The 72,089-nt window shown below is 41.4% G+C and overlaps 1 protein-coding gene across 1 annotated transcript; it reads left to right on the top strand.

Moving 5' to 3' along the window:
• The first annotated feature begins 14,748 nt into the window (after positions 1 to 14,748).
• Positions 14,749 to 47,738, top strand: LOC108667572. The gene is made up of 8 exons (XM_018154615.2): positions 14,749 to 15,073; positions 21,071 to 21,321; positions 22,035 to 22,131; positions 27,128 to 27,231; positions 30,073 to 30,169; positions 35,782 to 36,040; positions 36,841 to 36,921; positions 41,208 to 47,738. The coding sequence occupies exons 2-8, from the start codon at positions 21,084 to 21,086 to the stop codon at positions 44,205 to 44,207; spliced, it is 3,876 nt and encodes a 1,291-aa protein (XP_018010104.1). The 5' UTR covers positions 14,749 to 15,073; positions 21,071 to 21,083; the 3' UTR covers positions 44,208 to 47,738.
• The last annotated feature ends 24,351 nt before the right edge of the window (positions 47,739 to 72,089 follow it).

Raw genomic sequence — 72,089 nt, 5'->3', positions numbered from 1 at the left:
TGTGCGATCGGAAATTCTAAGCGCAGATGCATGTTTTCGTGCGGATCGCTTAGGTGATTGCAAAACCGCCTGCCTTACTCTCTCGACATTTTCTGGCGTCCTAGTGGTTTTGGAAGGACCTGGTTTTTGTTTCCACACACTGCCTGTATTCATAAAAGTATTCACCCACTGAACGATTGATGTACGACCAGGAACACGACCAGTGGGCGCGACATTAAACTGCCTCCTAAACGCACGCTGGGTTGCAACGATAGACCGGCCACTAGAAAAGTACACAGAGACTGCGAACGCGCGCTCCTCTCTCGACCACTGCATGGTCGCAACTGAACTGAGTGGACGAAAAACTTCATAGCCCGCGCACCATATTGCGCATGGCGCCACCTTCCTAGGACTAATGGCCGCCACGTGGCGCGCAATTCAAATAAGTAAGTTCCCGCGCCGCACCCTGTATTTAAGTAGCGATATGAGGTTTTGCCGCTACAGCGCTACCGCTACTTTTATAGATAAAGCCGTTAGATTTTACTTGATAGTATTAAATATTATTTAAACACCAGCATGATACATACGTAATATAAATTACGGAATAAAACTATACGAAAGATTTCGGTGTAATGTTGTCAACCTCAGCCTGTTACTAGTGTCAACATGTTAGTTGTTACCACGCAGAGGTGGGCAGTAGCGCGCTACATGTAGCGGCCGCTACATTTTCAGTAGCGGTAGCGATAGCGGCGCTACATTTAAGCAATTGTAGCGGTAGCGCCAGCTACATTTAGAGCATGTAGCGGTAGCGGTATCGCCCGCTACATTTCAAAGTAGCGCTGCCCAGCTCTGGTGGTCGGGTTGTTTAGAATCGTAAGAAATTCAATATGGTCTAATAGAAGCTGACAACGCAGAATTGAATTATGTTTACTTAATCCTGCAAAATAAATTCGAGGCATAAAGATATACTCATGGCGCGGTCTACGAACGTCGAGATTACGTACCCGCCTTCGTCTTCTAAATTCATTGAACGATACACTCAAAGAAATTGAGAAAAAGTATTCCGGCGTTTCCATCAGGTCTATGCATCCTGAGGTTGCTACGCCGGAAATAGGCAACGCTGTTCTCGAATTGTAGTCTTGGCTCCATATGCGCAAACGACTACGAAATTACGTAATTGCAAGACGATTCAACAATCTAGAGCAAATATTTCTATTTTTCATAAGTACTGAAGGCTCCGTTCACCTACTGAGCATCGTGAAAAACTGTATCTCAAACAAAAATATTCTTACAATTCGCAGTCACGAAATTACAACACAGTTGAATATCGTGAGAAATAAGCTCAGTAATTACTTGACGAATAATATTTGAAAAAACGTTGTTGCACGAACATGAGAAGGTTATTAAATTCACAGATATTTCCAATACATTTTATTTACAAAATGCCATACCAGGAAAATGTATTGCATATAGATGGCCATGAGCGCAGTACGGAATAAAATAATTTATAGGTAAATGAATTATGATAAGTAAAATTAACGACTCGCGCAATTTGCAGTAATCAGAGATAGATTACTGGAGTGTATGCCATGTAATTAGTTTTCGTTTGTTTTTAGTGCCTTGTTGGCATGTAAAAATAGTTTAGTGAATGCTGAAATAACGATTCGAAAAACAGATCCTGACTAAATTACTCAGTAGCAATGTATATATAATTTCAGCCTCTCACTAGGATAAGATATGAAAAAAAGGCGCTATAATACCTTCGTCGGTGCTGCGCCGTATCATAAGCATGTATATCAAAAAAATACTGAATAGCTTTGAAACTGGAGCTATTGGGCGTCGTATTTTTGATAGCTTTACTATATGAAGTATTGGGTGTGTCGTAGGCTTAAGTAATGTGGATAAAACTTATGCGATATGGAGGTTCGTGGGCTTGCGGAGCGAACCCGTGAACTACCAATTTTGTGAACCAATCAGCTTCAACTAAAGTTGATGGATTTTCATTCATTTGAGTTTAATTCAGTCACCCACCAACTTCATTATCTTATTTATGACCATGCCAATGAAAATAATGTCATTATCGATAACATAATGCAATGTGAATATCGCTGAAAATTATTTTTCAAGTCAGTTTTATTATTCAAACAGACCTAGTTACGTGTAAAATCGAGTAAATTCAAGTTTAAAACTTTTATTCATTTAATTATTATTCTTCATGCAGTGTGGTTTTCAAACCTCACCGTATACAGAGGTGGGCTAGCTAATTGTAGTTGAAAAAATTGATAATAGATAGTACATTGTTGACGCATTCTTGTGTTCGAATCAAACGCTGTTGTTGTGGTAGTGGAAAGCGTCCAGCAGGTGGAGGATAGCGCGAACTTGGCACCGTCAAATCTTGAGGGCCTCGCACAGCGATACCTTCCATCGTCAGGATTTAGACTTGCTATTACTTTCTTTGGTCCTTTCTCTCATCTGATCTGAAGGGACAAAAAAATTACAAACTTTTTATTTAATATTTTCTTTTTCATAACTTTAAGCATGTCATTGAGTTTCATATAAAAAATTACTGAAAACTACAAGAGAATCGTGCATTACGAATGCAAATTTCATCTATAACTTAAGTATTCTTTCATCTCGAGGATGGTGTTGCGGGTGAGTTGCCACATACGAGCTATCCCTGCTTATTACTAACTAAATCATAGAAAATGAAAATAAATATCCAAACAACTGGCCCGACAAAGGATTTGCATTGTATTTAATTTTAAAATTTTTGCATTATTAATTTGTATTTGCTGCAGCAGTGGCTGCAGGCTGACAGCGCCTTTGGCTTCAAGCCGTCGCGGAACTAAAGCCAACGGATTCAAGGGAATCTATGCACTTCGCGGATGCACCTCGGGGACAAAATATTACCTTCTGAAAAGGACCTTAGTATGGTTGAAAGCGAAAAAAATCGACCTTTTTTTGTAAAAAAAAAAATTTCCTAGCACATACGGAGACTCAGGAAATTGAATGCAAAGTTCAAAGCCCTCGAATTTCATGGCCTGAAGGTAAAAAAATGACCCTTTCGTGCGAACTAGAGCCATTTATATCGCAATTGAGTTGCAAAAATAATGGTAGACGCAGCTTTGCGAGGCCTTTATTTTGGCTTATAAAAAAAGCGGGAAAAATTTTCTCCCTATGATTTTCAAAATGGCCCTGGCTGTCTGCATTTCATACAAGCAATGCACAATGCTAAATAATGTTGATTGATGGTGTGACTTAAGCCAATAAGCTTTAATCAATTGGATTTTTCTTGAATGGAAAGGTGTCAAAAAATTCCCTTCTGGGCACAATTACCAGAAAGGTTTCAAAACCTACCGGGATTAATTCCCTTCACGAATGGACATAAAAAGCGTTCAAATGGAACCTTTCGGGGAAAGGTTCCTTCTGGGACATGGAATGCAGCGCAAAATCAAATTCCGCAAAATCAACAGCAAAGTTGCTGTTGAGCATGGAATACCCCTCCAAAGACCGATTGCACAGCTTCTAAGCAGCTGGAGGGTGACTAATCCTAAGGAAGTACTAATGAAATTGAAGGACTCAGGGTCCCTCCGGGTCACACGCTAATGTTGTACTTTTAAGAAAGGAAATGTTCTATTCGATTTGCCTGTGATTGTTACCGTAATCTACTTTTATTAAAGGAATATTATTTACTAATTACTCTTGCCTTTTATGCCATGAATTGCCCAATTTGATGAATTTGGAATTTGCTTGTTCATTTCAATTGCTGTGTTGATAATGTAGGTTAAATGTTTGTAAGAGAATTTTCAATAAAGTTTTTGAACACTCATTTCTATCTTGTCATTAATTCCCTACCAACAGGTTGGTGATGGGATGATCTCCTGCGAGTGTCGTGTTATCTCGCAGGAGTTGACTCCCTGGCAGAGAGACTCTGTGTTAGAATTTCTCCGCACCCCTTGTCTGGCTGCAGCCTCAGAGCCTGGCTGGCTCTGGGTAATTGCATCCTGACATATGCAGTGGTCGGAACTTTCATAAGAACATGACATAGTCTCTCTGCTTGGCATGATGACATATGCCTATTTTGTGTGTGGACTACACTTAACACCACCTCAACACGTTTGACTGGCACACACATACGACTTGCCAAGGCTGGACTAGTTCCGCCCGTCAAAAAACCCGTTTAATGGCTCTGCCAGTGTTTGGTTATTTCGCTAAGAGTCTTGTTCCCTTCTCGTTACCACACGAGGGGCAAAAGCTGTCAAGACAGGTCAGGTGCGGTGATTCCCTTATGAGTTACCTTCTCAAATGAACCTCGTGGTATTCCTTCCCTTCTCGGACCCCACGAGGTGCAAAACCTGGCAAGAAAGGTGCAAAACCTTTCAAGAAAGGTGCAATTTTTAATGAATCTTGATGAATAACTGAGTGAGTTATGGACGCAGAAGCATGAGTTTGGTCTCGTTAGATGCGCCTCAAGCTCCCATTTCGTTAATTGGAAACGGAATTTGGCTAAATCCACAAGCGAAAAAGTTATTCAAATAAATGTGATTTTTATCAATAACTTTGCAACTATCGGAGATTTATGCAACAAAATTCTACCAACATGGTTTTAAATCCTAATAAACAGAATTACGTGCTGGAATGCTTCATTCGAGGTATAATTATGAAAAACTTGAGTTTAAATCATAACTATTTGTTCAAATGCAACCCCGTTCCCAGATTCTCAAATAACAACCTTAGACGCATCTTACTTATAGAAAGTGACATTCTACCTTTAAACATTACTTAGCCATAAGTCCAAGTGCAAAACCTGACCAAGACAGCTTTTGAACCTGTCTTGACAGGTTTTGCACCTCGTAGGGTACCGAGAAGGTAACTAAGATCACGAAGTGCATTCCAAGGGAAGACATGCACCTTGGTTAATAACTCCTGTGCTTTCAATGCAATTGATTTCACACGTTAATATGTTATTGCCCCCGTTATTCCGGTCATTTTGATACCTATCCCGTTAGAGTGCAACAATAATTACATTTCGAGCAAACTTTTCTACCAAAGCTAAGGGTCTAGTAAACTCATATATGAGTTTACTTCATTTTTTGGACCAATACGAAAGTAAAATGGTCACAACTCTGTGAATACACTTAAGGAAGCTGTGAGCAAGTGTACATATAATACTACAACATTTTTAGACGGTCTGGCAGCGTCAGAATTGAATAATAGTGAAAATGCAAAAAACTAACCTAACTCTAATTCTGTTCTTAAAATGATCGCCATGCCAAGTTTACCAACATACTAAAGTTTGAGCTCGATTAAACTATGCCCACTTGTGTTTTATGATTTCCATATGAGTTACCTTCTCAAACGAATCTCGTGGTATTCCTTCCCTTCTCGGTCCCCACGAAGTGCAAAACCTGGCAAGAAAGGTGCGAAACCTGTCAAGAAAGGTCCGTTTTTCAATAAAACTTTATGAATGAACAAGTCAGTTTTGAAGGCTGAAGCATGATTTTGGTCTCGTTAGATGCGTCTCAAGCTCCCATTTCGTTAATTGGGAACGGGATTTGGCTACATGCAAAAACGAAAAAGTTATTCAAATTAATGTAGTTTTTATGAATATCTTTGCAGCTATCGAAGATTTATGCACCAAAATTTTAACAACACTGTTTTAATTCCTAGTAAATAGAATTACGTGCTGGAATGCTTCATTCGAGGTAAAATTATGAAAAACTTGAGTTTTAATCATAACTATTTGCTCAAGTGCAACTCCGTTCCCAGATTCTCAAATAACAAGCTTAGACGCATATTACTTAAAGAAAGTGATATTCTACCTTTGAATATTACTAGGCAATAAGTCCAAGTGCAAAACCTGACCATGACAGCTTTTGGACCTTTCATGAAAGGTTTTGCACCTCGTAGGGTACCGAGAAGGCAACGAAAACCACGAAGTGCATTTGAAGGGAAGACATGAATCTTGGTTATTAACTCCTGTGCTTTTAAGCCGATTGATTTCAAACGTTAATATGTTATTGCCCCCGTTATTCCGGTCATTTTGATACCTATCCCGTCAAAGTGCAACAATAATTACAGTTTCAGCACACTTTTCTACCAAAGCTGAGGGTCTAGTAAACTCATATATAACTTTACCTCATTTTTGGACCAAGTTTGAAACCCTCAAAATATTTTTGCTGAATATCAACCCAATTTCAGTTTAACATTAAAATACATCAAAATGCTTCAAATTAAACCATTTCAAGGGGGATTCATGCCCAATATCACCCTATATCGGGCTTCACATTGACACGTACAGAATCGAATTTCATTACGAATTTCATGTTCCCCATGATGTGTCCGCGCTATTTTCGGATCTTAAGTGAAAAGTAGATGAACTAGACCTGACCTGGACCTAAACTACGAGGATTACGGGCATTGGTGGTCTCTGACATGCGCTGTAAGAGAACGTAGACTTCCGAGCATGGATGGTCACTGAAATACACTGTGACACGTCCGTAGACTTCCAGACAGGGAGCCTGAGCAAGCTTTGGCGAACCTGAGCGCTTACTTTTACTCAGAATTGAAAAATAGTGAAAATACAATAAACTAACCTAACTCCAATTCTGCTCTTAAAATGATCGCCATGTCAAGTTTACCAACATACTGAAGTTTGAGCGTGATTAAACTATGCCTACTAGTGTTTTACAAAACTTGAATCTAGAATCCAATACTTTACCTTCTCATATGCACCCGGACCGCGAGGTTCGTTCAGAAGGGAACAGAGGTTCATTACCTTTCAAGGACAGGTTCCTTAAAGTTTCAAAAGCTGTCAGGTAAAGGTCCGATGAATTTCCCTTCTGGAGGGAACCCGAGGTTCAAAACCTGCCTTGGGAGGTCCAAAACCCAGAAGGGAATTTCCCTACTCGGTAAAGGGAAAACTATCAGGTAGGCTTAGGTAGGTCCTTTCCCATCAACTTTCGGCAAATGTTTATATACCATTTGAAAGAGCTCTTTAAGACGAATAACTTTGATTTAAAACTTGTCCTCGATAACATCAAACATAAAAAGTTATTAAGCATTGAAGTGTGAGGTGCATCTGAGAAGGTTATTCCTATGTAACCTTCTTCACTAAAAGTCAGGTAGGTTATGAAACTCCGGTACCTACCTGATCGCGACAGTTCGTAGAGTAAATGTTTCGCAATGTAAGGAATCGGCGACATGCCTATAATAACGGCCTAAAAACGCTGACACCGCGACTCCGTTCTGATACTTAATTGCAACGAATTTTGAGGGAGAAAGTAAATCGTAATTTCATCGATTTCGGTATCAATTTTCTTAAACTTGCAGTAAATATTAAGTAATCATTGCTGCAATCCTTAAGAATTCGTTGCTGCAATCCATATAAGTAATCCTTGCTGTAATCATGATTACATTAAAGTATTATAGTAATATAAATAAATAGAATAAATATATAAATTAAACTTTATAAATAATAATAAAATAATAACAATAATAAAATTTTACTATAATCAAAGTAATATAAATATAAATAAATTAAAGCAATCTTAAGTAATTTTTTGTCTTTTCTTGAGAGAAGCAGTAAGGAATTTTCAGTGTCGGAGATTCATGGTTTACTGCTTTCAGTCGGTTTCCCTTCCATGCACGGTGTATTGTAGAGAACCCAATTTAGATAGCCTTAGTGTACAGCGAAAAGTATCCATTAAATATACTGAAAAATGTTAATGCGGTTTCTTTCTGCAAATTGATATTAATCCAATATGCTTTCTATCCGAGATAGTAATAAATACAACAATCATTTCAAATTTTATTTTGAACAATTTGATCGGCGTCGAGCAATGACACTTTATTTGACCGTTATACACACTTAATAATTGCTGTAAACTTTAGGTAAGTAATCATTTTTGCAATCCTTAAGAAATCCTTCCTGCAATCAATTAGTAATCTTTTATGATTACTTAACTAAGGATTGCAGCAAATGATTAATTAAGGAATACAGCAATGATTTATCGAGGATTGCAGCAATGATTACATATAGGGATTGCAGCAGGGATCACATGAGGATTACAGCAAGGATTACTTATGGATTACAGAAAGGATTTCCGTCAGGCAAGGATCCGCCACGTCAGTCACCACGAGTAATTCCACGTCAGACACCACTTCCCAAATAAAAATTAAGAGTGGAGCACCTATGTGCTCCAAAGTGGAGCACCTATGTGAATTAAGGGTGGCGTGCACCACCTTTACCAAGCCTATAACCTGCCTATGGCCCCCCTATACCCGTAAAGCTCTTCTTCCGCAAATAACTACCCATTGGCACCAGTGGCACATTGACGAGCCACCGATGGCCACTTTTTAAAATTAAGTCGTACAATTTTTTTAATTTAGTTTCTAATCCGAAGCTTATGTATTTACTGACAGTTCCACATAATCAGGATTGTAAGGGCTGCGAACATAGATCTACCATGATAGTACAAGTAACAATGTCAGACATGTAGCGGGAATAAATTAACGGAGTACCATACACATACCTCGTGAGAACTCGAGTTGAAGAAACTCCCTGCCTGCAGGATTCGAACTCCGGTCTCCCACACGCGAAGCAAAGCCTTTACCGTTGAGCTATAGGAGAGGACTAGGCTCTTGAGTAATTTTAAAATATTTGACTGAAGTATTGCAAGTATTAATTTCATCGAATGACAGAAGTTAGTGCTACCACCGTGATGATTAGATGGTTCCATCAACAATTTTATTTAAACATGCTGCTACATTCAAATAAACAGCCACTGAAACAAACTCCGTTTATTCGTAACGAACAATGGTTCAGCTCAGAGTAAAGGCTACGGAAAAATGCTTAAGAACCATTGAAGTTTCATAATGTGAACATTACATCAATTTTGGCAGCGGTTTGATTCGAAATATTTTATCAAGAATATTCTTGCGTGAAATAAGGAATTGATATCACTCGATTATTTTGAAATTTCAGACGTGAATTACCTGCTCCACTTCGTGTCACTATTTTTCTCTTGCATAATCTTTAATCTTTTGCGTCCAAAAGATACCTTAACCACTCTAGTATAAATTTAGACTTAAAATCGAAATAATTACGGACTGTATAAGCAAATTTACCTAAATCATTAAATTCCACTATCGAGGTAAGCGATAGAAAGACGAATTTTTATTCGTATCCTTCTGCGTAAAAATGATAGTTTTTTGACGAGCAAATAACCCGGAAAGCGCATATTCCAAGCAAGACATGGTAAAGATTAGTAGGAAGCAGGTCATAGTAAAGATTAGTAAGATTAGTACGATGCTCAACGCCGATCGACTCCTGTAAACCCAACTCGTGTGAACGTGTGCATGCTTACTCGATTGCTCGCTGTGCTATGGAGCCGCCGAGCCGCTGTGCTTTAGAGATGCCTTGCTTGCCTCTACAGACTAAGTCGACGTGGCTTTAGAGTCAGATAAATGAGGCGATTTGAGAATATTGTCAATATTATATAACACACTTAATCGATCCATACAATTTATACTTAATGATACAATATTTAGTCTGAATTGATCGCAATATTTCCAACACACCCAGTTGGTGTATACGCAAAATTCGTATTAAATTTGCTCAATATCTCATGTGAACATAAAAAATTGGATTTGCTGTCATCTTTTGAGAAACTATTTTTTGCGACAAAAATTTTCCATTGTTCTGCGGACAATTTATATCAGAAGCAGTCTGATACATGCCCAGTGGCTTCACTTTGGTTTGGAAAATTTGTGAACACCTTGCTTCTATCTGTCAGTTTTGCTCGTACCTACTGAATTCACGCTAAATTTTCGCTAAATTTTCTTAACAGAATTTAATCTTAAATGCTAAGCACACAGAACGTTTCGTCTCAGAACGCCGAACGAACGTCAGAACGCCAAGCACAAGTCAAGGTTTCGTCTTAATCTCGAATGACCTGCGACCCAAAAACACCTTTCTACGTGATAAATTACAGTGGCAAATACCTTCGTGCACTGTGCAGTTTGGGCAAACGGTTATCGGTGGCTCACAAGAGATTTGTCTGCAATGAGCCATAGATCGATGTTTCAGACCCTATAAATCATAGATGATTCATCTATGACTCCTACCTATACTCGCCACCCTTTCGATTTATTGGTGTTTTATTGTCGATTTTCGGCAGATCTGGCCACCCACCGTTATGCCACCTACAATCTACTATCACCACCTATAATCATCGGTGCTCCACCCCTCATTTTTATTTAGGTTTAGCCGCCACGTCAGTCATCACTTTAGCCGACACGTTAGTCACCACGAGTAATTCCACGTCAGACGCCACTTTAGCCGCCACGTCAGTCACCGCGTCAGTCATCACTTTAGCCGACACGTCAGTCACCACGAGTAATTCCACGTCAGACGCCACTTTAGCCGCCATGTCAGTCACCACGTCAGTCATCACTTTGGCCGACACGTCAGTCACCACGAGTAATTCCACGTCAGTCACCACTTTAGTCGCCACGCCATGCAGTCACTACGAATAATTTTTTTGTGTTTTCTTGAGAGAAGCAGTAAGAAATTTTCAGTGCAATTATCGGGTAAAATAGCTTAATAACCAAGCTATAGATTCAAATTTCAACTATATTCTGGGAGAAAATTTATGAATTTTTAGCTTATAGTGTGTCATTTCAAATATAGTTGTTGGACACTAATGATGCATTTATTGCCAAACATGTTGAGGTTATGTTAAGACGGTCTCAAGTTCATGCTCAGGTTATTTTTCATCAAATGAAAGCTGGGAAATTGCTTAAAAAGTTGCAAAAATTGTAACCAGCAAAATTGAACCTGAAACAGGGGAGCTGGTTAGGTTGAGGCGCGGTATTTTAATTAAAAGATTCAAATGTTTTAAACTTGAGGAGAACTGGAACTACGATTTTCAAATAGCATTTCGTTCACTCGGGAAGAATATAAGTGAAATGAAAAGGATACAAACAACAGAATATGTGTGGCTTCTGTACTTCATTCCACCTGCATTTGATATTCTCATTTAAGTAGTTAATTCTACTACGAAAAGGTATCTAATTGAATTTTGTATTCATGGCTCATTATTTTCACTAATAATTATCCGTGGTTATTTAATTTTGATAGAATATACGTGAAATTTTTTCAATAAAATTACAGAGATCCGAGCGAGCGCAATCGTCTGCTGCGGTGGCCGCGCAGTGGCGCCCTCAGCGGCGCGCGCCGCAACCTCGCCTGTCATGGCGGCCAGGATCGCTTACCGCTGAGGATGCTGTCTCGATCATGTTATGTATATTAAATATGGATTTAAATCTCAACAGGTCTTAAAGACTTGATTGAATTTGAGTATAATTATTCTCATCTTTAATTATTAGGTTAATTAAGAAAACTTAAATGAACTTTAATAAATTTGTTGGCTATAGCGATGCTCTTGTCGACGGTAGTGGTTTATCAATTTGAAGTATACATGCAGCAATGAAACAGGCAAACAGCACGCATGCGTCTGTTACAACACGCCATTTGAAGAGCACATTAAATTTCCCGCTATTATAGTGCAGTCGTTTTCAAGTGCATTGCCCGACGAATAAAATTATTTACTTAGTTTGTCTCCTCCATATCACTGATGAAGGTCGTCCCGCCGTTTGTTTATTTGCCCTCCACTCGTGGTCGCCGCCACGTCAGTTAATTACTTCCTCGGCAGCCACGTCAGCCACATAGTCAGTCCTCACGTCAGCCGCCACGTCAGCCATCTCTATAGTCAGCCGCCTCGCCAGACGCAACTTCAGTCGCCTCGTCAGCCAACTCGCCAGCCGCCACGTCAGACGCCACTTTAGCCGCCACATCAGTCGCCAACTCGCCATGCATGCACTTTTATTCGCAACGCCACCCGTTATATAGTCCAACCTTCCTCGCCTCAAATTCGCGAAAAAACGCATGCTTCCACACAATAAATTCCATACATGAAGATGTTTAGTCTATACGTTGATTTATGAAATCGTGAACACGTATCGTAATATTTTCCGTATATTGGCGGCCTTGCACACGTGACACGTAAACACTCAACCCGATGTTGGTTGTCGGATGTTTCTGCTACTTTTTAAAACAAAACAACAGGATTCTCTAATTAAGGGTCGCACCGCGCAGCGAGACTTAAAATTGAATTGCAGCCTGATCAATTTATTACTAATTGCCTCCAAAATTAATTGGTTAGGACAGGGGACATGGTTATTTTTCAACAATATGTGCGCCATAAACCTTAAAATATGTAAACAGTAGCACAGACATGCGCTAATACCCAGTCGTACTATTTTTATACATGTCTACAAATGTAAAGTTTGAAAAATCCAAAAGTTGGCGCGCTCTGTCCGCAGATTTTAAGCGTGGCGGTCATGAAGTGGCTTGGGACGAGCCTCGCAGGCACCCCGATGTGTGCAGCTTGGGACGAGCCTCGCAGGCACTCCGGTGTTTGTAGCTTGGGACGAGTCTAACCTTGGCTGGCTCAAGATCTCTCTAAATTAACGAGATTTTTTGCAAGAGATTTTTTGCGGCTTTGTGAGTAATGAATTGTGGCCTCGCTGGCCTCAGACGTATAATGAGCGCGCCTCTTTGTCGTACAAGCTGACGAAGATTGTTTCTTGATGCTTAAACACCTTATTTATAATTTTTCATATTTTAATATTTTTCTCTACTTGAGTTTCGGCTATTCGAGTTCGCATGATTACTTACGTGCTGAATTAATATTATGAGTAAATCAGAAACTTCCTATATAACAATAACAGGACATCAGGAATTAATGCATGTCTATGTCGCTATATCCAATCGTTGCGCATAATTAAGACATTTTGAACGCTTCGTGATCGTTCTTCGTTGGCGCACGTTAACGAAGGTACTCAGTTTAGCGCATAGCGTATTTTTGCCATCTTCTGTCCTAATGATTGACTAGGATTACAAAAAGGTTATTTATTAATTGTACGACGCTCAATATTGTACCTCAATTACAGATTCCGAACATCGCACAATATGTGATGTTCTTCATTTATTCAATATATCATGCTATTTGTGATGTTCTTCAATGAACAATATTTCTTACATCGCACTATACGTACACGATCGTTGTTCTTCACTCAATATGATATGTTAATGACATGTTAATTGTTGCACGGAGCAATATAATCGTGAGTTCCATGCATGGATGCCACGTCATTTCAATATGCAAATGCACAGCGGCTGTGTGATCTTATCGCTTTGTCCTCCTTGCTTTTACTATTCATGAGGTTGATGAATCCATTATAGTTATCTAACTGATAGTTGTACATGAATAATTTTGATATCCCATTATTATCGAGAAAATCTGATACTTCGCGTGCGGTTATTTTTTGTGATTTCACCGGTGACGTATGAAATAAAAAATTTAATTGTTGTTGGCTTTGTCAGTCAGATTTTTATCAAATTGAGTAAAATTTTTCAGACCAGAATACAATAAAGACAATCAAAGGTAAAACGTAATTATAATTTTTGTTAGATTATATATCAGCCCATGCATCAGCATGTATAGAATTTCTAACACTCACAGGTCCAAACTACTGCCACATACACCCCGTGTCTGCAGGCCTAACAACACCAGACGCTTTTCCTGTCGCGAGCTCGGCGAACGACTTAGCCCTACAAGAAAAGACCGATCCCTGATTTGTTGAAGAAACTGCCGATCGCGAGTTACAGGTCCGGCAATTCAATGGATTTAGAGAAGCAGCGGGCGGATATTGATGCGCGGCTATTGATCGTGTGTATATATAGCGCCCGAGGCCAGAGCCGAGGCCGTAGCTGAGCGCGCGGCCCCGCCCGGCTCTGGGCTCGGCCCTCCTCTGAGCAGACGAGACTCCGCCTCGCCTGCGCCTTCGCGCACCTCGCCTTGCGCTGGGCCTCCGCTGGCACAGCCACAGCGCGCTGTGCCGGCGCCGAGTGAGGGTGTATGGGTGTGTTGCTCTTGCGAAGTCATATTCTTTTTTGCGTGAAAATCATCCATGGTGCTTGTTGTTTTTCTCGCAACACTAGTAATTATGTTTGGTATAATTTGAAGTGTTTCCGCATAGATGTATCGTGTCAGTGGAGCGAAACAAGTGAGTTTTATTGATGTGTTGTGTAGAGGCGCTTTGTAAGAGCCAAGGCTCTCCCTTAAAGCTGTGCGGAGGTTCGGTGGTGCCAGGCTAGACGAGGCTGGTTGTGCTCTGCGCCGGGCTCGGTTGAGCCTCACAAACAGCCTTTCCTATTCCATCTCGTGCGCGTCTCATTAATTGCGCCGGCTTCGGTCTTTTGCTGGGCCCTTGATATTATTGTGCTGTGTTGCGGCATTACATGGTTATGTCTGTGGCTTCACTAGTTAGGATTTCCTTCATTCGTGGATTGTACAAGATTGGATTACCTACTCGCGGATTGTACAAGATTGGATTACCCCACACTTGGATTGTACAAGATTGGATTACCTTTCCTCGTGGCCTATACAAGACTGGATTACCCCTGCACTTGGATTGTACAAGATTTTATCACTTTTTCGCGTGGAGTGAATAAGATTGGATCATATGTTCTTGTAGATTGTACAATAATAAACTGTAAATTTATTAAGTGTGAAAAGTGTTATTTGTTTTTTAAAAACTGTAACGTGTTTCGAGTGTCTTAACGTGTTACTTTGTTGTTTAATGTTACTTAACTTGTTGACCAACCAAATGTCAGTACTGAAATGATTTAATCAACTAAAATCTTTTTCGCAGCCAGTGTTATTTTCCTAGCAGTGTTTTATATGCCCCTTAATATACGCGAATACTAGCAATCTGAACTAGTGCAAGTTAGCAGAAGGTTACAGTGAATGTTTCGCAATTGTCAAATAAAGTAATTACATTATTTCGTCATACTTGGTTTGTTTCGAGGTGCTTAAATTGTTTCATTAGATGCAATTTTGTGTTTTTATTAACGAATAATCTAGGAAAATCATGTGCTAGACGAAATGTTTTGATATCGTTTGCGCAGCAGCTTCCTCCTGCACTGCTCGACCTCCTGCCGCTGAGCCGCCACTGACATTGACAGGTGAGGCTGAGCAGCGGCTCTATATATACGCTCAGTGTGAGGCTTGCGCCAATGAATGTGTCCTTAATGTTTTGTTGTGGCAACATCCTGACTGTGCACTGTATAGCTGCATGTATATTATAAGATATTAGAGAGCCATTTTAACCTTCCATCGTTTGTGCCTGACTTCATAAATTATACATAGTAGTTTTTAACGTTTATGTAATGAACATGACTTGCGTTTCTAACATTATACAGTTTGTAGATTCGACGAAATCTTCGATTATTTATTTGAATAAAATATAATAAAAATTTAGGTGAAAAGTCGTGAACTTACTAGTAAATCGGAAGAATTTCTCATTTCAAGACTTGCTATCACAATTAAAGACAGCTTGTTATATATTAATGTTTGATGAGTATCTTAATTGTTATATATCATCTTGGATTGGTATTATATATGATATTATATTCATCTTATATTGGGGCGACTGCATATTTGTGTGTGGTTTAAATAAATAATCAATTTGAGATCTTATAGTCTAACAACCATTTTTTCAGTTGAAGCAGTAATTTATAAAATGAAAACATCAAAACTGACCACGTATATACGAAATGTTTTCGTACATTCGCGGATGTGCATGCTCCGCAGAAGTATAATTATATAGACACTCTGAAAATTTGCACTAACTATAATTCAACATTTTTTCGATGCGATACCTGAAGAATTTCTATCAATAAATATAGACGTAACAAAAAATGCATGGCCGCGTAATTTAAAATTCAGCTATTGATTGCCTTGTACATTATAGCTTCTTTTCAATCGTACTTTCCACTCATACATATATTATAATCACTGAAGTTTATTTAATATTTTTTCAGTGCCGGAAAATACAAAACTTAAGCGCAAAATTTCAAGCGCACTCGACTATCAATTCTTAATGACACGCACGAACAGATAACGTGCAGCATCTGGACAACGCCGTGCAGGACTTCTGTTCTGCCGTGCCAGAACTTGACGTGCGCAGAACTTTCCATCACAATCATGCATGACTTGCGCATATAGCACGCTTTGTCAGAACATGTGTGCACCTGTTTTCATGCATGCATATGAGATCGCGCGCAGTGGTAATGCATGCACAGATCAGTTATTTTTGTTGCTATATATAGTTAAGTCTGAATCAATTAATTGCTTTAACTATTGAAAATCGGCTTCTTATTTTTCTTATTCTTATTTCTTATTAATAATCGGGGTTTGATCAAAATACAAACAAAGTTGCCATCGTTAGCACATCACATCTTAGAGCATTGAAGCGTTTTATTAAACAAGCGAATCGTTTTAATAATAAATCAACAAATGAAATATTTGTAATTAAATTATGCTGGAAATAGCATGTGACTGTCAAATAATGCGGCGTATGACCAAATCATGCGCAGCACAAATAGAAATTATTTAAGACAAGATTTTCGTATCTTCCAGTTGTGCGTAATCAACTTAATTACGCCCATCGTATACAACTAGAGATCATTCTTATATACGCCAGTGCTCTGTGCCGTATAATACGCATATAAAGCATGCATCTTGGTACTGGTATGTAACGCATATACGCACGTCCTGAGTGCGTACGTACGCACGTATTGCGTGCGTGTCGTGACGCATTCCTCGGCCGTCGCCCTCGCAGGGTTACGCAAAAGTCGTCTGGTCGCCGCACGCTTCCGCCGTGCGTATCTCAGCAACAAGCGCACGCACCGCTGTGTGCGCACATGTACGCAACAGCGTGCGTGTGTGTGTGTGTTCGTGTGCACACAAGGATTCAAGTTCGCCCCTGCAGCGTACAGCAGCGTTTACGCGTACGTTCATGCACGCATGGAATGCGTGTGACAGTTATACTGTATGACTGAAGTTCCTATATAAGCTGCCCATGGGACGATGCGTGACGTGAGTTTCCATGCACATAGACATTCTTTGTCAACATATTATATTATAACATATTATATTAGTGCTGTGCATATGCATAGGCATAGCAGACTGGCTGCATGTGCAGCGCAGCGGCTCTCAAACTTCAGTGCGACAATAAAATTTCTGGAGTTATATTCGTCCAGAACCGTTTGATATTTGGCACTAATAGGCAGGTAACGTTTCTTCTTATATATGCAGGTATATTATAGCTTATATATGCCTGCGTGGAGGAATACATAGTTAGTCCTATACCTAAACTTCTTAAGCCTTGCACAGAGAAATGAATGAACCTTTGTCCGAATAGCTATCGGTCATTCATAGCCTTTGTCCTTTTCTTTTGTCTGGGTCATCCTGACACAGTTTGGAACATGCGTATAAGGTCGTATCGGGGGCTATTAATATTATTCTGCTAGTTTGTGTGTCGTTTTTCGGACAATAGTACCCGTTAATTTCCAGCGTGTACGATCGAAACGATGGTCGCTTGAGCTCACTGCCGCATGCACAGCATTGCATGTGCTGGTCTGCGTGAGTATACGCAGGATATGTTGCGTGTAATCATGCAGTACGTGTATATCTCGAAACTTTTACGTCGAATGTAATTTTAAATCTAACTGCCACTTTTTTATGAAGGTACGCTTATGAAGTTTCGGTCTCAATACTACAGTTTGTGGACTTTTTTCTATTTTAATCTTTAATAATTGGGTCATGTATAATATTTTTAGTTTAATAGATAATTTTCCTGTTTTAGAAATTCAGTTTTAATTTTGTTCCGCACCAGCGACGCTGCCATCACTTGTCTCGTCCCAAGCCAGTATGGCGGCCGCGACGCGAGCTTCGTCCGCCATACTGGCTTGGGACGAGCCTCCCTCCCCTCACCTCCCACCCACCACTCGAAATTTCAATGAACCCCTCCCCCTCCCCCTCACCTTCAACCTCTTCAATTCTAAGCTTACGCTCATTCATCGCAATTTTTTTCTTTGTTCGGAATATTCTAAGACTATTTTGGCATCATAAACTATATATTTAGCATTATATTTTTTTATTTTATTAATTTTGCGCAATGATTGACTTCGAGGTTTTCGTGTAGGTTCCGATAACATCTTTTTTTATATGCGCTGCGTACTTGCTTCTTTTTCTGAAGGTTTATCTGGATTATTTATGAAAATCATGACAGTTTTCAAAGTTCAGTTTAAGCAACATATGGGCACAGAAGTGTCACCGATGATGATACTATCATTATAATCTTACGGTATGCGATAATATTAAGTGTTACAAGCATTTTAAGTTATTTGAGGAAGGCTTAACCCTTTAAAGATCAATTATCTTGCTATTACGAAACATCGCATTGCATCCATATACCGCCATCACTGAAAAAAATAGCCGGCAATAAATTTAACTCCATATGTGGTCATTCCGGCGATAAATAATTCCATGTGTGTTCCAGCACAGCTTAAACTTGAAGGCGATATACATGTCCAATTGGGCGAGTATGAGCTTCATACATAAAAAAATACGCCATATTTAAAGGCGACACATATGTGCAGCTGAGTATATATGTATGGACATATATAGAGGGTTATTAGCAGCAAATTTGCTCTGCCAATTATACTTATAATTAACCACGTCTGCCAATTAATGTTTTCAGCCGAATTGTAATGGTGGCCCAAATTGGCAAAATTTTATTTAACTGCGTTTTATTTAACCGCGTTCAAAATATGTCGTTTTGTCACAAATCGCAATGAAATATTTCGTATTATATGCCTCATATATATTTGCGACTTGTGTCGTTCGGTATCTTTCTGTCTTTCACGATCGATATTCTGGACATGAACGCTACATATTTATTGTCCTCGTTGCATGACTTCATTTAAACCTTTTTGTTTCATTATTAATATCATTCTTTTGACATTTTCTCGTCACGTCCTGCATGCGTTGTTCCGGTTCATTTAGTGAAATATTCTAAGACGCAACAGTTATATATATTCACTACTTCTCAGCTATTTATGTGATACATTGAAGGGAAACATTCATCCACGATCATACACGGACTCGATCATTCATGAGTCGCGTGTATGCACGCAGGCGCTGCGTGAATTTAAGAATTATATCTCCTCAATAAAATATACCGGCCTTCGCTAACAAGGGATAAAGTCAACATGTTAACTTTTGGATATCATGATAAGCAATCTCCATCTTATATAGTGGCCATCGTGCATGGTGGTCGTGTTGAACTTCGATTAATTTAACAATGAATAATTTTGAATAACTCAACAGGTAATGTCACTTATGTATAAAGAAACGATGAATATTTTACTTTTTGACCGAAAAAATGGAGTGAACAAAATTTTTGGACGAACATGTGAATTAATTACAGCTGTTGAATAATTAAGTCGTAATATAATCAGTCAACACTCAGAAGTTTTTAGTGTATTAGTTAATGTATGAATCCATCGCTGCGCACATATAGCGCCACTCGACAGTTTCAATGCACGACCCTTTTTCTCAAGTTTCGCCTGCTAAACAATAGCCGGCAAGTAAATCAATGTACCATTTTAATACATTGATGAATGTTTTAATGTGTATGACTCGAGTAATATTGCATCAATACTAATTCATTAATTTGAGGGTATGTAGATTTGTCACATTCAACAAGCGCGATATAGTGAGGCTTGGACAGGGGAATAATATTAAAGGAAGAATTATAGTGACGAGCCTTCATTTATTGGCCATGTCCATTGGCATACTCCATTATTAGTGACGAGCCTTCATTAACTGACATGTTAATTATTATTGTCCATATGTGTCCACGCAGCGCGCGTATTGTGAGGCAGCCATTGACTCAACTAATTGTAACTCAACTAAACTCAAGCCCAAGTGTTGAATTATTTATTTCTGAAGCCCTGAAGCTGAAATTAATTTAAAATTAGCCATTTGGTCGAGCAAGTTTTTTCAAGAAGTAAAAAATCTGCCGATCGGGAGCATATCTGGGAGCTGATACCCAGCAAATTGGAATAGACAACTTGACGGACGACTTGAAACAAGAGCTTAATTTCAAATTACAGCGCACATTTTCCTGCACTCATATGCGAACTAAAGTAATATTGATTTTAATCAAGAAGCGCTCGGTGACGAAGCTGGACGAAACTGTCATTGTCCTGCCATCGTCACGCGTTTGTGACTCCTGAACAAAAGACGAGCGACGACCATTAATGTTATTTAAGTCGTAAACAAGCCGCCTTCCTACGTCAGGACGAATAATGAGCGGTTTTCGGGCCTCGCTGGTTGCTGGAGGTTTCGCGGCATTCCGATTGTTTTGTATATACAACATAGCCCATTCCTTCGATACCCCAAGTTAAGAAACAATTCATAGTCGATAACAAAATTTCGGTTTAAGATGGCTTCTAATATCAGTAGGCCCCAATTTTAGCGCCGATTCGATACCCAGCAACAGATAAACCAGAATATCCCAGTGCCCCCTACATTTTAATATCAATATCAATAAACTACCATAAACTACAATAAACTAAACCATCTTACATCCCACTAGGCGTTGCCGAGTTATGACCGAAAAAGTAACATTTTACCCCCCATTCCGCGATTTCCTGGGTTGTGAGTATAAAGTTGTAAGATACAAGTATCAATACGCGAAAGACGCGGGGTAAAACCCGGGGGTGGCCCCCCATTTTTTACTACAACAGCAACCAGTTTCTATATATATAGCCCATCCTCGATCTCTAGCCTCTGCGAATTGTATATCTTTATTATTGAACTTTAGCAAGTAAGCATTTGCAGTTTACGCACAACATTTCTTACAGTTTTTCTTTACATTTCTACATTTTTTCTTGCACCTACAACACCAGCACCCACAAGCCCCCCCCACCCCAGAAGACCCATAATAATTAATTAATTTAATTACTTTAACCTTCCACATGCGTCATCGTGTCCACAATTGGTTGTTTTCATTTTTTTCATATATATTATAAATGAATCTGAATTTATATTTATGAATTTATATATGAATTATATTTAAATAAATATTTTTTAACCCCCTTCCTACTCAGGTCCGTCTTAAACATGACGGGGGCAGACACGGACACGTGGGGGAGGCTTGGGTCCCCCATCTCCCAGGACTGGGGGGAAGGCGTGGGGCTGTTTGCCAACCCCTCATCCCAAGCCCCCCAGCCCCCCAAGCCCAGCAAGGGCTCAGCTGGGGTTAACATCAGCCTGGGGGACCTAAACCCCCATTTCGTGTGCGTGCTTTGCTTCGGGTACTTCGTGGACGCCACAACCATCACGGAGTGCCTCCATACATGTGAGTAGCGCGCATACATTTCATATTCATCTTATTCGACTCATACATGAGTGGATTTCTATCACGATTCTTTTTTTTACAAAAGACTAGGAATAATTTAGTTAATATTCATCTTCTTCCATACATTCATGAGCAAAGTTCGTTAACACCATTGCTGCAAGGACATGCATGTTCAACGTATCACAACATATGCGCTACATATGCAGTATATACTGATGACCACGTTAAAGTCGCCACAAGTCTTAATTTTTAGTTCATCATGGCAACATATCCGGCCATGTGTTAATTGCATCACGTCGTTAATTATGGTCACATTTAATATTGGAAATCTCATGCCTGGATTTAGTTGACAGATTTTACAATTTTAGATCATGATGATTTTTCATATTTAGCCTTTCTTTTGGGTTATTTGAGAGCAAATGGAAATATTTTATCATGGTATGTGATCGATTCAATTAACCAATTTACTGCTACTGATTAATCTGCGAGAAGGCTTTTTTGTATATATACAACACAGTATTTGCAATACGCCAGCACCGCTGTTGAAGGTTGCTGCCATTTTTCATCCATCTTGTCATTATTTAACCCAAGAATTCACGATGTATTTTCTAATGATATCCTGGGGACAATACACTATATAGGAGCTCCATATTGTATTAGTACAATTTATAGCTATTGTATGATGTATTAAGGATGTATTGTGTGGTGATCAGTTTGCCGGTCGTGCATCGTGTCGTTCCTGAAGGAGCATCGCCACTGCCCGCACTGCGACACTCTGCTGCTCAAGACGCGACCCTTCAGCAGCCTCAGGTGGGTGCCAGCATATTTAATTAATATTCCATACTTAATTAAAGGATATTGGATAAAACATTGAAATTATTATTTGATCACTTAAGGATATTGAGAAAAATATTGAATTAATACTAAATCGTTTAATTTTAAGGGACCAAGTACCGTAAACGTTCACAGTATTCATAAGAATTAAAAGTTAAAAAATTGCTTTTTGTGTGAGATTTCGAAGTTAATTGTATAGTAAAGTCAGCTTTTCTGCTGCGTGGCACATCACAAAACATTTTCAAACTTGAGCCTCTCAACTGACGACTGTTTGCAATATTTTCCTCTCGTGGCAATAGTTAGCTATGACTAATTTATTCAACATCGTTCGTAAAGAACACCTTGACAGTTGAACAAATAGTTCGAAAGTATGGAGGCTAAGCGCACCGCGGCGCACGGCTCGTGCCGCGCTGTTTGTTTTGGCGTAACTAATGACCTCCGCTGAGGCGTCCGCGGGTGACGGATTTTCCTTTGGTTACTTTAAGTCAAACCCCGGGGGGAGGGAGGGTTTAGTTCAGGGTTGGGTTCAAGATGGGGGAAGGCGAGGGAGGTTGGAAGGGCAGTGATGGAGTTATAGAAGGCCCCAGGGAGACGGAGTTTTTTTGTATGCGTGTTTTTCCGCTTGCGGTCGACAGGCGCATTTGTCTCGATCGCCGCCATTCATCGGTCGCGCGTTCAGTTTGTCGGAGATGAATTGTTTTTTTTTTTTCGACTGGCTGATTTAACTCGTTGTTTGTTGGCCATTTCGGAGACAGTGTATACAAATGCGGTGCGATATAGCGGCAAATTTAACCATGCTTCTGCACGTGAATCTCGCAACTTCTAAAATCAAGCGAAACTAACTTTTAAATGATTTCTACATTGCGATTTACGCAAATTGATCTTGAGTGAAAGATTTGGTAATAAATCGCTGTATTTTGCGTCACCGTATACATTTTATTTTGTTAATGGATCTGCGAGGAGATTCCATATATATGCAGGGATTCCAACATATATAGTGCTAAAAATTATTACGTGCTAAAAATTATTAACCAAAACATGAACAGGAAATAGGTCCCTATTAAGCTTCGGTTTACAGAGTCTCCTTCGTTCCTGGCTCGAACTAAAAGTTAACCGAAGTGCATAATTTTTAAAATTTATATCCTTGAATGCAAATTTGCGTGGTGACTACTTTTCTTGCATGAGGCCATTAGCAGACATGTCATGCTATTTGTATGGGGGCATCTCACTTCTCATCAAAACGCTCATAAGAAAATTTTATTCGATTCAATAAGTGTATGAACATCAGAGAAGCACAAAATAATGAACATAAATCGAAACATAACAAAATCATAAGATTTTGGACGTAATCGAAAGATCATGGACATAATCGCGTCATGTTAGGTATATAGCGTCTTACGCGGAGACGAAGCTATCACTCGACTGAACCCAAATTAGTCAGCTATGATTGGTGGCAACCGTTGGGCCTCTTGTGGGTAACGACGAGCCCGTGGCCCGCGCCACCCAATGGCGCCCGTGGGCCACGATGCCCGCGTCGCGCTGCTGACGCGTCTGCGGTCCAGGGGCCGGATTATCAAAACTTCGTAACTTTTCGTACTTACAACAAAAAAGTTCTGTGGTACGTAAATACACCCTAATTTTGGCATTATCAAAACTTTCGTACGCAAGTCTTAGCTAAAAGCCTAAATTTTTTCCCGCGCAAATTTTTCCCGCGCAAATGTTTTTATAATACCACCGCTAGTATTACGTTGTCATATAGCAACGCCACTCGGAAGTCGATTGTGCGTACTTACGAAGTTTTGATAATACGGCCCCAGATTCAGTGAGCAGCGAATATTTCTGCTCACCGGACCGCTCTTTCCCCTCATTCATTAAAACACTGCTCCCAACCTCTGGTACCATGCAGGCTAATATAGAAATTTTAGTTAAATTAAAGGTTGCAATTGTAAGATTGGTGAAACAATAGAGAAAGGTTCTAGTTCTAGGAAACGTGTATAAGTTTACATACAGGTTTCCAGTTGTTAATAATTTATTGATTTTATTTGAAGTTCACAGCTGTGCGTTGGAGAGTTATCGACCGCTCGCTCCTGCATGATGCTTGATAACCTAATATACAGCTGTAATTTAATTACGGGTAATTTGCTGTGTCCGTTCACTGATTATCATGAGACGACGATCGATGAACATAAGTAATGATGGACTTAAGATTAGCATGGGACGATGATGTATGTATTGTGAATGCATGTCCTGGTAACAGATAGGGGAGCTTGCCTCACATTTATAATACAGCCTTTATACAGGCGTCTTCTTGGGTAGCCCAACTTCATTTAGTTTTCTCACATCTACTAATATAGTACCCCTAACATCTTAGCTTTTCTACAATCTACTCTACTACCCAAAATTCGCTCAGTTACCCCAACATATATAAATATAGTTACTTCAACATCTCCATATTTAGCTACCAACATCTACTCAGCAACTTCATCATTATACCTTGGCCATCTCGATCAATATCTCCTCAGTTACCCCAACATCTACTTTGTTACTCAACATATACCAAGTTACCCCAACATCTACTTTGTTACTCAACATATACCAAGTTACCCCAACATCTACTTTGTTACTCAACATATACCAAGTTACCCCAACATATACCAAGTTACCCCACCATATACCAAGTTACCCCACCATATACCAAGTTACCCCAACATATACCAAGTTACCCCAACATATACCAAGTTACCCCACCATATACCAAGTTACCTCAACATATACCAAGTTACTCCAACATATACCAAGTTACCCCAACATAAACCAAGTTACCTCAACATATACCAAGTTACCCCAACATACCAAGTTACCCCAACATAAACCAAGTTACCTCAACATATACCAAGTTACCCCAATACCTCATCATTTACCCTATAGCGTCACCCATGCACGCAGCAAGTGCGGGCGGCAGCTCAATCAGTAGCAGCTTCTTGACACCGCGACTGTTTTTATGGCAGTTTTTTCTTAAGCCGCAGAAGTTTTTTGTTTCATTTAGGGGCGTTTTTCTCAACATCTCGGGTATTTTTTGCGTCGTAAACTGCGGTGCTGGCGGTGAGTGGAGATCCTTCATCTCATCGCAAGGACATAGTCGGCAGACCTTGTCGGTCCTACGGCGCTGCAGTGTCTGGAATTACGTCAGAAATTACACAATAAAAATAATCACTTACAATTGAAAATTAATTAATACATCTACAAATATTAATTAATTCTAATGCGAAAATAATGCTAAAAAGCAAGGCAATTATATAACAAATATAAGTCAGTACTCACTGTAGTGAGTGATAGAGAGCGCATTTTCTCGTCGACGAAGACGTTAAGTCACGGGCGGACGGCAGACGGACATGGCGAGCACAATAGTGTATTTTTTGCATAAATGAGAAAATGCGCTAAAAATTTTGATACGATTATATAAATTTTTTATAAATTATATATTATTATACGATTAATAAAACGATTATATAAAAAAATTTTGTAAATAGAGTGAGCTCAAGCTTCTACGATCGTTCGTTCAACAGTGAACAGAAAATAGCAGTGAATGTCTCATCTGATCGTGTTGCGAGTGAGGTGCAAAATTTGATCATTGCTTCGATCACTATTCGTGCGACGTATTCATTAAAATCTTCGTAAATAAAAACAAGTGAAAACAATACATTTTTCTGTAAAATATTATTAACAGTTTTTACTTTTATTAATGTACATGTGCGTTTTATTCTAATTTATTCGATTTCAGAAAGAAACTGTCATCGAATTTCGCAGATGCAACTGCTTTCTCTGCATGTTACACGTAACACAGCTAAGCGACTGCTATATAGTATATAGCTGCTGCAGTACGCGGCTGACATATTAATGACCGTTTGCATCAATACAACTGATATATACTCAGCGTTTATCTGGCCGTACATATGAATCAATACAACTGCTGTATATACTCTGCGTTTATGTGACCGTTTTCATCAAAATCAGCTGCTATATATACTCATCCAGGGCATTTTACGAACGTGTGCATCAATACAGCTGCTATACACTGCTATTCATATACAGCCGTATGCATCAATACAGCTGCTACTCTGCTATACATATACGACCGTATGCATGAATGCAGCAGCTGTGGTGGGGATGCACGTGTTGGGATCTCTAAGTAGCTCCCCCAGGACCGAAGATCCCGCGCAGGATCCCGCTGTGGGATCGAGGCTGATAACTTAGGGAGGATAAATAGGAAGATCAGCGGCGGTAAAACATCGCGAAAACACCGGAGAAACGTCGATGTTTTGGGGTGGGATGAGAAGGGCGGTTTTTCCGAGTCAAATTCAGCCACGTGGGCGCAACGTCGTGTACAATTGGAGTCAAACTTTTTACTTAATTTAAGAGCTACTTTCAAAACTACGTGGATAGCGTTGAAGTTCTGAGTTTATGCGTATTTATTAATTAGGTCCTAATGTTATTTTGGTTGCGTTCGCGGGGTTGTGACGTGTGCTGCATGTGTGACATGTGTCATATGCACCTCCGCACATCAACTATATAGGTTCATCCTATTATAAAGCTCTTCTGTTAATTTAATCGCCAGAGATTATATCGCTGCACTCACCCCACGTATGAGGCTTGATAAATTTATTTTGCGAATGATGAACCTATAGTTTATGTACCGACGTGCAGCACACGTCACATGGAATTGCATTGCACCACAGTTGTGATTGCAGGTTGTCCTGCTAATTAAGCTGCAAATATGTGTATAGCGCTGAGGTTGTATGTTGCCAAATAACTAATTTCAAATCTGATTCACACGCTTACTATTAATAAACTATTCACACGCTTATTGCTTACTTTACATATAGTATTTACGAAGCAATCTTACATAATACAATATTCGAGTGACGTTACTAAATAACGTACTAAAGTGGACACATGTGTTGTTCGTGTGCAGGAGTGATCGGGTGCTGCAGGCGCTGGTCTACAAGACTGTGCCCGGCCTCTTCCAGACAGAGATGAGACGCCGCATCCGCTTCTACCAGAACACTCCTGAAGCTGGTCAGTGAACATCCTCAAAGTGGGTCAGTAAACATTTCTAAAATGAGTCAGTAAGCATCCTCAAAGGGGGTCAGCAAACATCTCTAATGTGTGTCAGTAAAGATCTTCAAATTGGGTTAGTCAACATTCTCAAAGTGGGTCAGTAAACACCTTCAAAGTGGGTCAGTCAACATCCACAGAGGGGGTCAGTGAACATCCCCAAAGTGGGTCAGTAGACCCCCCAAAGTGGGTCAGTAAACACCTCTAAAGTGGGTCAATAGATACCTCCAAAGTGGGTCAGTAAACATCCTCAAAGTGGGGCGGTAAACATCCGCAAAGTGGGTTAATAAACATCCTCAAAAGTGGGTCAGTAAACACCTTCAAAGTGGGTCAGTAAACACCCTCAAAGTGAGTGAGTAAAAATATCCTCAAAGTGGGTCAGCAAACACCTCCAAAGTGGGTCAGCTAACACCTCCAAAGCTAGTCTGTAAAAACAAAGGGTTAGTAAAAATCCCCAAAGTGAGTCAGTGAATACCCCGAAATTAGGTCGGTGAATACCTCTAAAGTAGACTGCTATCTCAAACCATGGGACAAGTACAGGGTTAGACAAAATAAAGGAAACACCTGAGAAATCCACAAAATATATTTTAGTTTGGTGTAGGTCCGCCTTTTGTGGCAATTAAAGCCTCAATTCTCCGAGGTTCATACAAATTGTGAATTGTTTCTAAAGAAATTAAAACCCATTTTCACTTAAAACTCCCTCAATCACTTTGAAAGACGATGGCGGCCGGAATCGACTTCTGACTTGCGTCTCTGAAATCGACCATAAGTGTTCGATAATATACAGGTCTGGTGATTGCAGTGGTCAAATGAGATGCTCAACTTCATTAAAATGTTCCTCGTGTCATTTTTTAACTATTCTAGCTATATGGATCGGGGCATTATCATCTTGAAAGATGGCGTCCCCCCCTGAAACAGTGCTTTAAACATTGGATCAACTCTGTCATCCAAAATTCTTAAATAGTCACGGCTGTTGATTCTTCCGCGAAGAGAAATCATTGGTCCGCCGGATTTCCAAGAAATAGCACCCCAGATCATCACAGATCCCCCGCCTTGTTATACGGTTAGGAGGAGGTAGTCGGGATTAAATGAATATTTTGGCTGTCTCCAAATGTAAACTCGGCCAGAGGTTGGAAATGAATAAACGAAGATTGGTCAGAAAAAAAATTCCACTGCTCGAGGGACCAATTTTGGAAGTTTTTACATCACTCTAAAGGCTTTGAAGCATTTGAATTTGAAACCAGAGGTTTTCTAATTTCAGCTCTTCCATAGAATCCAGATCTGTGCACTGTGCAGTTTTCGGCGGACAGTCTTGATGGAAACTGGGTTCCGTAGGTGTCCACTGAGGTCTGCAGTAATTTTAACAGCCGTGGCCTTTCGATTGTCCCTCACAATTCGATTTATCCGCCGGCGGTCTCTCTTCACAACTTCGACTTTCGGCCAGACCTGTGCTTTGGAGAGGACGTTTTTCCTTCTTTTTCAAAAGCAGTTATTACTTTTGAGACTGTACTTCTAGAAAAGTAAAGCATTCGGAAAGTTTCTGTCACACTAGCACCTGCCATATATATGGGCACCAACAATTAATTGGCCTTTTTGAAAGTCAGAGAGGCTTGCCATTTTTAAGTTATAGGCACAAAAATTTACTAAAAATGTGAGTACAAGGATAAAATATCAATTAGCAGCAACAATAGCTGGAAAACATGTCAAGTTTTCACTGTTAATACCATTTTCAAAAATTCAGATATCAAAATATCAGGTGTTTTCCTTATTTTTTTCCAACCCCTGTATATGTGGTGTGACCACTTAGGCTAAGTATGATGCAGTAAAAGTTCTACAGTTTGAATCTGCATGTAAATGCAACTAGGTATCTGGGATATATGTACGAATAACTCATGACAAGACGATTCTTATCCTGTGTTCATGTATTAATTCACATTGATTTAGGTTTAGTCGTTACTCGTTACCCATTTTAAAAACCTGGCATGTCATACTCGCTATAGATACGTTATTGCAAAGCTCAGTAAATGGAATAGGTTTAGAGATCCAGGGAGCTATCAAAGAGCAATTTCTTGCAATACCTCGCCGGAGTTTAACCTGCACTCTTCCGTGTGGCTATAAATGAAGGATAGTCTGTGTGTTTTTAGGAGCGAATTATCGACCCGACGCTGTGTTTGTGAGGCTAACAAAGCCGACAAGCTTTTTATAAGAGGCTTCCTATCCATACTGTGTGCTGCTGGCATAGCTGAGTGGCCTAGCATGTATAGGCATGTATCTATACCGATTTTTGTATCTATAATATAGTCCATTCCACTTATCTATACCTACAAATAAGGCTACAAGTAAGTTATCTATTTATCATAAGCATCAAAATTGCATACATAATATTTTTGCGTTTGAATGACTTAGATTTGGTTACTTAGTTAATCGTAAGAACTCGTATGCGTAATTAAGGCATCACTATATAATGGTGTTTGACAATACATTGACAATCACAATGTTTGTCAATGTATTGTTGTTATATACGGTCACTATTCCATGACATCATTTATTAATTTAAACTGCTCGCTCACGTCGCCGTCACTTCTATTTTCCTTAAATGTTTGCTAAGTTAGCTTCTTCATTCATTCTGGATCCTATACAAGCCTTCCATGCTGAAACAAAATCACCTATAATATCTATTAATGTTCTGCATGTTTCATCATTTCTATAGTACTGTTCAGCAAATTGTTTCATTTCTATTATATTTTAAATTCGGTATTTTTTGTACGATGCCTCATTGCCGTGCATTGTTCTCCCGTGCAGTTGGCACCCCCGCCTACCAGCGCGACGTGGAGGAGTTCCAGCAGTTCGTCTTCAGCCCTGACGACTCCGTCAGCCTCGTCATCCGCCACTACAACAGGTCAGTGACGACTCCGTCAGCCTCGTCATCCGCCACTACAACAGGTCAGTGACTCCGTCAGCCTCGTCATCCGCCACTACAACAGGTCAGTGACTCCGTCAGCCTCGTCATCCGCCACTACAGCAGTTCTGATTATGACTATGCTATTCTGCTAATGTTATTCGATTTATAACAACAAAAAGTTCCCGCAGAACGTCCCGCTGGTAATTAAGCGCTGTCCCCAAATAATGCTCACGCGCGACACCAATTTTTCTAATAAAATATGAATATTAGGCGGACTCAGACTTTGACGTTCAATTAACTCAGTGTTTAAACTCACTTCAGAAACTGCAAGTTCCTGTACAGTCCGTAACATCAGATCTGCATTTCTAGAAAAGTTTAATGCTACGCGCGCTCTAAATGACATGGCTTCCCAATTAAGGGTTCAAACTGTGCAGCTATCTCTTCGGACGATTTTTTTTCGATTTATGTAACGAGACAACATCTATTAATGAAATTATTTTCCCTTTTATATGGTTCATAATGACGGATTGTTCTTGCATTGAACATTTTTTCGCGCCTGTCATACGTCATGCTTTGCGTGGACCATCGATGAAGCTGCCTCGTCGTCGCCACGACGCAGCACAGCGGAGGTGACGGCGATGAAAGTTGTTGCGCTTGAGCGACGAAAATTCCGTGACGAAAATTATTGTCGTATCATCGATGGCCAATGATTGGCCGGCGTTGACGCGGCGGCAGTTATCATTTTTTGTTGTACCACAACTTACACTCAGAACAATAATTGGGTCATATTTTCCACCGATACGCCATTTTGCCGCGCTAAATTTGGTCAAAATCACTCACACAATGACCATAAGTGCATTGCTATTTGGACAAAGTCCCACTTGTTTCTCTGAGTGCGGGCACACAGAGACCCTCCTCCTCAGAGCAATTCTTCAGAGAAGCCGCCCTAAGCCGCGGCGCTCGACAGCCGCAGCGTCTCTGCCGCCGTCGACTCTATTTAATTGGCTCAACTTTTGTCATCCCCTTTCTCTTCTGGGGCCTTTTACGTCCCCCTCTCCCTCTTACCCACTCCTCTTCTCCCTCCTCCCCTCGGCCCGGAACCTCCTTCCCTCGTGGGGTGACTTCTTTTCCCATCCGCGCAATTGGCTGAGAAAATCAGACAATTCACACCTCTTACTTTTTGCATTTCTTAACGCTTGCTTTTACATTAGATTGGATGATTTGAGAACCAAGGTTAACATCATTAAAGACGTTAACATCACCAATTGTCATACAAATTCTGCAACAATTCCCGTTGTTCCTAATTTGCTCTTTTTTCTGGGTTCGTGAAAGTTGATTTAGAATCGGGAATGTGTAGGAGGATGCGGGAGGAGGGTGCTAGAGCACATGGCGTGATGTTGGTTATTGCTCTTCACGCTCGTACCCTCGTCGAGCGTCGATGGTGCATATATCGTCGTGACTGCTCGCTCGTCACGCTCGTCGAGGGCGCGTATATCGTCGTGACTGCTCGCTCGTCAAGCTCGTCGAGGGCGCGTATATCGTCTTGCCTGCTCGCGCGTCAAGCTCGTCGAGGGCGCGTATATCGTCTTGACTGCTCGCTCGTCGAGGGCGCGTATATCGTCTTGACTGCTCGCTCCCCTAGTAACAATTTTCAAAGGGGCCCATGTTGGTCCCAAGTGGCATGACAATATTGGCCACATGTGAAAATGCCATATGGCAGCCCCATGGTTTTTGTGAAAATTCTGCCCAGCTAGGCCACGTAGAAATCACATGATTTCTACATAGGGCCAATATACCTCATACATGGTAAAACCTTATACTTGACGTGGTGGTATACTTGACGTGGTGGTATACTTGACGTGGTGGTATACATGTGTTGCCATCAAGTAAACATCATGCAACAAAATTTTCACACATTGCACTGAGTGCGCAATACGCAGCATCGGGCTTCTCCACACGTACGCAGCTTTGTATGCGCGTGATGACACGTGCGGTGTGTTTGTATGTTTCCTGTGTTGTGGTTTGTGTGTGCCTGTATGTATGTGTGTGTGTGTGTGTGTTTAAGGCGAACTGGCGAGGAAATGGCGTCTAAGTCTGTTATATATTAATAGTGTTTTAAGAAGTTTGCGTTGTTTGAGTTTATGCATAGTTAATTAATTTAATGTGAATTTAACCAATATTGTAATTAGTGACGTAATTAAGACGAGCTGCAGGCCGCGCAATTAGAACTCGTGCAGCCAGCGCAGCGCTGTCAATACACGCTACTCTTGGGCAGAGTGTAATTGCCAACAGCTTAGCCAATTACGCGCCAATTAATACATGAGTGGAAAGTGGTTTGTCACCACAGCGTGTGATGTGTCACCACAGCGTGTGGTGTGTCACCACAGCGTGTGGTGTGTCACCACAGCGTGTGGTGTATCAACACAGCGTGTGATGTGTCACCACAGCGTTTGATGTGTCACCACAGCGTGTGGTGTGTCACCACAGCGTGTGGTGTGTCACCACAGCGTGTGGTGTGTCACCACAACGTGTGGTGTGTCACCACAGCGTGTGGTGTGTCACCACAGCGTGTGGTGTGTCACCACAGCGTGTATGGTGTAGTGCCCCCCCCCCGCTCCCATCCCCCGATGTAAAGTTCAGACTCTTGCTTCAAGTTTTAATGGGATGTTCAGCCTTTCAATTTTTCGCCCTCTCATTAATTATTCCACCCGTGACCTTAATTATCTTGCATATTATCTTGTTGTATTCATCATCTTTCGCCTTATCTTATCGCAATGTATATAGTGCTGCGACCATCACAAATTTTCCTGTCAATGCCATTTCTATGCCAAGTACAACACAAATGCCATTTGCACTGTGTCTATACATTATTTTACTGTATAGATGTTGACGAGTACATTGTTGTGGTATATTTTTTATAGTAGTATGGTTAATTGCGTTTTAGTATAACTATATACTACTATATATATTGTATAGCATGCTTTTTGCTCACGGTGCAGCATGTCAAATAAAACTCTTGTATCTGACAGAAGGAATATACATATAGGACTTGAAGCTATATAGTATATCTGATGACAGGAATATATGACGCCTCTTCAAGACATATATACAGGAAATGTAACTCGTATATCGGACGGAGTATATAGTATATAGGGAGGCAGAAATCTCATATATCAGATCCTGGAATATATAGGGAGGCAGAAGTCCCAAAGACCAGATCCTATGAGTATATTGGGAGGCAAAAGTCCCATGTATAGTCTATATTTCAGATCCTAGGAGTATATAGGGAGTCAGAAGTCCCATATATCAGATCCTAGGACTATATAGGGAGGCAAAAGTCTCATATATCAGATCCTAGGAGTACATAGGGAAGCAGAAGTCCCATATATCAGATCCTAGGAGTATATAGGGAGGCAGAAGTCCCATATATCAGATCCTAGGAGTATATAGGGAGGCAGAAGTCTCATATATCAGATCCTAGGAGTATATNCCTGTCTCTTATACACATCTAGATGTGTATAAGAGACAGGTCTATTGTTGCGCAAGTATTCCTGCGCGACCAAACTAGTCCATTGTGCGCCACACAAATGATGTGGGCGCTCTTTTATACAGATAACTGCTATGTATAGAACTGATAAATGTGGGACTTTATCTCCCACGTTTGTGTGTGTGGTGCGGACGTTTGTGTGTGTGGTGCGGTACGTTTGTGTGTGTGGTGCGGACGTTTGTGTGTGTGGTGCGGTACGTTTGTGTGTGTGGTGCGGTACGTTTGTGTGTATGGTGCGGACGTTTGTATGTGTGGTGCGGACGTTTGTGTGTGTATTAAGGATCATTACGCTTAATGAGCAATTGTTCATGGTAGAAATTATGATCCACTTTTACTCCATTCTTCAACCCTCAACATCAATTAGCAAAAACCGCTCGAAGAGGAAACGCTAAGCCGCTGCTAAAAACTTTTGAGTTTGCGCTTGATGAAGGACGAAGGACTTTAAAATCGGGAAGTAATGTGCATGCCAGTAGCCCTCCACAATCGTTGCCAAGGATTGTCCTTTAAGATTGCCCGTATCGCACATTAGCGATTGACTGTATTATTCCTTGAAAATGGAATGAAGCCTTATACGTAGATTAACGGCACCATACCTCCGAGATTGTCGGTTTCATACCTCCGAGATTTTCGGTATCATGCCTTGAAAATAGTCCAATCAAACTATACAAATTGTCTTCCAGAAATTTCCTCATCAGCATCATACTCCAAAGATTGCCTGCATGATACGAAGAATAAATGTTATCATTGTTATCATTCCTACAACTTGAGCTAGAATCTCATGGGAATCCAGCTATGTTCCAGCTCCAGGTTCCAGTTCTGCTCCAGCTTTGCCTTGCGAAATGGAATTTCCAAAATTTGTGTCTTCAAGTAACTGTGCTTAATACCTATTTAAATATTGTTATCACCTGTTGGGGTGGCAGGAGTGGTTGTCACCTGTCGTGGTGGCAGGAGTGGTTGTCACCTGTCGTGGTGGCAGGAGTGGTTGTCACCTGTCGTGGTGGCAGGAGTGGTTGTCACCTGTCATGGTGGCAGGAGTGGTTGTCACTTGTCGTGGTGGCAGGAGTGGTTGTCAAGAGCCTCGCAGTTGTCGTACTCGCCTCTATTGTTCGGCAGCGTCTGCCATTGTCTCGTCAAGCCACGGCCACCGCTTGCCTGCCTTCCAAAAAATCTTGTCCGGCTTATCGGTGGCAACCTGAAAGTCAGCCTGAATTTCAACCGAGTATTGTGAACCTGAAACCATTATGTGTTTTGTGCCTCCATTGTGTGTTTTCTGCCTCTGTGCTGAATACAATTACATTGTACTCTTGTCCAATTATTACACTATCACGCAGTGTCAGTTTTGTTCGAGTTGTCGGTGTAAGAAATTCGGCAATTGTTCTTGTGTTTTCTCCATTGTTGTCTTTTATAAAGAAAACCAAAGAGTGAAGGCATTGCTGTCTATTGTAGTGCTTAGGGACCTTATTTATTTATATACATATTTTTTGATGACTATAATGGACGTTATTAAATTTATCAAGGCATGCTAATCATTCAACGAGTATCGACTTTTGGTTGTAAATAAAGCAGCCATATTAAAACAATAACAATTTTACGTGTATTTTTATTTACATAACCTTAGTCGTGAGTTGAATTGGATGTTATCATCCTGCATTCTACTTACCTCGGCGGTGACAGCAAAGCAATGTTTCGTCGGCGCATAAACTCTTGTAAAATCCGTCACAAAGAAAGCTACTTCGCATTCCTCGACCTATAAAGCCAGGCTCCACCGAACCGACCTATACTGTGTAAGTCCCGCAGGTTGTTGATCGATCTGCTCTATCTTCATGAGCACACACGGCGCTCGAAAAAATGGATGAGTCTAATAGTCCAAAACGTGACACGACACAAGTTCTTGCCCACATGATGAGAAGATAGTGGATGTATAGCACTGATACGGCCTCTCAGTGGGCCAAACTAGTTCAGAATGACCCGCTCAAGGTCAAAAAGTGCATTGTTAATTGGACAAATTCTCATTGATTTCTCTGAGTGTATGTCGCTGATAAATCTTGTTTTGCTCTTTCAGTCGCCGGCGCTCTTCGACTGGGTCGGCGGGGCCCAACGGGAGGGCCCTTGGCGACGTCCCAAACGGGACCGTGCCTGGGGAAGACGTCGGGATGTCGTCCCCCGACGACGTCAAGAGGACGGGCCCATCCTCCCCTACAGACGGGGAAGGAGGAGGGGAGGACGACATGGTCCGTTATTTCAGGTGCCCCGCGACCGTGCCCGTGTACGTGCTCAAGCAGCTCGTCAAGAGCAAGCACCGCGTGCCTGACCCACTTAGGGTGAGTCAACGTTTTCAGTTAAAGGCAAATAAAACGTTTCGGTAATTTGGATTTTTTTTCTGTGTCTTGTTGTGGATTTTGTTCGTTTAATTCATGTTCGGACATTTATATAGAGAACTTGAATAATTTGATCGATGAATCTTATACTTCATGAGAGTTCGGTGACCTTGTCGAATTTAGGTGACTGAATCACTTAAGGACGAATAAGCTTTTTGTATCAATGATTAGAGGTTTTCCACTAATATACCTTGAATCATCTGTATACATGTAACCCACTTTTTTCCTTATGGTTGGTTATATGCATATGGTGTGGGTATAGTCTGATTTAGTTTGATGTGAATAATGCTGGTTCGTCTTTCTTCACTACCGGATTGAAAAATTTCCCATGATAATATTACTATTAATATTATATTAATACTATTATTTTTCATTTATTTCGAATTTGTTTCAACACAATGGACGAAAATACTCAGGTTTAGTTGTTATAATTACGAGCATTGCAAATTCACTGCTATAACGTAACGTTCACTTCGTTTCTTATAGTGATATCCAGCATTTTTTTAATATTAAGCGATCCTGTTGGCATATTGCGTATTCTTGAATTATTTAGGATTACGATCCTCCTTGTTATCCTCCTGTGTTATCCATTGGTAAAATCTGCAACTATCCTCAAGATGTGAAATGCTTTTTTCTCGTCTCTTATTTTTTATATTCCATTGATTACATTGTATCGCTTACATTTAGTCATTACATTTAGTCGTTTAATTTTACTCATATTATGTATTCTGTTGTAAACGAAGGTGGAACTTCTGCACGGAGAAGACAGGCTGCTGGACGCCTGGACGCTCATGGAGATCGCTTACATCTACACATGGACCAGGGTGAGTGATGTGTGCATGCGTGTGTGTGTGTGTGTGTGTGATGTGTGTGTGATGTGTGTGATGTGTGTGTTGTGTGTGTTGTGTGTGTGTGAGTTTTGTTATGTGCGAACGATGCGTGAGTGATGTGTGTGACATGTTTAGTGATTTGTACGTAATTCGTGATGTTTGAGTGATGTGTGAATTATTCTTAAATAATGTGTGTTTTTCGTGTGTGTGATGTGTGTGTTGAGTGTGCTTCAGTGATAAATGATATCTACCTCATATTTTTATGTCGCTTTTCATGTCTTTCCTAGAGCGTGAAACTGAAATTAACTTAATGTGTGTAACATTAACTTTACATAGAGTCATTATTCACGTGCGACATTAATATTTCACTGCATGTTTTATGCATGAAAATTATACACATTGCCCGCAACATCGCACCGAATTCACTTGGAAAAAGAGTGAATTCCAAGCGGACATCGTCTGTTATTTGACATTTGTCAGAATGTTCGTCGGTTTTTAGACTAGATTATTTGAGAAATATACAGCGTACGTGACATAAATTATCTTGAAGCGCATAAAATTGCAACTTTTATACACAAGCATTATTGATCCATGCCTGCGGTATATTTAGGCGCCATGTGTTAATTGTGTATGTGTCTAAGAAATAAAGAACAAGGGAGCGAAAGAGAGATAAAGAGAGAAAGAGAGAAGGGGGGAGTATCGAGAAAGAGGAAGAGAGTCACAGTCGTCGTCATCCTTGGTAACGACTGCAGGATATCGTAAGAATTATTGCTCTCTTCCCTGCCATTGCCGCTACAAGGAAAAAAAATCTTCTGCTCCGTTTGCGGTGTTTTTTTTTTTTTTTTTTTGTCTCTACTTTTTTTTTTTTTTTTTTTTTTTTTTTTTTTTTTTTTTTTTTCTTGTCTCTGGTCAACTGCTTGTCCTACAAGACGGCGACGTGTTCGCTGCCTCGTTCTGAGAACCCTGCGTGGGATGGGGGCTTCCTACGTGTGGGGGGTTCTGTTTCAGGGGTTCTCGTTGTGGGTACTGTTTCAGAGGTTCTCGTTGTTGGTTCCGATTCAGGGGTTCTCGTTGTTGGTTCTCATTCAGAGGTTCTCGTTGTGGGTTCTAATTCAGAGGTTCTCGTTGTGGATTCTGTTTCAGAGGTTCTCGTTGTGGGTTCTGTTTCAGAGGTTCTCGTTACGGGTTCTAATTCAGAGGTTTTCGTTAGAGGTTCTGATTCAGAAGTTCTCGTTCTGGGCTCCGCTTCAGAGGTTTTCGTTGTGGGTTCTCATTCAGAGGTTCTCGTTGGGAGTTCTGATTAAGGGGTTCTCGTTGTGGGTTCTGATTCAGAGGTTCTCGTTGTGGGTTCTGTTCAGAGGTTCTTGTTGTGGGTTCTGTTTCAGAGGTTCTCGTTGTGGGTTCTGTTTCAGAGGTTCTCGTTGTGGACTCTGTTTCAGAGGTTCTTGTTGTGGGTTCTCATTCAGAGGTTCTCGTGGTGGGTTCTCATTCAGGGGTTCTCGTTGTGGGTTCTAATTCAGAGGTTCTCGTTGTGGGTTCTGATTCAGAGGTTCTCGTTGTGGGTTCTGTTTCAGGGGCTCTCGTTGTGGATTCTGATTCAGATGTTTTCGTTGTGGGTTCTGTTTCAGGGGTTCTCGTTGTGGGTTCTGATTCAGAGGTTTTCATTGTGGGTTCTGATTCAGAGGTTCTCGTTGTGGGTTCTGATTCAGAGGTTCTCGTTTGGGTTCTGATTCAGAGGTTCTCGTGGGTTCTCATTCAGAGGTTCTCGTTGTGGGTGACCTCGGCGGTGCAGAGGTCACGTGAGGTCACCTCGGCGCTGCACAGGTCGCACAGTGCCCGGAAGTGCCTCAATTTATCAAACTTGTCAAGCTTTTGTGCCGCAATTGCATCCACTGAACGTCACTTCCACTGAATTGATTCGTCGCTTCCAATTGCATCCACTGAATTGATTGGCCGTGACGGCCAATCAGTTTAACCCTCGATTGGTTATTCCTGGTTTCGATAATGTCGACGGATGCCTGGGATAAGTCGTATTTTTAACTTGAGAATTAAAACTTGAGATCCTAAATAGGCGCTTAGCTGTCTATTACAGTGTACGAAGGAACACGAATATTGAGAAGGAATATCAACGGATGAGAGTGTTCCTTTTACACACCTCCTTCGCTATACCCTTCCCAAGTTTAGTTTCCTGCCTCCCCATTTGTGTTCCGCTCTCTCCACTCACGCTCTACTCTCTACGCTGCAATTCCTCTCTCATCAATCATTTCCAACCTTTTCATTTGTGTTCACTCGTCATTATTTGTTTTTGCCGCTCATCATTCGTATCCCACTCTCACCGTTTGTATCCCACTCTCTTTTATCGCTCTCCGTTCTCTTCGTTCGTATCCCACTCTCTTTTATCGCTCTCTGCTCTCTTCGTTCCTGAGCGACGGAGTTCATCTCCGCCCAGCATTTCTCGGCCCCGCATTTCCCGCAGCTGCTCGCGCACTCGGCGCCTCGCGAGGTAAATTTATTGGTGCTTAACCCGAGGGAGAGCGAGGGCGCGCAGTCCAGCGGCGCACAGTCCAGCGGCGCGCAGTCCAGCGGTGCGCAGTCCAGCAGCGTGCAGTCCAGCAGCGTGCAGTCCAGCGGCGCGCAGGCCAACGGCATGCAGTCCAGCGGCGCGCAGTCCAGCGGCGCACAGTCCAGCAGCACGCAGTCCAGCAGCACGCAGTCCAGCGGCGCGCAGTCCAGCGGCGCGCAGTCCAGCGGCGTGTGCGCGCAGTCCAGCGGCGCGCAGTCCAGCGGCGCGCAGTCCAGCAGCGCGCAGTCCAGCGGCGTGCAGTCCAGCGGCGTGCAGTCCAGCGGCGTGCAGTCCAGCGGCGCGTATTCAAGCGGCGCGCAATCCAGCGGGGCGCAGTCCAGCAGCACGCAGTCCAGCAAGGCGCAGTCCGGTGCATGAGGCGCCTTCCAGCGGCGCGCAATCCAGCGCTGCGTGGCGAGTCCAGCAATCAGTTTTATTGCCGTGAAGTTCCGCGGTGATGATTGCGGCGCGCGCGCAGTGAAGCGTGCGCGGAGCTCGGCCGATTATGACGGAACTCTGAGCAGCTTCGTTGAGGCAGAGACTAGTGAAGCTAGTGCGTGCTGGGTGCTAGGAAATTCTTCGCATTTTCCTAGACTAGAGAATAAACTCACAAATATTTTGTTACCGGAGACTTGACGCAATGAATATGCCCCAACGCTTTAGTAATTACTTTTTTGCGATGTTATTATTTGACGTTAGGAGCAACAATTTTGTTTTGATGGAAAGCCGATGATACTATAAGTGCTGTATGAAGCCTAAGGACCTAAAAGTTAATTACTAATTACAGGTAGTGCGTGTCAGTTGTGTATGCAGCTCGTTAGTTTAGTTGCATACACATCTGAGACTAACGAGCTGCACTACATCTAACTAACGAGCTGCATACACATCTGACACGCACTATCTGTAATTAGTAATTAACTTTTAGGTCACCTGTTAATTAACAGGTGACACGCATGCACTACATTACTTGCGTGTGCTGAATATGCATTCTAAATTTTAGCATACGTATATAGTAAAAGTTGCATGTATCAAACGTTCTCCAAAAATTCCATTAAATTTAAAAGCGACAGTAAATGAGCCCCATAATTTCACTGCCAATTTATGAGCAAAAATTTAAGACTCAAAATAATCGTACTAGTATTTAAAACTTTAGTCGCACAAGCCAAACTCCGGACTGTTTATAATAATTTATTATGATTAGTATACCGGGATGGCCGTTGCTTCAAAGTTCCTTGTTAAGATTACGACTTTTTTCCTCCGCTGCCCAGAAGTTGTCATATGACTTTTCCTCTTGTTTGCTGCTTACGCACCGCCGGCGCAACGCTACTGGGCTTCTCTGCTGCCTTCGTTCGTACCCCTCTCTCTTTTATCACTCTACACTCTCTTCCCCGTCTTTCTTCGTTTCCGCTTGATCGATGCTTGTGCTTCTTGTATTCTGTCTTCATGGCGGCCAGTCTTGTTCTTATCGCTCCTATCCGATGTTTATTCAAACTTGTCGCTAGTTGTTTTGTTAGATTTTATTGTGAATACAGGATGCGATGATGCTGCTGTTGAGGAGTGCCAGTACAACATTAAAGCTGGGCTAGCACCAGTTTAATATTGGAGCTATTTATATTTTTTAATTTCATTGAATTACCTCTGCTGGGCTGATGTGTTGTGAATTACTAATAATTGTTAATAGAGCGTTAACCTATTTCTCTTGCTCTTTTCTTCACAGGAATCCCCGCTGGAGTTGAGTTTCCAGGTGGTCGCCACTCGTCGTGTGAAGAAGCGCCGCCACCCCCACCAGCCCGTCCTCAACCACGGGTCGCGGGGGCTGTCCGTGGGTCCCCCCTCACAGCCATCGTCGTCTGACTGCGATGACATGCATGAACCTCCCGAAAAAATCGCCAAAATGGAGAATTCAAACATAGAGAGCGAGCGGGAGAGAAGATCGTCATTTCGTGAGCACAGCGACAGTTCCAGAGGCAGTCATCACATGACTCCACTGTCCCCCGACGACCCCCATGGCAGGCCCCCAACCCCACCTGAGACCCCAGAAAGCCAGCAACATCACCAAATGCATCACGAAGCAAAGTGTGAAGAAAGTTCTTCGTCTGAAGAACCTGGGGATTACGAGGCAACTTTCGGGTCGTCGTCAACCCGCGCTGAGTCCTGCGATGGCGACGAGGACGAAACTCTCATGGGCGACCAAGACTCGGAAGCGCCGCTCGAAGTCGACACGAGTCACGAGACTGAACCAGAGCTCGAAATTGAGACGGACGATACAAACCAAAAAGACGAGGAGGACCTTTACAGCGAACGTGTGTCGTCTGCAAGCAGAGCCGACTTTGAGAGAACGAACGATGAACAACAGAACACCGCTGACGACTCCAATGCTAGCACTGACCACGAGTTTATGGCCAACGTATCTGAAAACGACGAAGCAGTAGACGTTAAGCCCCCTCGTCGCATTCGCCGCAATGTCGTGGTTCAGGCTGGTGGTCAGGACGGAAGTTGTGCTTTCTCAGATTCTGAAGTTGACGAAACGATGGACGAGGTTGGTGCTCTAGACCTCTCCGACCACGCGCGCAGTGTACGTGAAGCTAGAGCCCGAGGCAGCTTAGACTTGTCCCGAGGTCAGGGAACACAAACAATGCTCTCGATAACTCAGAGCAGAACTTCTAAAAAGAAGAATAGAAACAACACTACTTCCCCGTCAAGGTCAAACTGGAATTCGAATCAAACTCCGCACGCTGCACGATTCCACGATTTGTTCACGCTTTCCCAGGCGGCGGTCATTCAGCTCGCTCTGGTGCAAGCCAGAGCACAAGAGGAGGCAAAGAAATCTATGCAGGCTTCTAAGCTTGGCAAACTCCGAGAAACTGCCGACTCGCTAAGCTTTGTGAACGGTTCCGGAGACACCCTCACCATAAGTGCCATTAACTCATCTGATTCAAATTCGAAAAGTGATCCAGCCGCGCCGTATGTCAAGACTCACGGCGGTAAAGCTTCCGGGGGACCATCACAAAAACTATCCAATGAAGAAAACCGATCCGTGACAAACACCATTACCATCAGCAGGGCCGGCAAGCATGGAACCCTAAAAAGCAAATTGAACAAGAGTCCAACTCACCGGTCGTCAGGCTCCAGCGATCCTCTCAGAGTCGCGTCGGTGTCTAGCTCATCGTCGGATAAAACAACAGAGTCTGTCAGCAAGGAATCTGGCAGAACGAGTGATCCTATTTTCAAAATAACAAATCAAAAGTTGTCGGAGTGTTTTCGTCAACAAATGAGTAATAAGTTGAAGTTAAATAACAATAGTAAGAATAGCGGTAATAAATCAACTTGTTCCGACGCTACGTCTCCCATTTTGCCTCCTTCCTCTTCCAGTGCCCTATTTCCTGCAAGGAGCAACGCTAGTCAAGTCACTGATGGCAGTAGTTGTAACGACATAATGACGTCATCTGCTTCTGTTTCATCTTCTAATTCGCTTCCAAATGGCGTGTCGGTTTCTGGAGCTTCTCTACAGACCCCCGCCCGAACTTCCTTGCCAAATACGAAGCTTAGCATTCCTCCCGCAAGCATTAATTCTAACAACAATGGCGGCCCTACATTTCTTAAAGCTAATTCAAGCGTCTCAATTTCTACATCGTCTGCTCCCTGTAGCTCGGCAAAAGTTTCGTCTTCATCTGGCAGCTCCTCGGCTCTCAAAAATAGTTCTTCTTCTGCTAACAACAGCTTTGCTCCGAAAAGTAGTTCTTCTGTAGGCTGCTCCATTGCTCCGAAAATCAATTCTTTAGCAAATTCTGTCGATCAAAAATCTAATTATGATAAGGATAGTAAAACCCATGAACTTAATTCCGTGGTTTCTTGCTCTACCAAGCCGACGTTATCTCAGGGCCCTTGTTCCATCAAGCAATCGACGACCACTAATCCAGCGTCACCGCCAAGTCGGCTCGACCCTCATGCTAAGCTGGCGCAAGCCTTCTCCGCTACAAAATCAGGGCAAATGATCAATACTGTGAAAACGAGCACCGTCAGTAACCTTGCAAAACCTTCACAAGTAATTAATTCTACTAAACCTGGCATTCCACTTATTTCTGGCTTCTCGAAGTCATCACTAGTTTCTAGCCCTAATAAACCTCCATCAATATCTATAACGAAATCAACACTGAACAACGGCAACGGCATTACGCAGACCAAATCTATTTTCAACGGAAACAAGTCTTCATGTTTGTCGAGTAAGGCTTCTGTAAATGGCGTTGGCAGCCTCGCTGACGTCTTCAACAAAAGCATTTCTTCTTCGATCTCGAGTCTTTTGTCGTCGCCACACGGCGCTAGTTTGACGGCCGCGCTGCGTACGTCCAGCGGCTTGACGCCGGCCGTGAACATTACGAGCGGCGTCAAGACGACGTCGCCGTACCGTAGTCTGCTCAACGGCGTCGTCACCTCCACGACGAGCGCCTGCGCACCGCAGCGCACCAGCACCACCAACTCAGCGCCGGTGCGCGCCACAAACTCAAGCGTGCGGCAGATCCCAAACCCGTCGCTGTTGCACCAGCAGTCCGAGTCTCGACTCACAGGATCGTCGGGGCGGCTGAGCGGAGTTCTCAACCGCCTGAGCAGCAACGGCGTGCCTTCTGCGGGCATAAGCAGGATCGAGTCGCTCACGAGATCTCTACACGAGAAAGCTGCCGGCGCTGCCGCTGCAGCCATCAACACGGCCGCTAGATAAAGAATCCGGTTCCTTTTGGCTTCTCTGATAATTTGCATGCTTGATTTCTCTGTACCGGTGCTTCTCCCACCCACCCCTCCCGCCTGCTCCAAAGTTCCGCTTCTCGCTGAAGAGGTGCTAAAAAATCAGCAGGTGCGCGCGAGCGTCTCCCTGAAGTCCTCTTTTGTGTTCATAGCGCAGCGTTGGTATCTGTAGCTTCTTGTTGGTGCTTCTGCTTATTTTTACGCCGGTTTGAGTGCAATATTGGTGGCTAAATGCTTTTTTAGATTAATAATGTTTGTGTCAACTGATGAAAGTACTTAGTTTAGCCGATGTTGTGCTGTATCATTTTAATAATTTTAATATAAAATAAATGTTTTTACTGGTTTTCGTTTGTCATGTTATCGCTTGAGTGAATATTTTGTTCGGCATTTGTTAGAATCGCAACTTCTCGGTTACTCTTATTAATATTGGCAGAATGGAATTGTTGATCTGCCGATTTAATAATCAATTAAATAATTGATTCCATCTTTTCCTATGCTGCACTGGTAATTTTTACGACAATTTGTCCATAAGTGCAATTTGTTGTCGATATTTAGAGCCCCGCATCATAATTTTATAAATCTCAGCAAATTTTATAAATCTCTCTCAGCAAAATCTTAATATCCTGTACCTTTTGTAGGCGGTCATTAAACATTCTTAACTTTTTTTTCTAAATTTCGTATATAACCATAAAAAGATGTTCTGCATTCAGTGTGTCAAATATTAAGCAAACTCTAACTTCTATAGTGAACCCTAAATTTATGTAATGTACGTAGCCCCATAATGATGAGGAACTACGAGGTTATGCCCAAAATATAACGTGGTAAAAAAAATTAAGTGACGTCATAAATGTACAGAGTTAGTAACGCTGTTTTTTCGTATAATAATGGCGTGTGTCTATATATCTGGACTAACGATACTGATAGTTCTTTAATCATGCCATGTATCTACGTATCTGATGATTCTGATAGTACTTTAATCATGCCATGTATCTACGTATCTGATGATTCTGATAGTACTTTAATCATGCCATGTATCTACGTATCTGATGATTCTGATAGTACTGCCCATAACCAAAGATACGGGGTGTAGTTAGTGGGTCGAATAGAGAGGTTGTTACTGTATATAAGACTTCATTTATTAACCTCTACAAACTTTTGCAAAATATGAAAGCTGTACAGGAAACTACATTACATACTCGCTTACATTCATTCACTTACGCGTTAAGGTTACTCATACATGATTGTGAAAATGATGCAATGATGGCATGTGTGCATGACTGCTTGTATGATGTTCATCAATATATACATCAAAGTTACTACAGTTCAACTATCAACTGGTTTGATGATTGGTGTCGGTTGATCATTGATGGCTTCTGTGAGTCATGTTAAGAATTTTAATTATTCAACTCGTTGAATCTCTCCTCGTATGATCTAATAAATATCCGACATGGATAATGGTAGATCTGTGAGTTAACTAGAAGCCCAAGTCTTCAAGAAATATGAACATACTGTAATTCAGCTTTCCAGAAGTAAAAAAAAATGAAAATAAACGAGTTTTGTCTTGAATAATTGCATTTTTGTTGATCGTTGATGTAAACTGTACAAAGTACGTCGCATATCAACGTACATCACATGCAAAGATTGGTGAAATTCTCACTTGATTGTCTTATTCCAAAAATATAAACGGAAATTATTCAGGTTTTGCGTTCGTGAAGAATGGATTACACATAACACATTGAAATTATATGTAATGGATTAAAGACATTGCATTCTTTGAATTGTTTCGGCTTGGTGCAACCTGTCAAAGTATTCAAGCGAATCGACGATCTCTTATTTACATTTCAAAACAACATTGCCAATATCAATGTATCGTATTAATGGCGAGGAATGGCGATGTTCGTATGAGAATGAAAGGATGTTGCAGGCGCCTTTTGCGTGCAATCTTCGATTGCGTTCAAGATTACCGTAGCTTTTTTGTCAATTTCCTGAGTTTCCTTCTTCTTATTTATGTCTGTTATATAATTGGAACTCTAACGATAACCGTATTTGTTGTGATAATCGCTTCCATGTTGGATTATTGAGTTTTTATTTGTTTATCTCTAAGGAAGTTAATGCCGATATTTCTAAAGATCAAAAATATGTTGATCGGGGTATACATCAGGTACAGCTTTCACGCACAAATTAAGCTGGCTAAAAATTTTAGTTTTGCCTCATGCTTGTTGGCCTTCAGCGCCTTCTTCTAAACCTGACACTCAAATTTTTATCGTTGTCATGAATTTTTGCTAACAGAAAATTTGTATTGCTTAGCCAATACCGTTTTTACGGGCATAAGCTTATAATTCTCACCGTCCTTTGCCATAAAACTTGTTAAAATTTTTGGCATTTTTTTGGCTTCAAGAATACTGTGAACATTCGAAAAATGTTTATACTATTCCTTTTAATTTATTAGGCTCTTCATTATGTCCTCAGCTAAAAATTTACTGAATCTTTCAGTGTACTAAAGCTTACAATGTACTGAAGCTTACAGCATACTGTACCTTGCAGTATTTTGAGATGTTTAGTATATTGAATCTTGCAGTACTGTTAAATATATCGGAGAGTCGTTTCCTTCACTCATGAGTTACATCATAAAATATATATGGAAGCTGGAATATATGAAAGCTGTGCTCTGTACGATCGCCGCTGAGCTCGCTATTGATCTCCTTTGTATTAACCTCACCACGGCGACCCCTCGACACAGAAATGAAGTCCAGGACATCGCTGTGTGTAAACTTATTGATATCCTTTATCCTGAATTCTATTTTAATATTTCATTTTTACATTGTAATTGTACGATTGTTTCACACCGTTGAGTAGATGATGAGATGTATGCAGGATTTTTTTAGTTATAATTGTGCGCTTGCCTCTGTGTAACTAGCTGAAGTCTCCCAAAAACTGCTAATTTGTGGTGGGCCGATAATATGCCATAAAGGAATGGATGATATTGAATAATTTGATGATGAGCTACATTTAAAAAAAGTTTACTTTGATGTTCCTGTGAGCTACAGTGTTCGTAATAATGTTTCAGGTTTACACTGACGCCGTCGAGTAAAGAGGGGACGTTTCACTGTGTTGTGTTGACGTTATACTGAATGGGGTTGAGGGTATACTAAATGGGGTTGACTTTGTACTGAATGAAATTGACATTATACTGAAAGGGGTTGAGGTTATATATACTGAATGGGGTTGACGTTATAATGCATGGAGTTGACGTTATACAGTATGGGGTGGACGTTATACGGTATGGACTTGGCGTTATACTGTATGGAGTTGACGTTATACTGTACGGAGTTGACGTTATACTGTATGGAGTTGACGTTATACTGTATGGAGTTGACGTTATACTGTATGGAGTTGACGTTATACTGTATGGATTTGTTATACTGTATGGGGTTGACGTTATACTGTAATAAACTTTAGTTTGTTCTCAGTCGGGCATCATATAAGTAAAATTATTTACTGTAATGAAACATCACGATATTTTATTTCCCTTAATCTGTCGCTTATTCAGCTTCATTTAATTAGTTTGTGCTGAAAAAGTTTCCTTCTAATCACCATTTCAAGGAGTCAATGCATGCATGTAATTGACTTTCAAGTTAACCCGAAGAAAGAAGTAAAGTTAAACTATTAATTTAACGAAGCAAGAGCTAACGTATATCGTCTTTATTAATGTGAAATCAAAACGATGGCGACCAAAATATATTTATGAATTTGAATTGCTTCTGAAAATTAGGCATTAATTCTAAGGATAAAAAATTTATATGGAAATTGTGGAGCAGAAAAACACTTAAGCGAGGAGACGAGGTCATGTTGCGCTCCGTGGACGATGCGTGTAACTGTACACGCAGTGAGCCCGTAATTACCATATAACGTTATTTCCTGCCCCAGATAAACTACGCAGTGAGCCCGTAATTACCGTATAACTGTATACGCAGCGAACCCGTAATTACAGTGTAACTAACTGTACACGCAGCTAACCCGTATTTACCTTGTTTCTTTACACGCCATATACCCGTACTCACCGCAGAACTATACATGCCATAACCTATGATTTTCGATAAAACCATGTGCTTGTTAAGAATTACATCAGTGTTGTGTTCGTTCAACAAGAAACGTTGCGTTTTGAAGGAATCCCTTCTTGCACCTGCCAGAATCCCTGCCCGCGACAATCTCAGGTCTTGATGAGAAGTTCTGCTTCTAATCAAGACCGACTAGCTTATTCTTGCCCAGCAGACGCATTCAAGAATATTGTCTCGATGTACGTGTTGAGTCAAAATAACCTGCAGTACAAGGAAACCTGCAATACATGAAGACCTTCAGGACAGTAGAACCTATACATAGCCTCAGCATAGGGACAAGAAAACGGGCTATATGCAGCTTGTCGGTCTCTGTACTAGATTTCCCACAGAACCTGCACTGGAAAAACAGGTCTATTTTATGAACTTCTTAGTGGGGCAAATAGCATGAGACATGATAATACCCGCGCATATGAGCTATTCCCCTCATACCTCCTGCACCCAAATAAACCTGTCCCCTCATATCTCCTGCACCCAGACAAGAGAGTCCACCTTCACCCATGGCGACCGGCAAGCCGTGCCCACTATCCTCCCCACTCACCCTAAGAAGCTTGTCTTCCCCTCCTCCCTCCAGTTTAGGCAGCCTCCCCTTACTCTATATAGTTTATCCGCACGGCCGCACATCCAACCTCACCCGGTGAGTATCATGATGGATGCTCCCTGCCACCAGCAGACTGATCAGCAATTGCAACATGTGTGCCGTGTTAGCAAACTTACACACACATGTACTACATGTTACATGCTACATCAACGCTCAGACACTTGCGTTGCATGCTATATCATGAAAGATGTCCTTACATTGAGTTCTGGGAGCCTACGGCCACACCGCAGTGGGCCGTTTTCATCGTTCGCTGTCCTCCATCATAAGGGCCCATTAATTGGGTGACGTGAAGTGTAACCATGCAGTGCGCAGTGCGCACCTCTGCCTGCCGTAGGGCAAGTTGATTCCCGATGCCGACGCTTATTCCTGGTTGATAATAATAGGGCTGATATAAAATTAGGGATTGTGCTCGTGTTGGAACGCGTCCTATCGCGTAAAATCCCATTCCCCCTTTTATATAATAAGTGGGTCAACGCATTGGCAGCACTCGACCCTCACCTCAATGTGAAAGGGGGATTGCGAAGCTACATGCACATATCGATCAGAAGCCTCAGACCCATTGTGAAAAGGAACTTAATTCTGACTGAAACTCTCTCGTTCATATGGGTTCTGCACTACTTTCTTTCCTCTCAATGTGATAGATGACAATCATAAAAGCTTCGTAATCAGAGTCAGAAAAATGTTCATTTTACATGTGCTCATTGTGACAAATCCCTCCGTTTTTCTCTATAGTGATACAGTATTTGTCCAGCTCCCGCATCTGGCCGATCTTAGACGTGAAGATTCGCCTGACTGTATCCATTTACTGCTCCGCACTGCATGATTATCAACGAGGTTCATAGTTGGCAGCAGTACCCAAGGAAAAAGTATAACCCAGTTCTCACTGCAGAGAGTGACAGAGAGCGCATTTTCTCGTCGAAGAAAACGTGAAATCACGGATGGACTCACGGACGGACGGACATGACGATCACAATAGGGCATTTTTTCCATAAATGAGAAAATGCGCTGAAAAGTGCACAATGGCTCGAAAGAGTGAGATGATCAACACCTCTTCTCATGTTAGAGCGTCATGAGTAAAAAGTGTCCAACGAACAGTTGCGTTGTACAGGGTCCACCATATTTATGGTAACGCGTATTTTTCATATCGCTCAATGAAAAAAGAGGTGCATTAATTTTTTATTGGTTGAGCTAATAGCCAATAACTGCCTATAAACAACTCACAAACGTATATATTCAATCAGACCACCCTTGTTCCTAATGACGGAATCCAACCTACGCTGGAAAGCTTCACAGGAGACTATAGCAGCATTTCTTGAGAGACCAAGTCACATTCTCGTTTCATTTAGACTCCAAACTATCCAAAGAATCATGAGGTGTTTGTTCTGCAGACCCTACTCTCTAAAATAGCCCACACAAAAAAGTCGAGAGTATTCAAATCATGGCTTCTTGAGGGCCATTCATTTTTGCTAATGAACGCTGGGATGTGACCCTGAATCCAGTTTTGCAGGGTCATGTTTGAGCCATGTGATGGGGCAGAGTCTTGTTGAAAACTCCATGGTGAGCCGTTGAGGTGTTTACGGGCCCAAGGTAACAAAACAGCTTCTAAAATGTTCGAAATGTATCGCTGAATGTTCTATTTCACACATGGGGGATGAAAACGAGTGAAGACCTCGCAGTGGCTAGCTGTTCGCTCGACCCAAACCATCACGGACATGGGATTTTATTTTTTTCTGGTTTTCACAGATTCATTCCGACTCCAAACTCTGTCATTTTGATGGCTAACGCTTTGTTCAATGTCAAATTTCTTCTCGCCACTAAACACAAAATTGTGCGGCACACCATCCTCAATGAGATTCAGAATATACTGGCATCTTTCGAGTTTCATTCGTTCATGACGGTCTGTTAGTTTAAGTCATATTCAATAAATACGTTTGTGAATTGTTTGTGTAGTTCTTGGTTATTAGCTCATCGCCAGTAAAAAATTATTTCACCTGTTTGTTTCAATGAGAAATAAGGAACCCATGTGTTGTGGCGGACCCGGTAGTATCAATCAATCTGTTTAAAATTGTGCGGTTACCGACTGTGATTTGAAAGAGGCATGCGAATTTGCCGCAGTAGATGATTTGGGAACTCCAATAAGAATATTTAATGGTGCGTTAAACTGTTTGTTTGTTGTTTGTTGTTACGTTTGTTGTTACGGAGAGCTAGTTTCACTATGAACTAATAATTTTCATTTGCGCTTAACATAAGTTTTGCAGTTTTTGTAAAACATTTCTTGGCAGTTGGAGAAACTAAGATTTTTTGCTCTGAAATCTATATAAGAGTTTTCAGTTGCGTTAAAGGAAAAGTTTATCGTTGAGTTTAACTAAGTTTTTTTTAGATAAAGAATAACAAATGTCATAAGTTGTGCTATAATTTAATGTAAGTTTTTTCCAAGCATTGCGAGGTATGCTAAGCTAATTTTCAACAATTTTACTGTATAATTATGGACTGTTTCCTGTTTACATATATGAAAGTTTTAACAGATATTTTCCGTAATACGATGTCACTTACAGCATGTAATAATTATGTAAGTATGACAGCTGCCTGAACTCAGTGCTACTAGATCACTACTGCACATCGAAAGGAAAAATTGAAAGTTATGTTTAGCTCAGCGCCTCACACACTTGAACCACTCTCTACACCCACTCGGTGACCCACTCTTTGTGTGCTGGTGGCCGTGTGTGTGCTGGTGGCCGTGCGTGTGCTGGTGGCCGTTGTTATTAACGACAGGAAAATGTACTATATGTTGATGTCTTCACATCTGTAAGATGGTGAATTTGTTAGCGGGCGATGCGATATTGATTCGTAATTAAGTATATATAACCTGCTGAGAGTTGGTTCTGTTGTAGCGGGATCCTAGGATATATAGGAACAGCGTATACGAGCATAGAATATACTTTAAAATTATGGTTCGGCTTGCAGTTTAGGATAATCCAAGTTGAAATGTGGATATGTTAATTTAAGGTTCCTGTCCTGATTGATATGGACAGGAGTAAGGGCTTACACACGACTGTTCTCGGCCAAGACTGAAGTTAATCGCTTGAGACAGAGCTTAGTTATATAGCATCGCTATTTGACGTCACCAAGGGCGTGACTTGATAAAGAGGAAAGGCTAACACAAGGAAATGTTTATGAACAAATCGCGTGAACATATCGCAGTGATAGAGATTATCTTTCAACAAGGAAGATATCAATCAGGAAATATCCAGGGACGAATGGTATCAACATTGTCAAAACACTCGCTCTACGAATGCATTGGAGACTGGTAAAAGTAGACATGTTATGTCACCTGACACATCTGTAATGCAAATTGCGTTAGTTGTTTACCTTGATCTTAAGCAACGCTCGTGAAGACTGCAAAACTACAGGCCGTTTTCGTGCAAACAATACTTGGTTCTAGAGGGCATTTTAGTCAAGGAAATTAATTAAAAAGTATCTTGTAAATTAAGTATCTTAATTGTACCCTAGATCTAGCCTCCCAAACTACAGAACCAACGCCCATGGAGCCTCCGCCCTACACCAGCTTCCCGAAGAAACGCCCTCATCGCAAATTGCTTCCTTTGCAAGAAAGTGCTTGGTCTTCCTGTCGCGTTCCTCTGCTGAGGCTCAACGCCCTCTGTCGAAACTCAAATTTATTTATTTCTCTTCAGAATATTTCGCTTCCGTACAACGACGCGTTCTGAGTTCAGCAAGTTGACCGTACACCCCTCTGGCGAAATTTTTTAATTGTATTTTTTATTTATTCCCTCTTGACCGTATTCCCCTCTGACGAAATTTTTTAATTGTATTTTTTATTTATTCCCTCTTGACCGTATTCCCCTCTGGCGAAATTTATGCATTCTCAAGTAATTTAAACATTATTAAATGAATGTTATTCCTCTTTTTCTGCTTATATGATAACATGAAAAAAACAGATGCAGTGAATAACGAAGAAACTAAACACAAAATCTGAAATCAGGGAAGACCTGAAATCAATTTTTCATTTTGTTGCATCAAACCGGTCGCACGTAACCGTGATGGTACTTTAAACAGCATGCAGCTGTAATTGATGTAAAGGGATGCAAATTTATAGTTTCACATGGCACCCATAATTGAGATATAACGGATCAAAATTAGAGTAAGAGAGCAGCCGATACTGAAATAAATGAGAGGCTCAAATTAAACATGTGCGAGAAAGCTACTTGCAAATTATGTGAGTATTAGCACAGGTCAAATATGATGTGGTGCGGGGATGGTCTCATCACTGTCAACAAGAGCTGAGAGTGATGTGATATCGAGCTTCTGGATCATTAAAATCTTGCGGTTCAGTCAATCGTTGGCCGGCCATTAGAGTGCATTAGCTCTAATGGAGCCTCGTCGCTGCTATAAACAGTGAAACAATAAACTTTATCTTTTGTATGCGTCATGCTCCCTCCCCTAGCGGCTGCTCCTTCATGGTCCACATGTTTTCTAGCATTCTGAGTATATATTGGTGAATGAAAAGACAATATATCGGATACGTATATTTTTTACATGTTTTTTATTCTAACTTTGACACTGAATTATTTGCTTATCATTATTTGATGATAAATAAAATTAAGTTACTTCATTTTTGAAGACTGGTGCTCAGTAAGCGTGACACATTAAGTTCAGGGCTCGCAATTTCTTGTGACACCATATGTGAAGCCATTGTTCATAATGAGTCTAAATATATACAGCCATATTGATTTTATTTCCTCCCATTATTGTAAATTATTTGTAGACATTATTTCAAGCATTAGTTAGAGCTCGCGGTTCACCACCGCATTTGAAAACGTGTTAATCCATTAGAAGGGTGAAGAAATTGATGCAAGACCATTTGGCCAGAAGGCATTTAGTCTCTCTAATTAATGATAATTATAGTGCCTTTCTCCAAGTCATGCGCGATCTGATGGTTCTTTTAATTAGAGTCAAAAGAATACAATTAATCCATGCCGATTGTTGCACGGCCTCAACTTCCTTACGAGAAAATATGTTCATTATAATTATTGAAATTTATTGAAATATAATAACACTATCATATATGTTAAAAATATTCTTCATGTACGTGTGTGTGCTCTACACATTTGTGCACTGCTGGCACTACATATATATAACGAGTGACAGTACGCGTCTAAATAGAAGGATTCGAAGATATTAAAAAAATTAAATTACGTTTATTAAAATTATTATTAATTTAAGACAACGCTTTCATTTAAAAATGAGGGATTCATTTTAATTTTGAGTTTAAGTTTTAGTTTTGAGGGTTTGAGTTAAAGTTTTAAAATTATTTACCGGAATGGGGATTACCGGAGATAATGCCTAAATATTAACGCCCATCCCGGAAAACGGGATGTCGGCCAGAATCATAAATCCCAGAATATTTTTTTATCTAGTACATTTTACACAATACAGAGATAACCATTATATATCGTTACAAAATTGTAGCATGTGATATCAGATTGCAATTAGAGCAAAGATAACATTCAATTTTTACATTCCCCATTTCGACTGAAATATTTTTCTATCCATCCGCCTTGTGCCACTGAATCTCAGAAGTCCAATTACCTCGCTAAAATTTATGTGGAGGTCTACGTCTGCTACAAGTAAATAGAAATCATATCCTTATGAACCAACATGCTGCCTTGTTAAACCTTTACTGCATCAATGAATTGCTTAATTGTTGCATGTTGACTTGTTACATTACCAACCGGTTTAAATTTATCAGTTAATAGAATTTTTTAGCTGTGCAGATAACCAGAAAGTTCTTGAGATGATTCTATTATCGATGTTAATTCTTGTACTTCGTACTTGCGTTATAAAAGTCTATATAGAGTACCGCGGTTACGAGGCTCGGGCAGCGCGAGGCCGCGCCGGACTTGGCGCGCCGCCAAGTCCGGCGCGCGGCATCGAAGTCGCCGGGCCTCGGGTGGCCGGCCTCCTCGGCGCGATGACGTGCATACTAATGATCAGTTCACCGCCGCATATTTGAATGTGTGTAATTTGCCACTGCGTATAAAAATGATCAGTTCACCGCCGCATTTAAATAATTTCTATTTGCCACTGTGTGCAAAAAATTATCAGTCCACCGCCGCATTTGAATGTGTGTAATTTGCCACTGCGTGTAAGAATGATCAGTTCACCGTCGCATTTAAATAATTTCTATTTGTCACTGTGTTTAGGAATGATCAGTTCACCGCCGCATTTAAATACGTGTAATTTGCCACTGCAGGTAAGAATGATCAGTTCACCGCCGCATTTAAATATGTGTAATTTGCCACTGTGTGTAATAATGATCAGTTTACCGCCGCATTCAAATATTTGCTATTTGCCACTGTTGCATGTATGATCAATTCACAATGAAACATCATCAAGCAATCAATTGATCATTAATCAATTATGATCAATTCATATGTGTTCGTTAGTATTGTGTGCAAGAATGATCAGTTCACCGCCGCATTAAAATATTTGCTATTTACCACCGTGTGTAGGAATGATCAATTAACCGCCGCATTTGAATATTTGCTATTTACCACCGTGTGTAAACATGATCAATTAACCGCCGCATTAAAATATTTGCTATTTACCACCGTGTGTAAGCATGATCAATTAACCGCCGCATTTAAATATTTGCTATTTACCACCGTGTGTAAGCATGATCAATAAACCGCCGCATTTAAATATTTGCTATTTACCACCGTGTGTAGGAATGATCATTTCACCGCCGCATTAAAAGCTAACAATTTGTCCCTGAGTGTGCGTAAAGAACTATTTGTGTGCGCAAATGACCAATTCCCAACCTCATTAAAATAAATAGCTATACAACTTGTTATTCTGTGAAACAATGAAAAATTTAGTAAGCAAAAATGCACAATTAACCACCGCATCAAAAATTGAGCTATTCTTCAAAATAGATAAAAGAAGCAAATGTTGAGCCGCCAAGACAAATAAACACACTTAAAGCTTTCACTTGCTGCTGGTCTCCCGAGGGGACGAGAAAGCGATCTTCTTATCCATGTAGGGGCGACGCTCGCGTGGCACTTACACGACGACACCGCACGTTCTTCTTTAATAATAATCATGTACAAGGTATTGCAGGGTTTCAGTTTAATATATAATGTAAATTTATGTATGGGATGAGATTTGTGATGTCTTTCTCGAGTCTCATTCATTTATATGCCTTATATAAATTAATGTGCTCACATGAATCAGGAGCTCACATTTGTAGTAAAATACATTTGCATTCTAGACGCTATTGCTGATCTTGAACGCCTGATGTTTAAGTCTGAGATTAATTTGATCAATGTAATCCCAGAGCTGAGCATAACATACCTCGGGTTTAAGGTGAGGAATGTCTCCGATTATAAATATTTTGAACGCACGCTTCCCATTCACTGACTGAATTCACTAGATTCCCGAATCCGTTAGAATCTGCCCAATATGCAGCACGACCAATCCATGGATTTTTCTTTCGCAAACTTGATCAGATATCCGTCAATTGATCTGATCAGACATCCGTTAATTGATCTGATCAGATATCCGACAATTGATCTGATCAGATATCCGTCAATTGATCTGATCAGATATCCGTCAATTGATCTGATCAGATATCCTTCAATTGATCTGATCAGATATCCGTCTATCCGTCAATTGATCTGATAAGATATCCGTCAATTGATCTGATAAGATATCCGTCAATTTATCAGTCAATTAATCAATTTTGTTTTGATGTGATTATTCACCTCTTAAGTAAGATTATTCACGAACACATCAGTACGTTCATTAATTGCACGATACCATTGATCTTTTTCTATTTACAAAAGATGCAGAATTTGTTTATAAGATTATATATAAGTTAATATATATAACTTAATACTGACCTCATAAGCTTTTACGAGGTCAGAAATAAGCAAAGATTATATAAATTAACCGATCAAATTCTGCATCTTTTGTAGATAGAAAAAAAGTAAAGTAGGAAGACATTTTTATACAATAAGCTGAAGGGTGAATGGAGAAGACTTCCTAACTTCCGGTATAATATTATTATACGGGGCGAGCTGCATAATAATATGTAGCTCGCATCACGAGCTGCATGGTGGTGAGTATCACAAGCGAGATGCGTGATGATACACCTAACGAAGTCCGATGCACTCCTGCGATGAATGTAATGGGGTTATATAAAGGGGGTTATATAAAGAAATATAAGGGGACGAACTGTGACCGCCTTCGATGATTATCATTCCACCGAAATTAAGCATAATTATGTTCAGGAACATAATAACTATTGTTAAATTCTAGTTGAAAATTTACTTAAACTAAAAATAAATTTTAATCGCAAGTTTGGATTGATCGACATGCATAGAAAATCGTTGTCCGCCTATATTTCAATTGAGCTGCGTTATTAGCACTTCGCCTGGACCTGGGCCTATACTTTAAAAAAATAGTTAAGAGATCGTAAGTTCATCAGCCAATCATTGACGGCCTTTCAAGCAAAATCCACCAATCATAGACAAGAAAATAGAGCGTAAGTACTTAAGTTCACTTAGCGAGTTTTGAAAGTATGGCCCCTGGACTGTCAGAAGAAACTGATAGCCATGACAGCTGTAATTGAGACTCCCTTGTAAGAAGTCCATTCATGAGGTAGCGGCCCTTCCGAGGGCACCTTTAAAAGTGAGGGCAAGATTGTTCTGAATCGCTTGATATGGATGCAGGACTCCACGTCACATGCTGCTCTTCAAGAAAATATGAAAGAAAACTCAAGCAATCTTATCTGGCATGGAATTAGATTCCCGACAGACGAACAGTTCAGCTGATCTGAACAGCCTTCAGGCTGATGACAGCTGATCTGAACAGCCTTCAGGTTGATGACAGCTGATCTGAACAACCTTCAGGCTGATGACAGCTGGTCTGAACAGCCTTCAGGCTGATGACAGCTGATCTGAACAGCCTTCAGGCTGACCATAGCTGATCGGAACAGCCCTCAGACTGATGACAGCTGATCTGAACAGCCTTTTGGTTGATGACAGAAGATCTGAACAGCCTTCAGGCTGATGACAGAAGATCAGAACAGCCTTCAGGCTGATGACAGCTGAGCTGAACAGCCTTCAGGCTGATGACAGCCGATCTGAACAGCCTTCGGGCTGATAACAGCTCGTCTGAACAGCCTTCAGGCACAATGCTGATCAGTCTTATCAAATACACGTTTAACAATCTCTTTAATCTAGAAGGCCGCAGAAATCTCCTCCAGGTTGAGGGAGCCATGCATTGTATTTCTGCTGCTCTATACTCAGACTTTCATCAGGAAGAACTGCATGATGTACGCGCCATTTTGCCATGCCTAACTGGGTCAGAATGACCCACACAAGGCGAGAAGTTCATTGTTATCTGGATAATACTTCACTCTTTTCTGTGAGTGAATTATTCAGTCATAGGATGAAATGGGAAATGGAAGCTGGCAAAACATGAGCAATTGCAGGGGTTTTTGTAAATTAAATTTTGTTTTGTTTTAAGTTGATCAGTGTACTTTTTTTGAGAAATTGAGACGTTGGGAGAAAAAAACTTTTGGTTTTCGATGTTGTGTCTTCATCACGGTCGGAAAACGTACATTCATTAATAAGTCATACTCTTGAATTAAAAAAGAAACATACATCCATCAAATGGCAACATAGTGTTACGCAAAAAATTCACCTAGAATTTTTCGTCGAAGTTTATCGCAGCACAATACAACTAAATTGGCTGTAAATAATACAGGCTGGACTGTTTTTGGCGTAACCATAAATCTGAAATCCACCACACCCGTGCCAGCACCGCAACGTATAGCGGCGTGAGGCGAGTTTCTGTGATTTGTAATATGTTGAAAATTAATGTTTTGTCTTCGTAATCTCAGCGCATTTTCGTTTAGTTTCTACGGTCACGTGCTGAGTGTGGTTATTCCCCCAATTTTAAAACGAGTTAATAGCAACACAGAAGTATACATGCCTTGACTTCCCAATAAACTTGCCTGGTAGAAGTTATTCCTGGCGTTTTTATACTTAGAGTCGCGCGGCTCATTCTTCGATAACAAGAGTCAGGCTTATCAGAATAACTAGCAAGTGTCGAAGTGACCAGTCCTGAACTTCAAGATAAAAGAATGTCTGGTTAACTCAGCGTGGGTTCCTTTAGCCCATTTACGAACGAAGAAATACAAGCATACAGACATCTAACATCAAAGTGTATATCAAACACACTAAGTTAAAACGGAACAAACTCCCAGAAAATAAACATATAAGTGTACAAATGAAGTTACAGGCGAAAATTTTTCAAAGTTGTAATTGATAATATTAATTTCTTGACTTCACGAACTTGCTATACAGATTCTTGGGCGTCTCAAAAACTGACGCAATGCAGGCACAATTCCTATAAACGAGCTGGTACAGTGAAGAAACTCTTTCATTTTAATGATTTTAATTGTTTACTTATATCATTTCATACAAAGACAGCTGCAGAGTGCAGACACTTGAAGTCTTAAGGAATCTACACTGAAGAGAAGTTTGCTCTTTATTTTCAAGCATGAACACTGTATCCTTAGTATCCTTAGTATGTGTTTTGGAAGCAATAGTCCTCGACCACGCTGGAGAGCAGCCTTAGGATAATATATTCCGCCGCCTTCAGCCCCGGGAGGCACGTGTTGTCCTCGTCGACGAGGTGCCAGGGGCCAGTCTGAAATTACCGCGCATCTGCCCTCAGTTGGGCCAGCTGATGCACGATGATGTCGCTTGCTTTTTGCCGCAGATATTGATGCAGAGGCGCGCGATCGGGAATTGTGCCCAGGATCACGTCCAGTCGTTTCTTGAAGAACTCAGCCTCTCTTAAATCTTTAGGTAATGTGTTAAATAGCCTCATCCCTCAACGGAAAGAGATCGTTCCCGCAGAGATTGAAATCTGTTACGTAATAAGGGTAGTCCCCTCTTCTCTCCTTATGGTATATCTCAATCGTCGGTTCCGTTTTCGAAGTTAGGCGCCAGTCCGGTTATTATTTTCCACGTGTACAGACTAACCTGCCTGCCGTCTCCTCGATCTGAAGTGAGTACAAACGCTCAAACCTCCCCAAGTATAGTTCAGCTCTTTCCGCCGCCGCTAATCCTGGACGCGAAGATTCTTGGGACCGCTTCCAATTAATTGTCGCACAGTACCCACCGTGATAGGGGTTCAAAGCTGGCAGCAGTACTCAATAAGAGGAACAGCATGGGGTCTGAGGAGTGTAATCATCAGTCCCCTTCTCTTGTTCTTATAGCATCCGCCAGAACCACATATCTGTCGCTTACCTCTTGCGGTTATTGCCGCTATGTGATTACCAGACTTGACCTGCATGGGTATTCATCAGCACTCCTAGATCATGAACGAGTTGCTTCTCTTAAATTTACGTGCCGTCTGGTGCCAGGTAGCGGTGCTCCATACCAGCTCTTCCGCTGCCTCTGTATCCTCAAACTTGGTTCCGTTGAACTGCATGAGCATTGTAGTTCACTTAATAATTGGACCCTGTCTTATATTGCTGAGAGGCCTTCTTGCAACCTCTCGCGGTCTGTCCTGTCCGTAATAGACATCAGCACCCTGGTTGTTGTCGGCGCTGGCACTGTATAGATTATATAAGTATTTGCAATACAAGGACAGTTTGAGCAACAAAGATAGTTTGAGCAAACACAGATATGAACTTCACAGATATTCGCACCACACAAATATCCTTGGAAAACAGACTATTGCGCGGTAATAATATCTGCACAGCCCTTTGCACAGTACAGCCCTTTGCAACGTACAGACCTTTGCACAGTAAAGACCTTTACACCATAAAGCTTTTGCACCGTACAGCCCTTTGCACCGTATAGCCCTTTGCACCGTATAGCCCTTTGCACCGTATAGACTATTGCACTCTACAGCCCTTTGCACCGTACTGACCTTTGCTAGGTACAGCCCTTTGCACCGTGCAGACCTTTGCACAGTAAAGACCTTTACACCAAAAAGCCTTTGCATCGTATAGCCCTTTGCACCGTATAGACCATTGCACAGTAAAGACTCTTACACCAAAAAGACCTTTACACCTTTACCTTTGCACCGTACAGTCCTTTGCACAGTAAAGACCTTTACACCAAAAAGCTTTTGCATACGGCCTTTGCTCCGAATAGACCACTGCACTGTACAGCCCTTTGCACCGTACAGCCCCTTGCACCGTACAGCTCTTTGCACCATACAGGCCTTTGCACCGTACAGGCTTTTGCACCGTACTGCCTTTTGCACCAAACTGCCCTTTGCACCATACAGACCTTTGCACCGCACTATCCTTTGCACCGGACAGCCCTATTTGCACCCCACAGACCTTTACACCAGCACTGTACAGACCTTTGCACCAGACCTTTGCACCGCACAAACGCAGCAAGCACAGCGCGTACGGCGTGACGTAAGGCAGCCTCGCGCGAGTGACAGTGCAGCTTTAATCCCCAGCCCCCTTGACCCCCCCCAGGCGTCCCCTACCCGCCTCCACTCATCGCCCCCGTCNTGGCTGCTGTGTTGTGGCTGAGGCGCTGTGGCTGATGTGCTGTGGCTGCTGTGCTGTGGCTTCTGTGCTGTGGCTGCTGTACTGCGCCACATACATTGGGTATACACTACAAGCCATTGCGTATAGTACAACACATAGCGTACACTATAACACCTTGTGTATAGAACAACACATATAATTAAGTAGTGTGGAGAACACGAGTCAAACTTGAGTAGCAATACACAAAAGTTACGTCATTATAAGAGTTCAGCGGGTTGCTTTGTACAGCTCATGAGTTAGTGCGGCGATCGTAAGTTACATGGAATGTGTCACTGATATGACGCCAAAATTTGTACACAAAGCAGGGATGATACGAGCACATGTACGGAATTACGACGTCGCCGGGACGTACGAAGTCGCAGGGACGTACGAGGTCGCAGGGACGTACGAGGTCGCAGGGACTTACGAGGTTGCAGGGACGTACGAGGTCGCAGGGGCTTACAAGGTCGCAGGGACGCACGAGGTCGCAGGGACGTACGAGGTCGCAGGGACGCACGAGGTCGCAGGGACTTACGAGGTTGCAGGGACGTACGAGGTCGCAGGGGCTTACAAGGTCGCAGGGACGCACGAGGTCGCAGGGACGTACGAGGTCGCAGGGACGCACGAGGTCGCAGGGACGTACGAGGTCGCAGGGACGTACGAGGTCGCAGGGACTTACGAGGTCGCAGGGAGGGCTGAGCAAGTGGCTTTGATAGTAAATGAATTGATGGAGTATAAACGTCGCCTAGTCAACGTATTTATTTGATAAAGCAACGGCACGTCGCTTTTTCCTATTCGAAAGCAAGTTTCTTGATGCACTACGAACAGCGTTAGAAATATGTATAACCTTGAACAGAAACTGATGTTGAATGAACAGGACTGTAGAGTTGACAGCAGTTCAACAGAATATCGGATATCAACGCGACAACGTCAGTTCCTGATCCTGATCGTACTGAAGACGAGCGCTCGTTGATAGCGCATTGTGATCTGTCATTGTGACGTCACCCAACCAAGAATTGTGAGTTGAATAGTCGCAATACGTGATTGTGATTGTTAATTCGATTGTGTTCATAGTCTGAATGATTGTTATAAGCAATGAACTTAAGTTCGTACAGCAGCAACATCGTATATAACTGTACGTCTGGCGCTGCCTGGCAACGCGCGTCTGCCAGTTCTCCTTGACGTCGCGCGGGTGCCCATGTTTGGTCATGACCAGCACCGCCATGACCAGCCGCGTCATGACCAGCACCGCCATGACCAGCCGCGTCATGACCAGCACCGCCATGACCAGCACCGCCATGGCCAGACGCGTCATGACCAGCACCGCCATGACCAGCACCGCCATGACCAGCACCAACATGACCAGCACCGCCATGACCAGCACCGCCATGACCAGCCGCGTCATGACCAGCCGCGTCATGACCAGCCGCGTCATGACCAGCCGCGTCATGACCAGCCGCGTCATGACCAACATGACCAGCCGCGTCATGACCAGCACCGCCATGACCAGCCGCGTCATGACCAACATGACATCACCGAGATGCAATCTTCATTTCTCAAGGCCAAAATCAAAGTCTGAACTCTGGCTGACGATTTATTGAAAATTCGCAATGAATTTTTTTTTTGTGGCTATTTAACTGTAATTCAGTCGCATAATAGACCGCATTGTAGTTCATAACTGTACGAGTAAATTGAAGATTAATTTTCGTATGAATAATTAAAGTTCCTTATTTAAGCTGTTCATGGGAATATAATATGATGAAGTGTTCAGTATAAAAGAAGCACTTGACAAGACGAAAAAACACACGCGTACACACTAAAAAAAACGAAGAGTCTTTGTACCAATAGTAAAGCATTTCTTGCCCTATTACGAACTATCCTGACCCAGTTTTGCTCGTCATGAAGGCATATCAGTGCTACGTGCAGGAAGTGTGTCACTACATGACACACACATTTTTCCGAGTGCAGTTTGAGCGCAGTTCGCTGCACTTTTGCTTAATGATGGAAACAGCATTCCTGCTGCTGCACCGCAGTGCTGCAGTGCTGCTGCCTGCCCCGCAGTGCTGCAGTGCTGCAGCCTGCACGCAGTGCTGCTGCCTGCACCGCAGTGCTGCAGTGCTGCAGCCTGCACGCAGTGCTGCTGCCTGCCCCGCAGTGCTGCAGTGCTGCTGCCTGCACCGCAGTGATGCAGCCTGCACCGCAGTGCTGCAGTCCTGCAGCCTGCACCGCAGTGCTGCAGTCTTCGTTATTTAATCCTCTTCTATACATGCGGGATCATGGTTGAATTAATAATTCAACCATGGGCGGGATGATCTGTCGTCTTCATCCCATTATACTGTTAATATTTGTTAATATCAAGAGTTTTAACTATGAAGGCCGCGCAGTGTAACTATGAAGGCGGCGCAGTGTAACTATGAAGGCCACGCAGTGTAACTATGAAGGCTGCGCAGTGTAACTATGAAGGCCGCGCAGTGTAACTATGAAGGCCGCGCAGTGTAACTATGAAGGCCGCGCAGTGTAACTATGAAGGCGGCGCAGTGTAACTATGAAGGCCGCGCAGTGTAACTATGAAGGCCGCGCAGTGTAACTATGAAGGCCGCGCAGTGTAACTATGAAGGCCGCGCAGTGTAACTATGAAGGCCGCGCAGTGTAACTATGAAGGCGGCGCAGTGTAACTATGAAGGCCGCGCAATGTAACTATGAAGGCCACGCAGTGTAACTATGAAGGCCGCGCAGTGTAACTATGAAGGCTGCACAGAGTAACTATGAAGGCCGCTTTATTACAGCACTTCTCACCCTGGACTGCTAGTAGCCTTCCTTAATGCCTGCTTTATTACAGCACTTCTCACCCTTGACTGCTGGTAGCCTTCCTTAATGCCTGCTTTATTACTTCTAATTTGTAATTTGTAGTAGAATAACTGTGAGAATATGTTCAGAATATTGTGTACTTATCTAGTTATTAGTGTTTAATTAATTTAATGAAATGCGTGTTTATTTGTAGGAGAACTTCCCTCCTCTGCTCTGTTCTACTGTTCTACTTTAATAAAACTTTGAACTTGGACCAAGCCTAATGACCCAAACACCCAATTGGAAGTTACCGTAAATGAATCAATAAACTCGCCCGTTTGAACATGAACTAATAGAAACATTACAGTAACTATGAAGGCCGCGCAGTGTAACTATGAAGGCCGCGCAGTGTAACTATGAAGGCCGCGCAGTGTAACTATGAAGGCCGCGCAGTGTAACTATGAAGACCACGCGGTGTAACTACATAATGTGTTACAAAGCAAACTCTAACTTTCAGCTTATAATTTATCCCTTTTCCTCACTAAGAACCGTAAGCACGTTACAGCGACGGCCAACCGTCGGCCACCGGTCGGCCTCCGATAAAACGCCGATAATTTGTAACAAGGCCACCGCGTCGTGACGCTGCTTTAAGCGTCCGCTGCTGCCGCGCTGTCCATTATACGGAACGTGACCGCCGCCAGTGCGGACAAGCAATAACTTGTCGCTCCCCGGACCATTTTTATGAAGAAGAATAAAATAAAAAACTCGTGCAGAGATTTGTTCTGGCGTCGACTTGTGCTTTCATTTATTCCTTAATAAATTCAGTGTTGGTTAACTGAACATCAGATTAATTTTGAAACTCAGTGATGGCTTTCTAATGTTTGTGTTTGATTTGAATGAGAATTACCTATATATAAATATATCTCAGTCTAATTCGTATCGTAAATTAACTGCGGGTTGAGATAAAAACAAGATTTATTCTGAGTATTTACTGATAACAAATATCAAGTCACTGGTGTTGCATATAAATGAGTCCAGATTAACACTAATGTTTAAGCCTCATATACACAGATGTTAGTGGCTGGATATCTGCACGCACAGAAAGGCACAATGACGGCAAAATACAAAATCATTGAACAAAATAAATAGAAAAACATTAAACATTCGTCCACAACGCATGTCACCGTAAACCAACACCATTTATTTTCCCCAGTAATGAATATACGCGCAGTGAACCTTTCCGCGAAGATATAGTATGCGTATACGCTGAATGTGCGTATATGCAGAGTCAGGATATCTCAAATACCGGATATATTTCCGGCGCTAGTGCTGAATGAACTCTTATTTCAAATTCTTACAACGACTTACATAAAAGAAACAAATAGCGTGCAGGAAGTGTAGCATCGCAGTTATTGTGTCTTTATCGGTGTAGGCAGTGTGAGCTGTCAGAGCACAGCACTGTATACTGCACTGCACAGCTCTGCACAGAAGACAGCATTGCTTTAAAACGTTAATGGCAAAACCACTGCATATAAGCACTGCACTGCCATATAACACGCCGATGGCATATCCACTGCATTTAAGCACTGCACTGCTGTAACACGCCGATGGCATAACCACGGCATTTAAGCACTGCACTGCCATTTAACACGGGCATAACCCCTGCATTTAAGCACTGCATGGCGTGCACGCCGTTACAGAGCACTGCACTCACAGCACATCAGTAAGGGGGGGCAGCTCCCCCCTCCCCCACATCCCATACAACACCGCTATGGTGAACAGCAGCACAAAACACAACTGTTCTCTTTATAATTTTCAGTTGAGAACCTAAGACGAGCTGCTGGACTGTCACCACAGAACAAATCACATCGATGTATTTAGTCATAGATCATAAATATATATTACATATAATAAATATATACAGTCATACATCATACATATATATATAGTCATTCATTCAGTCTGATCGCGCTCGCCCATGCAGAATCTTTCCCCGGTGAACCATCCATTGCGCCTACAATTTTTATTGAAGCGTGCGTTTATCATATTACCATCAGGCGACCATTTGAAATGCTTTAGCCTCAAATAATAATTGAATACTCTACAGTGGAACCTAGTAATAATCTATTAATATTGTAATATTTTCGTTAATAAGGCTCAAGCTACGGCTCAACGCTGAGCACTGAGCAGTGATGCACATTATCTGCAGCAATTAATTAGTGTTTTAAAACATTAATGATCAAGCTATGCAAGTATTCAGCAAACTCAAGTGGCTCGTGAGCAGCGGCGCAGAAATGTGCTCATTAACTTGCTCATTATGAGCAGGAGCGCAAAGCTGTGCTCATTAACTGGCTCATTATGAGCACAGGCGCAGAGCTGTACTCATTAACTTACTCATTATGAGCAGAAGCGCATACATATGCTTATTAACTGGCACATTATGAGCAGAGGTGTGGAGCTGTTCTCATTAACTGGCTCATTTTGTGCAAAAGCGCATAGCTGTGCTCATTAACTGACTCATCATGAACAGAAGCGCAGAGCTGTATACTCATTAACTGGCTCAGCCGATACATGAAACAAAGTCATTAAAAGTGGTAATTTGAATGATTTTTGGCTCAGCAAATTCATGATCTTCGCAACTGCCTGAACGAATCGCGGCAGTTTCCACTTAACGGAAAACAACGAACGAAAAATAACTGCTCTGTCCTGGGCCGTATATCAATATATAGGAACTAATTCTCTTTATTCACAATTTGATGACTTATATCTGGAATTCCATTACCGCAATAAGTATGACAATATTGTTTTCCGATAATTCACCATATGGACTTTTACTGAATAATCCTTGAATAAATTCTGGAATAATCCTAATAATCAATCGAACTCGGGTAAAGAAAAGACGCGTGTGAAAAGCAAAATATATGAATAAGCAAAGCGATATGTCCGATCGAGTAAGCCTAGGTCTCTACACTGCAAACAATTAATATAAACACATTGAGGTAATTTTAAAAATGACTTTTATTCACTTGCTAGCGCACTTGCATATAGAAACAATATTTGCCTTTAATCCTAAGTTTAAAAAAAAACACTTCCAATGACCAGATGCAGATTTAAGCAAGACTCAGGCCGTCATCGATGCGATGCTCAACTCCTCAAAATAGGTTTGCAATTAATCTAGAAATCACGATTCCTTTGCAATGATATTGAATCGTTTATAATTTTTCCGTTATACTTACAATAGTTCTGACATTATAGTTACAAATTAATGGGAACAATCACTAAAAATATTAGTTTTATTACATAGCATCACAAATCAGCCAGCCGAGCCTAATCCATCTAAAGGAATTATGAATCCATAATCCGAAATTCGGTGCCCATTATGCAGCTGTGAACCTGACTGTATTCAACGCTAAATTCAACATCCATTCGCCTACATTTTACAAAATCATTATAATTTTGGTCACAACATCGCCGTATTATTGCAATGATTCGGTACATCATCACAGTCCCCAGTCCTCGATCTCGCGGTCTGTTCAGACGAGCCTTCTGCTGGCGTCCGCTGATCGCTTGTCGCGGGCGTTTTTCTTGTTTCTAAAGCTGTGAGACGAGTAAGAATTCGCACTGCCTGCATAACCAGCATCCATGTCTCTAGATTCTGCATCAAAATCTTCAGCGTTAGCATTAAAGTCTTCCTCGCTATCATTAAAATCATCTCCGCTGGAATATGAACGTTCGGCGTTGTTGTTGAAATTTTCGGAGTTGACGCTAGCATCCTCAGCGTAAGAGTTCAAATCGCCAACGCTGGCATCCGAAATATCAGCATTTGTTTATACTGAATCAACAGTTTCGGTATCTTCGTCGTCAGAATCCATATCTTCGCAATCACTTTCATCATCTTCAATATCATAAAAAGATTCCTCATCTTCATCGTCGTAATCATCATCATCATCGTCATCTGAATCATCACTGTCGGCATCATCGTTATCTGCGTCATCGATGTCGGAGTCATCATTGTCCGTATCATCATTATCTGCATCTTCATCATCAGTATCGTCGTCGTCAGTATCATCGTCGTAATCATTGTCTTCATCATTATCTTCATCATTTTCTAGATCATTATCATAATCCAAGTCTTCGTCGTCCAGTTAATAATCATCATTATCTGCATCCTCATCATCGCTGTCCAAGTCTTCATCCTCGGCCTCCTGGCCAAGATTGTAAAACTTCCTCTCCTCGTTTTAGGCCTACGCCAATCCTACAATATTTTTATTTTCCTCGTCCGCATCTTCTTATTTTTGGTCATTCGAGTTGTGATTCATCGTCTGCTCCGACCCTATTCCTTGCTCGGCAAACATTTTCGCTAATTATTCAATGTATTCGTCATTTTGCAGTTCTTATTTAGGTGAAGATTTGTAGTTAGAAGCAGGTTTAGGTTTGGCGTTCCAGGCCTCTCTGACAGGAGATATTGTGTTGCCATCTTAATTTATTGGCATAAAATGGCCTGGTGCTGCTCGCGACAACATTTGATACAAATCGAAACCTGAGCGAGACATTTGGCCGTTATTCCCGAATGCGTCACGTCGTTACAACACTTCAGAGTCATGCTGGTTCGTGGTTTAATCTGCCTTTCTGGTAGATTCTTTCATTCCGACACGCGCGTCACCAGAAGTCGTCTTAGGCCCTTAGTTAGTTTACTTCTAAGCTGCAGCGGGAGTCTGAGGAACAGAAAATCCTTTTGCGCCAATCGATGTGCGAAGATTTGGTTTCATCGATGAATTTTTTCGTATAATTTAACCCCGCAATTCTCCCACCAACTTGAACTGATCTTCCAAATTTGCTTTGTTTCTTTCGTCCAGGACTTGGTCTTCACTGCGGCTCGAGCGCATCAGGTTCTAAAGCGTCGTTTTCCGTTGCATCTTCGCTAGTTTGTTCTTCCCATGCAAATGAGTCGTCGTATGAGGCAAGCTCAAAACATGCACCATGACGGCAAACAACACCAAGGTCTGCTAAAAACTTTTCGACGATTTCATCTTGGTGAGATCTTGCAGTCAATTGTTCAGCAGAAGCAGTTTTTCGGCGTCAGTATAGCTGAGGAACTCCAATCTTCTGAATGTTGCAAGGCACGAAACTTGCTTCGTAAAGCCCGCAAGAAGGTAGCGTTGATACAAAACTTGTGCGGCAACGGCGAAAATTTCAAAGTAAATTAAAAGCACTTCCTGATATTGGAATGGCTTCACTAGCTGGACGGCCAAAATGTAACTTTTTGTAATGCTGCAGTATTTGAGTCAAAATTTTCTCTTCTTCAGCCGCCTTGTTGAGTTCCAAAGTTAAATTTGCGTACTTCGCTTTGGTCCTTATGCTTGCAAGTTCCTCAACGTAAAATCCGAAAATTTGCGCAACTGGCAAAAACTTCATCTTCTGTGACTCTCGTAAGAATTTTTGGTATTCTATCTACGGTATCACTTCCTTATGCTTTTATTTTCATAGTAGTTTAGATTAAATTTTTCGTTCCGTCGAAAACCTTGCAGTCAGACATGTATAGGGTAATTCGATCGCGGGAAGTTACAGCCTCTCGCAAGAGCTATACGTTGGAAACTGACATATGAATGCAACTGCCATGCAACTGAATGATGCAAACAAATTGATTTGATCTCCACTGAATTGCAAAGCCAGTGAATAGATATCATTCCTGAGATTTGAGAAAACATCGATGAAATCTTCTTTCAGCTATATAAAACAATTCTCTAATTAAAGATTAGTTTATAAAGTACGACCAATATTTATATGAATCCTACCTAATTCAGCAAAAAACTTTTATTTAACTGAACGAGTGGGTACTGAGAAATGTAGACGAATTTTTGACGTCTCATCTGAAATTAAATTCATGTTTAGTAAACTTGAATGAAATTTCTCATACGTAAATCTTATCCCTGTTCTACTCGGCCTACACTAGGAAGAATATATTTTGGTTCCAAATAAAACGTTTTAATGACTTGCTCAGACATTGAGAGTCATTGAGACTCTTCATATATAAGAATAAATACTAATATATAATATCTTAATTAAGTGCTGAGTAATGAGGTACGCAAACTCACACTTTATAATATACAATAAATAAGATAAGAGCAGCACTCAGGAAATTGTTACCAGAAATTGTCATGAATTCTTTTGTTTATGGGAGAAATTAATCTCGCTCTGGAGTTAGCAATGAAATTTGTGGTTTGAAAATATATTTGATTGAGATTTGTGGCTTGAAGCTGTCAATTTGATCAATACCCATCCAGAGATCTATTGAATACAATTCGTATAAAAAGGATTTTATATGTGGCATGAAGTAGCAAGGCCATGCCATGAGAGTGCTTCTAATGAACATGCAAGTCTCTATAGGTCTGCCGCCTCTTATGAACATGTATGTAGTGTCATGCAACCTACTGCATGACTTGCACAACTACCATCTCTTACAGGTAGTTGCAGTGACAAGTGTCTTGACACTTGTGTGTGATGTACCCACTCACCCCCACTCACCCCACTCACCCCACTCACCCCACTCATTTATTAATTTATAATTGCCACTTTGCTTACAAATACACAACCAAAATCTGAATAAGTTTTTTGCAAAAACCGCAACAGTAAATTTTTTTAGAATAATAAAGAAAGAAAATGTTTTAAAACTCTAAAATGTTCATAAGTGTTGAAAATATGAAAATAATTTTAAGTTTTGCTTTAATTTTAATAATTTTTGACGGTGCGTAAAAACAAACCACGCGCGTTTACGCTGTAAACACAAGACGCATGACAGGCGTATCTGTCATGCGTCAATACGCCTAATTTATGGTGCTGTGCGTAATAAATTATGGCGGTTATGGGCACGCTGACCAGCTTCTTATTCATGATGGGTATTCATGATGGGTATTCATGATGGGTATTCATGATGGGTATTCATGAGGGTATTCATGATGGGTATTCATGATGGTATTCATGATGGTATTCCCACTCTCCATTCACCCCACCTATCACTCACCACTTACCCCACTCACCCCACTCGCCCCACTACTTCCACTCACCCCACTCACCGTTACTCACCCCATTCACCCCCACTCACCCCACTCACTTCACTCCTCCCACTTGAGGTAAGGAGTGCTTGTGAGTGGGACAGTAACGGTAAAACATTATTAGGAAATAAAAATTTGAAGGGGAGAGAGTGCCAGTAGCAAAGGAACTTAAGATATCACATCACATCACTTACTTATCTTTCCTTGTACTAGCTTTTAAGTCTGTACAGACAAATGTCCGTGCAGTTTGCACAGATTTCTCAATATGAAATAGAAATGATACTGATGATAGCACAGAAAAGTACATCTGACAGAACATTTAGCATGAGAGGGTACAGAGGTTAACAGTTCATTATGATGAAGGAATGAGATAAGAAACAAGAATAAAGGGAGGACGTACCAACAGGAGGAAGAAAGCAACGCTGGAATTAATAGAAGAGAGCACCCAAAAAGGAAAGGGATCTGCAGCTGTATATTGTGGCGTGGGTGGCGGCACTGCAGGCTGCAGCTGTATATTGTGGCGTGGGTGGCGGCACTGCAGCTGTGGATGGGTGACAGACAATAATTAAGATGACAACTGCCTCGGCCAGACGACCCGTCCAGTGGATCGTAGCCAGATCATCGTAGATCATCGCAGTTCATCAAATAATCGTAGGTTTAGATCAGTCGTGCACGATCGAGGACCGAGAGGATCGAGACGAGGAGCAGACGTGTACAC

Source organism: Hyalella azteca, unplaced genomic scaffold (assembly GCF_000764305.2).
Source record: "Hyalella azteca isolate HAZT.00-mixed unplaced genomic scaffold, Hazt_2.0.2 contig12758, whole genome shotgun sequence".
In the NCBI taxonomy this organism is placed as follows: domain Eukaryota; kingdom Metazoa; phylum Arthropoda; class Malacostraca; order Amphipoda; family Hyalellidae; genus Hyalella; species Hyalella azteca.
The sequence above is the reverse complement of the archived record's forward strand: the minus strand, read 5'-3'. Positions and strand labels throughout refer to the sequence as shown.

Coding starts and splice junctions, on each gene's coding strand:
- LOC108667572 (XM_018154615.2), top strand. CDS start 21,084: ATGACGGGGGCAGACACGGACACGTGGGGGAGGCTTGGGTCCCCCATC. Junction 22,132..27,127: donor CGACCCTTCAGCAGCCTCAG/GTGGGTGCCAGC, acceptor GTTCGTGTGCAG/GAGTGATCGGGTGCTGCAGG. Junction 36,041..36,840: donor GCGTGCCTGACCCACTTAGG/GTGAGTCAACGT, acceptor TTGTAAACGAAG/GTGGAACTTCTGCACGGAGA.